The 72,089-nt window shown below is 38.1% G+C and overlaps 1 protein-coding gene and 2 pseudogenes across 1 annotated transcript; all 3 read right to left on the bottom strand.

Annotated features, from left to right (window-relative positions):
* Nucleotides 1-36,632: 36,632 nt before the first annotated feature.
* On the bottom strand, nt 36,633-37,565 carry LOC106842312 (olfactory receptor 2A2-like). The gene has a single exon (XM_014858754.3). The coding sequence runs from the start codon at nt 37,563-37,565 to the stop codon at nt 36,633-36,635; it is 933 nt and encodes a 310-aa protein (XP_014714240.3).
* A 13,485-nt stretch (nt 37,566-51,050) lies between these two features.
* On the bottom strand, nt 51,051-52,444 carry LOC106841945 (olfactory receptor 2A12-like; annotated as a pseudogene).
* Nucleotides 52,445-64,693: 12,249 nt separating this feature from the next.
* Nucleotides 64,694-65,626, bottom strand: LOC106842308 (olfactory receptor 2A2-like; annotated as a pseudogene).
* Nucleotides 65,627-72,089: the final 6,463 nt, after the last annotated feature.

Raw genomic sequence — 72,089 nt, 5'->3', positions numbered from 1 at the left:
GCCTAGAATAGATCTATCTTGGTATATGTTTTGTCAGCACTTGAAAATAATGTGTATTCTACTGTGTTGGCTGAGATGTTCTACAAATGCCAAATTAGACTCTATTGGTTGATGGTGTGTTGAGTTCTTCCAATTCTTGTTGATTTTCTGTCTAGTTGTTTTATCAGTTGTTGAAATGAAGGTGCTGAAGTCTCTAACCATGTGTTGATTTGTCTATATCTCCTTTCAGTTCTACCAGTTTATGTGTCACATATGTTGAAGCTCTGTTTGGGGAATACACATTTAGGATTGTTATATCTTCTTGGTAGATTAAATCTTTTATAATACAACATCTCTCTCTCTTTCTGAAATTTTGTTTGCCTTATCTGATTTTAATACAGTCGTTCATGGCTTAATGATGGGGATACATTCTGAGAAATGCCCCCATTCCTTAAAGACAATCTGTTAAGGACAGAAGGGTGATAGAAAGGTCAGAGGAAAGGAATCAATTAAAATTGGAGTTATGTAATTCAAAAAAGGTCAGAGGAAACATATAGTAGTCTCTGTTTCAATTATTCTCAGTCTTTAACAAATTTTTCAAAACCACATTTATAAAGGAAAGCCAAACTACTTAGAATTGTATAAAAATCATATCATGGAGCAATAGTCTTACAAGTAATTTTATTCTACAGCCTCTTCTTCAGCTTTTCTGACTCCTTTCAGAGAATCTAAATATACTTCACCAACTTAATAGCATTTACATTAACTGATGGTTTACTTTTAGCTTAAATATCTTTCAATTCTAGAACTTTATTTTAGTTATTTACTTAATATCTTTACTTTTATTTCCGTATGAAAAAATTTGCTGACACATGACAATTTTAGGTCACATGTGAAAGTTTCAAAAGGCTGATTCATCATAGAATCATTACACAAAAGATACATCCTAAGTCCTCAATGCCTTACACAGCAATGTATATTTTACATTACACGAAGTCAGATGTGGGTGAGGCAGCCCTCTCTCACCTTGTAGCTGCGCCTTATGGGACACAAGTTCTCCCAGTGGTGACAGCAGGGAAACAGATGGAAGATGCTCACACCTGCTCAGAACTACTTTTGCTTGGAAATGACACATATCACTTTTGCTCACTTTTTAGGCCAGAAACAGTCATGTGCGTTCATTTTAACTTCAAGGAAGGCTAGTAAATATGAGGAATTATATGGATATTTGATGATCTCTAACTCCAAAACATGTGATGGACCTGGTTTTTACTGGCTCACCAATGCTGATTTTACTGATGTCTTTCCTACTCTATGCTCAGTGATGACATATTGGTTGCTGAAAATTAGCCATGGTGGGAATGTTTATACCATGAACATCAGCAAACACTATAAATAAGCCTTGCCTCCCCCCTTAAAAAGCTTGTTGTTAAACATTTACCATTGCTCATATATAGTAATATTTTTTAAACTGTATCCAATGTGGTGATTTTTCTCTCATTTTTAGGATCTACTCTGAGAACCACTCTTCTTTCTTATGTAACTGACATCAAAAGTGATAAGACTTTTGAGCCCTGACTTCATCTGATACTTGGAAGAGAATAAATTTTATCATGTATTACAATGTAAGATAGCATTATAGCATTTAAATACACATGGTAGATATTTTATTTTGCATGATCACAGCAAATTTTCTACATAGATAATAAAGAGTTCTTGGTACATTGCGAGTTAAATTCAATTGTGCTAAATTATAATTTTGCTTCATATATATGATTGTCGTTTTTTTTAAAGACCCAGGCAAGTAGGATGATCTGAGTAATGAAAATATATTGACAATGATTGTATATTCTTTTGTGGGTGTAAGATAGGCATATATTAATTGGAGCATGCTCTGAGGTCTGTCTTGGACACTTGCATAGATGCCCACTGAATTTATCCACTGAGCGGCAAATGTCCTATTTGCAGACGTTGAAAGTAATGCCTTAAAGTTCATGAGAGTCCTGTGAGATTCTGAGGCTAGACTTCCCACTTGATTAAAGAGCTGTCTTTGCTTACACAAAAATAATTACCATAAAGAAGAAGGCGGGCAGCCAGCTGATCCTTTCAAGGACCAATTGAAAGTCTAGGTAAAGATGACATGGTCCTTTCTGCTTTGGTGATTCAAGGCTGTTTGGGCACTAACTCATTATGAATGAGGAGTCTCTATAAGCTGACATTAAATGTGCAATTTTGGTCTAAGACATCAGTAAAAATAATTATCACCATAAACCTCTAGCTATTTTTAAAGACATAGGCAAAGATAAAATAGTGAGGAGTGTGATACAGAAGGCCATTCAGTTGAATTCAAATGCCATGTTTACCATACAAAATGCATCCTGGGTAATACGTATTATCACATACATCAATTTGCCCTTCTGAGTGGCCAGCATTGTTCACTATGATGTAAAAGACACTCAGAAAGTTTTTGTTAAATGAATGAGTGTCAGATTTAATGAAAAACACATATAGGGAGGGCTAAATACGCGTAGATCCTGTGTTTTGCAAAGCTGTGACATTTGTGCTTTAAAAAAGAGAAAATTTTTACTGTTTAAAGTTAATGACAGTAATTTTATTTGAAAAACTATAATGACTCAATCAATTTAGAATATATTGTTTTCTAAGGGTCAATTGGAATTATTCTGTAATATTGGACTAGTATAACCTATAGAAAAATTATAACACTTAAATGCATTTTGTAGTTTCTATCTGCTTTGGGCTTACAGTTTGGAGAAATCTGAAGAGGAAGTTGTATTACTCAAAAGAAGAACTGCTGAAAGTGGCTTTGAAGTCACAGTGTCAATGTATGGCAGAGGTCTGAAGTTTTTAAACTAAGAGAAACGTTAACTAAGATGGAGTAGTGTCTCTTTATGAGCCGAAGCCCACATGATCTCTCAGACAATTTACTTTCTATAAATATGATCAACAAATGAGGGAGGATTCTATATAACAGAGTCTTAACTATGTAATGTTAAATTCGGCTACAAAAATAATTGCCTAGAATTCAGAATTGGGTAGGAAACATCAAGGACACATATAAATCTTTTTACACACTATTAAAAACAACTGGCAATGATTAAAATACATTTAATTTATAAACTGGAAGGTTAATAATTTGAATGAGAATAGTTTATTTCCATCAATTAGGAATATTTTCTCTTATAGATCATAGTCTTACTTCCCAGATTATTTCTTTCAATTGTGGTTATTTTTTATTCTGAATTAATAAATCCTTTATTCCTCATTTTGATTATCATTACATTAATATTATTTTAAACAATTACCAAAACTAAAAATAAAAATGAAAATACCACAGAACACTAATAAGTCATTACAGCAATGAAAGAGAGAAGAAAGTATTTGATGCTTGAATGACAGTTCAATTTGTTAATCAATGCAATTAAAGTGATTCAGCTCATGGAAATAAAAAAATATAGTCAATAAGAGCACATTCTCACATGGGCAGTGGTTTCCATTGAACATACAACAAAGGAAGCTCTGAAAAACAGTTCTTCATCTAAGGAATTTTACTATATGTCTCCACCTCTATGGCATTTTCAGAAAATCCAGCAGCGTTGGCATTCATCCTATCCCACGTTGGGACCAGAAAAATGTTTTCCTAAGAGATAGATGCTATCGGAGTATGATGCATACCAACACTCATGAGTAAACTGGGAGAATATAACTCAGAAATAACTATAAGCCACACTTAACTATTTCATTGATTTGTGAAAGGCAATAGACAGTTGTTTATGAAAACTGTCACTAGGACTTTTGTTTATTTTTAGGCTGACTGGTAGCCACTCAGTGACGCCAAGATTAGTAGCAAATGTTATGATGGATTTTTCCTGGTGGAGGTATCCATAACTATGTATTCCATTCCTTATTCTTCCATTTAGTGCTTTTGGTGAGTTATTTAACATCCCTGCACATCAATACCTTCATCTAGTATGTGAAGCCCCTTCATCTCTGTGGCTGCGTTCAGAGAACCATATGCAGAGGCCACGGCCTGGACAAGGAGTGTCTCATTTTCTTTGCCTCCTACTCATTTTTACATTCATGCCAGCTCTGGTCTCCATCTCTAATCACATTATTGGGAGTTATGTGGAGAATTATGCCACATGGAGCCAGAAGGCTTGTCTAGGAAGAGCTCCCATGAGCATTTCTTTGTTGTCAGCCCAGCTGCCTTGAACACAAACTCTGACTCAGAAAGACAGATAGCCAGGAAATGTATTTTCTCTCACCATAGCCCAGGTGATTTCTGCTGTCTCCTTATCCTATTGCAATAAGACGTATCCCAAACCACCTACCAGCGCAAATGAATCTCTTCTACATATGGGGGTGCTAGCTCTGGCTGTTACCTCAAGACTCTACTTAAGAGGCAAACCCACAGAAAGAGGATCTACTCCTTCTAGCAGTCTCCATAGTGAGAAATCTCAGGGTTGAAAATATTTACTTCACTTTCTGACGATGTTAGAGACTAATAAAGCTGTTGTTCTCTGCGCCCCTAAGAGCAAAGTTGTATCTTATGATCAGCTTAATACAAACAATTCTCCTGACTTTCTGGAGAAGTTTGATTTTCTAAGGGGTCCCCCGAAGTCATTACGCCTATATACGTCTTTCCTAAGGGAAAAAAGTTTCACTTGCTAGTCTCCCTGGAGGGGAGACAAAGATCACCTATGTTTGATTGTCTTTGAGGAAATCTGTTTGGGAAGGGCAGTAGCAGACAGATTCTCATAGGACACAAGTAGATTTGCAGATACCTCAAACACTGTAAGCTGAGGTAAATGTCACAGTTTATAGGACATAGCACTTGGATGTACAATAGTTTTGCTAATTCAAACTTCTTATCCTCAAGGTGATTTATAAGATTTGTGTCCCCCTAATATGTGATAAATGGGTACCTATGGAGACTGTGCAGTCACCTCTAAGGGGAGTAAGCCCTCTCAAGAAGATGCATATCTTCACCTACTGAGAAATGAGATTGGGACGCAAAGCCGTGAGACCATCACAATATCACCTGTGTTTAGCATTTATTATATTTCAGACCCTCTGGTATATATACCACACATACTATTTTATTTAATCCTGAGAATTGGTTAATATGTCATCTCCATGATATAGATGTGGGTATGAAATTAGAGAAATAAGTAAATTGTCCACAGTTTTCAACTGCCATACCAAAAATGAATTATATATACAGATACTAAATCTTCTGCTCTTACTACTGAATATATGTTCACTTTCAGAAGTTCTTACGTTCTCCCAGAAAGGCTTCACCGGCATTCCTCAGTGCTTACCAACTCTCCCCAGTCTTACAATCCTTCAGAATTCCTACTCGCATTTCCCTGGGCATGACTCATAATCTCAGAAGAAAATAACTTCTCTTTCCGTCTCTTGTTGTAAGATTCTTTAGATTACAGTTTATATGCATCTAACCTCAAAAATTTCTTCTGAATGTTTTTACTACCTAGTAGTTCTAAGATTGTCCCTCAGGTGCTGCTCCACTGGGCAGGTCTTATAAAAAAGTGTCGGCATTATTTTTCATTTATCCTGGCATTTTTACATCCATATTAGGTATAAACATGAGTATTTGAGAAATGCAAGTGAGTTCTTTGAAATACGCTTTACAAGTGGAAGCAGAACAGGCCAGCTAGGTGACCTGTTGGTTGAGAACAGATGAATCAGAGACGTAGAATTGCTGTGACATGCCAGCACATTATCTTTCTGAAGTTATTTGGTAATGATAACCAAACGAGATAATATATCTTTTATAATTCATTTTTGAAGTTTTGAAAGTTAACATCTTTACTTATAGTAGCTGCGTCATTGGGGTGTCTGGTAGATAGAACAGCGTCCCCCCGCCCAAGGTGTCCACATCCTAGTTCCAGGAAGCTGTGAGTATGTTACCTTATATGGGAAAGGAACTTTGTGATTTAGTTAAAGATCTTGAGATGCAGAGATGATCATGGGTTTGCCACAGGAGCCCACTATAATCACAAGAGTCCTTATAAGGGGAAGGTAGGAGGTCAGAGAGGAGACAACATGCTATGCTGCTGGCTTGGAAAATGGAATCAAAGAATGCAGATAGACTATGGAAAATGTAAAGAACAAAGAAAAATTGTTTTCTGGAGCCTCCAGAAAGAACACAACCCTGCAGACCCATTTTAGACTTGTGACTTCTAACATTATAGGATAATACGTTTCCATTCTGACCCACTAAGTTTGTGGTAATATGTCTCAGCAGCAATAAGAAAGCAAAACAGGATTGATCCTGCTTTATTTTCAGTATGTTATGAAATAAATCTATTTCTAACTTCTGTGGATACCCCAATAAAAATTTAAAGAAAAATTTTGATTTCTGGGTTTTATTTGAGCATATAAAGAGCTTGGATGTCATCATTCCTGTCTTCCCACGAGAAAAAAATCTGAACTGAAAATCAAAAACTCTTTATTACTAAAAAAGAAATTAATAAATTGTACTTCATTAAAATTAAAAATTTTGCTCTGCCAAAGACATGGTTAAGAAAAGTCAAGCCACACACTGCAAGAAAATCCTTATACATGTAGAAAAAATAACGATTCCAAAATTACAAAGAACTCTTAAAACTCAACAACAAGAAAATGAATAACAAAATTAAAAAACAGGCCAAAGACCCTAATAGACACCTCTCCAAAGTGATGACAACTATAGAAAAGCGGCTTTTACTCATTTTACAAACATTAGCATAGTGAGTATTACTCACTCTTGTTTCACAAATCCAGAAGGGTTTTTGCCACCCTAAAAGATAAGCGATGTTGGTTGTTTCAAAGCTATTTCGCATCTCTTGATGTCACTCCAAACCATTTTAAGATAAATTGGCTCAAACAAAAATATTGGTAGGAAAATTTATGTAAGAGTCTCTACAGGTGAACCAAACTTGCCATACTGGCAATTATAATCTAGGAATAAGTGTCAAGTTAGATCAACGCTCAGAACCCTAGCTTCCAGGACCACTTAAACACTTTCAAATGGAGGTCATTCACTTTATCGTATCATAACTTAACATATGTCTTAGAATTGATTATTCTGGTTGGATTGAATGTTTCCACAACTTTTCATCATTTACTCTGAAGTTATTTCAGACAGAGCTTAGAGTTTCTTTTCTTTCCTTTTTTTCTGGGGGGGGTGGTGGCGTGAGGAAGATTGGCCCTGATCTATCATCTGTTGCTAATCTTCCTCTTTTTTTTCTTCCCTAAGTCCCAGTACATAGTTGTGTATCCTGGTTGTAAGTCATTCTAGTTCTTCTACAGCTTGATGAGCGGTGCTAGGTCCACACCCAGGATCTGAACCGGAGAACCCTGGGCCACTGAAGCAGAGCTCATGAAATTACCCACTCGGCCACAGGGGCGGCCCCCAGAACTTAGAGTTTTGTAATCATTTATTTCATTGTCCTCACAATTAGTGAGGTGGAAGCATATTGCTCTGCGGTATTCTCACTATTACAGTTCTGGTCTTGTGAAACCAGATACAGCAAATCTCATTCTGATGGTACAATCAGTAAAAACTGCATTTTGTATAGTCATCAGCTAAAGCATTTCCTTAGTACTTTATTGTGGAAAAATATACATAAAATTTTAACGATTTTTAAATGTACAGTTCAGGGGCGTCATTCATGTTGTGTACAACCATCACCACGACCCATCTCCAGCACTTTTCCATCCCAGACTGAAACTCTGTACCCAACGAATAACTCCTCATTCCTTCTCCCCCGGTCCCCTGTAACCACTATTCTACTTTATTTTTCTATGAATTTCACTTTTCCAGGTATCCCTTTTTTCTTTTAGTGTAAAAGTTTGCCAATATTGTTCAATTTTTCAGAAAACCAATCTTAGTTTCATTGAATTTTTCTGGTGATTGTTTTTCTATTCTCTATTTCACTTTCCTCTGTTCTAATCTTTATTCTTTTTTTCCTTCTGCTAAATTTGCAGCTTGGTTTTCTTCTTTTTCTAGTTCTTTGAGGTAAAAAGTGAGGTTGTTGATTTGCGATCTTTCTTCTTTCTAATGTAAGAGTTTGCTGCTGTAAACTCCTCCTTTACTGCTTTTGCAGCATCCCATTTGTGGTATTTTGTGTTTTGTTTTCATCTATCTCCAGCTAATTTCTAATTTTTGCTCTTGAGTCCCTCTAATGAATTTTTCAATTCAGTTATTGTATTCTTCAGTTCCAGAACCTACATTTGGTTCTTTTTTATAGTTTTTCTCTCTTTGTGATATTTTCATTTTGTTCATGCCTCATTTTCCTCATTTGTTTAGTTGTCTGTGCTCTCTTTTAGATCACTGAATATCTTTAACATGATTATATTGAATTCTTTGTCAGGTAATTCCTAAAATCTGTATTTCTTTAGGGGTGGTTTCTGGGGATTTATTTTGTTCCTTTGATTGGTTCATGTTTTCCCTGTTTCTTTGTATGCCTTGTGAACTTTATTTGAGATCTGGGTATTTGAAAAAAACAGCTACCTCTCCCAGTCTTTACTGACTGACTTCATGAAGGGGACGCTCTTCAGCCATCAGCCCTGCTAGAGTGCTGGGGACCTCTCCAGCCTGTTCTGGAGATGCAGCTGCTTTAAGCTGATCCGTCTGCTTTCCCGATTTGCCTGCTTCTTCTCTGGAGAGGAGCACTTCCATCTCTTCACTGACTGGATCTCACCAGGATGAATCCTGGGTGCCAGCACTGGTTGACACCCATTCCTTAATGACAGTTTATAAAGGACTGAAGTGTGATAGAAAGGTCAGAGCTGGAGATCAGTCAAAATTGGAGCCATTTATCTCAACTCAGAGGATGCTCTTATGCTTGTCCCTACTTGACTGAGTTTTTCCTCCAATGTTTCTTTGCCTTTTTGTTTTTAACTTTTTATTGTGAAGTAATTCAAACTTTCAGATAAGTATCAAAAATTATAAATAATAGTACCATATGCATTTTACCAAATTGTTTTCACATTTGCCTTATCGTTTCTTTTTCTCTGTATATACATATTATTATTATTTTTTCTTGATCACATAAAAGTGCAACCATAATGCCAATTTATCTCTAAACTCTTCATTATTTTTCCCAAGAACCATGATATTAACTAATCTATCCTCAATATAATCGCCAAAATCAGGACATGTAACTTTAACATGATTCTCCATTCTAAATACAGCATTTTTTGCCCCTCTGGTCAAAGATGCAATCCAATACCACTTATTGTATTTTATCTCCTCTACTCTGAAATAGTTACTCAGCCTTTCTTTGCCTTGACATTGATATTTTCGAAGAGTCCAGATCAATTGTTTTGTATAATGTCTTTCAATTTGGGTTTTCCATTGATTGCCCATGTTTTAGTTCAGAATATAAATTTTTGGTAGGATAAAAAAATGTGTCCTTATTAATGCCTTTCATTAATACATAGATAATGTTAATTTGTCCCAATATTGATGACGCTAATGTGGACCATTTGGTAAAGGTAGTGTCTCCAAAATAGCTACATTATAAACTTATTAATCCATAATTTTTAAGCATTTTCTTACTTATGTCTTAACAAGTTGTTCTGGGCTCATTTTATACATTTCCCACTTCAGCTTGGAATCAGTTATTTCACTCAAAAGGTCTAGTTCCTTTTAGTGCAGAATCATATTTTCAAAGAAATATCTGATTTTATATTATCGTGTGCAAAATGGGTACATAGTAGCATCTTGACTTTTTAGGTTCGGTATTTCTGTGTCTGAATTAACAAACTCTTTTATCTTTATCTCCATTACATATTTTCATTTTACTTAAAAAATAGTTTAAAAAATAATAGTGACAGTAGGTCATGTCTCTTAAGTAACGCAGCACTGAAATAGAGAGGAAAGTTTTAAGATAGCCAAAATAAAATTTCCCCTTTCCAATAGAGTCAATAAAATCATAGCAGCTCAGAAAATGAAGGTCTGAGTGGTCATTTTGTGCAATTCTCCACCCAGACAGTTCTGTACTGAGCTGGGGAGCATTATGCTATTTCTTCAACTCAGTCAGAGGAATTGGCATTCATTCTATCCTATTTTGTGTAGGACAAATATTTGTATCATATACAGTAATTTTGAAGTCTAATTATCAAGATTGGGTGATAGTCTAGGAAAGCTTCAATAAGAAATAACTGTATTGCAAATTTACCTCTTATACTGTTTCAGCAAGGAAAAGACTTCCCTGTAACTCTTAACTAGAATTTTGTTTTCCAGTAACAGAGGTTACTCTATCAATATCTTCGTCTGTCAGGTAATATCGTGTCCTTTTATTCTTTCAGCTATATGAGAGCCTTATTCAGAGGAAACGCCTCCATAGAAGCCTCTCATACTTCCAGATCCTCTCAAACAATAGAGTTGGGCTAATTTGGATGACCACCACTCAACGACATTGGGAAGTGATGATGAGAAAGCTGCTGAGGGATAAGAAGACCCCTGCCACAGCTCAGCAGGCAGGAGCTCCTGCAGCTGGGCTGAGGGTGGAATGTGGGCATCTATTCTATCTACTTGTAAGATAAACGTTGAGTCAGGAGGAACTGAGGATATTTCGCCCAGGAATGTCATTCCTCTTCGCATAGCCATGTTGATTTCTGCTGCCACCCTGTTTTCCTTCAACTACCTGTGCTGAAAATCATCTCATGGTGCAAATAAATCTCTCTACACAAGCGTATGCAAGCACTGGATATTCCTCAGGAAGCTACTTTGCCCAAGACAAGACCCTTCAGAAGTGAGTTATAGTATAAGGCACTGTAGCAGGCTTCAGAGGCTAAATCTCAGATTCAGGAATATTGACTACAATTGCTGATAGTTTTGCAACAGAATATGAAGCTCTAAATTAAACCACTAGGAGTAAAGTTTTTATTTAAAATCAGCCAAGCACTAAAATTCCCGGAAGGACCATGAGACATTATATGTCTCTTTTTCTCCCTAAGGAGGAAAAAAAAAAAAAGATCCTTGAAACCTCTCTGGAGGAGAGCAAAGGTTTTGTTTGATTGTCTTTGGAGGAACATTCTAGAGAAAAGGCAGGGCACATGCTTGCATCACAATCTATACTCACAAATTTCAAAATATCTCAAGGGTAAAAACCTGAGGGAGATATCCCAAATTACAGTATTGAAGCCCTTAGAGTTATTACAGTTTTACAAATTCATCCTTCTCTTAGTCCCCATGAGGGTGTATGAGAAGCTGGGATGTTTTGATTGTTGAGAGGTAGTTCCCACGGAACCTGTTAGGGCAAACCTGAGAAGGAGTAGACCCCTGAGCCAAGGTGTATCTCTATCCGCGATAGGGTGTGATGTATACAAATAAGGAAGGAATGTAATAACCATTCGTAGGTTTATTCCCTTGTGATCAGAAAAGATACTTTGGATAATTTAATCTTTTAAATTTATTAAAATTTGTTTTTTGCTCTACATATATTCTGCCCTGGAAAATGCCCCATGTACACTTCAGACAAATACTCCACCTTTTCTTGGGTAGAGGGTTCTATGTATGTATCTGTTACAGCCAGTTGGTTTGTAGTATTGTTCAAGTCCTCTATTTCCTATTGGTCTTCTATGTGATTGTCCCATCCATTTTGGAAAGTCTCCAGCTGTTGTTGTAAAATTCTCCTCAATTTCGTAGTTCTCTCAATTCTGTCAGTGCTTGCTTCACGGTTTTGGGGGTTCTGATGTTTGGTGCATATATATTTATAATTGTTCTATTCTTAGTGAATTTACCCTTGTATCAATATATAGGGCCCTTCTTAGCCTCTAGTAAAAGTTTGATTTTAAAGTCTATTTTGTCTGATTTTAGTGTAGCTACCCCAGCTCTCTTTTGGTTACTATTTGTATTGAATACTTTTTGCTATCTTTTCACTTTCAACTTATTTGGTCTTTTGATCTACAGTGAGTCTCTTATAGATAGCATACAGTTGGATCTTGTTTTCTACCCATTCGGCCAATCTTTGCCCTTCAACTGGAAAGTGTAATCATTTACACTTAAAGTCATTACTGATAAAGAATTACTTTTGCTATTTTTCTTTCCTGTATTGATATCTATATCCCTCCCTCCTACTTTATGTTAGTGAAGTCACCACTTACATCTTTATGCATCCACTAACATAGATTTATTATTTTTATGCATTTTTCCTTCCAATCACATAGAAAAGAAAAAGCAGAGACAAACCAAAATTGCAGTAACACTGGCATTTATATTTGTCTATGTATTTACCGTTACTGGAGATCTTAATATCCTCACCCCCTTTGAAGTTATAGTCTAGTGTCCCTCCTTTTCAACCTGAAGGACTCCCTTTAGCATTTCTTTTAGGGCAGGTCTAGTGGTAATCAACTCTCTCTGCTTTTATTTACCTGGGAATGTCTTAATTTCTCTCTTATTTTGAAGGATAGTTTTTCTGGATATGGAATTCTTCTTGACAGAGTTTTTATAGAAACACTTTATATATTCCATCCATAGAAACACTTTATATATTCCATCCCACTGCTTTTGTCTTCCAAGGTTTCTCCTGAGAAATCTACTCATATTGAGGAACCCTTGCACATGATGTGCTGCTTCTCTCTTATTGCCTGATGTCTTTCAACACTTTGACTACAGGGTGTCTTTGTGTGAGTTTCTTCGGGGGTGTTCTACTTGCAGTTTTTTGAAGTTGGATTTGTAGATCCATGAAATTTGGGAAGTTCTCAGTTATTATTTCTACAAATAATCTTTCTGGCCCTCTCTCTTCTTCTGGGACTCCCAGAAACATAATTTGGTCTACTTGATGCTCTTTCACTAACTCTTACTCTCTGCTGACTTTCCTTCATTCTTTTTTCTGTTTACTCCTCAGATTCAATACTTTCAATTGTTCTATCCTCAAGTTCACTTATTCTTTCTTCTAACTGCTTAAATTGCTGTTGAAGCTCTCTAGTTATTGTGTTTTTTTGCTCCAGACTTTGTTTGGTTTCTCTTTATAATTTCTATATATATTTGTTGAAAGTCTCATTTTGTTCACACATTATTTTCCTGATTTCCTTTAGTTCTTTTCTATGTTTTCATTCAGCTCATTGAGTATATTTAAGACAGTTGTTTCAAAGTCTTTGTTTCGTAAATCTATATTCTGAATTTCATCAGTGACAGTTACTCTCAATTTATTTTTGTTCCTTGATTGGACCATACTTTCCTATTTCTTGGTGTGCCTGTTATTTTTTGTTCAAAATCAGGCATTTGGAAAAATAGCCACCTCTGTCACTCTTTTGACACTAACTCTGTGCAGGAACAGTCCTTCACTGATTATCTGAGCTTATCTTGAGCCTTGCAATCAGCATGAGGTTAAAGTTTCTCAGGTCTTTTCTGAGCATACATTTTCCTAAGGATGCGTGTGGCTTTTTCAAATTCCCTGTATGCATAGCTTTTTATGAATGTCTTAATGGCTCGAAGATTCTCACCTCAGTTTCTCTTGGGGTCTTAGATGATATATTATATATCTCTACCCATACTCTCTTTTCCCAGGCATCTTTGGGTCTGCAGTCTCTCTGCAGTTTCATGAGCATGGCCGTCACTATCCTGCTTGAGATTTAGTTAGGGGACACAGAGACGAGTCCTCCAGGCAGCTCCCACACAGTTCAGAATGTTGCAAGTAGGTCTGCTCTTCCTCCTCTGATTGAAGAAGGGAGTAGAGAGTCTGGGCTGCCACCTCCTCCAAAGCAACACCAATGCTATGCTGTGGAGGGATTGGGGCAAGGATAATGAAAAATGAAAAAAACATTCTTACTCTTTTGAAGGTGTCTTTTTCTTGATCGGGCATTCACTTGGTTTCTGTTAACATTTGATTGAGTAGTAGAGCTCCTATAAGGTTAGTTTGGTTATTTCTGTCCCCCTTCCCCTATCGGGGAACAAGTGTTTGAAACTTCTAGACCACCATTTTAAATCTCTCTTACTTCAGAATTAATTCTACCTGGAGTTTATTGAGCCTCCTGAACATTTAGATTTATATCTTATATCAAGTTTGGGAAGTTTTAATCCATTATTTCTTCAGATATTATTTCTGCACCTTTCCCACGCTCTTCTTCGTCTGGGACACCCACAGGTCCCTTAGAATGCATTCATTTTTGTTCATTCTTTTTTCTTTGGCATCTCAGACTAGATAATTACAATTAATCTATCTTCAAGTTCACTAATTCTTTCTTTCTGTTGCTGAAATCTATTATTGATCCCCTGTAGTGAACTTTTCATTTCAGTTATAGTACTTTTTAGTTCCAGAATTTCTATTTTGTTCTTTTTATTATTTCTATTTATTTGCTGATATTCTCTGTTTGGAGAGGCATTATTATCACAGTGTCCTTTAAGTCTTTCTACGTGGTTTTCTTTAGCTCATTAAGTATGTGTAACATTAGATTTAAAGATACTATCTAGTGACTCCCATGTCTGGGCTTCCACAGTGACAGCATGAATATCTTTTTTCCTGTGTTTGAGCCATACTTTGTTGTTTCTTTCCATGAGTCAGGATTTTTGTTGAAAATTGTACATTTTGAATGTCATAATGTGGCAACTCTGGAAATCAGATTCTCTTCTCTCACAGTGGTTGGTTGTCATTACTTATTTTAGTAGTTTAGTGATTTCCCGGAACTAGTTTGTAAATTCTGTAATCTTTGTCATGGGTTGCTAATGAAGTTTCTGTTCTGTTAACTTAGTGGTTAGCTAGTGACTCAGTGAGATTTCCTTAATTGCTTAGAACCAAAACAAAAATCTCACAGGTTTTGTAAATGGCCTCTTTTTGTGTGTTCTGACATGCCTTCATCACTCATCCAGGTAATTTACAACTCTGACAATTTCCTGCCTGCTCAGAGTCGGAAGTTCAAACAGAGGTGAGAGATTAGAACATTTTCAGATCCCTTCTGAGCATTTTCCCAGCCTTGGTAGTGAGTGTAGCCTCCTCATTTCCCAGGAATATCTTGGAGCTATTCAAAGGACTTATTTGTCAAATCATTTTATTGACCATTTTCCCACTCAGGTTTTTAAATTAGTCTATTGTTTACCCTGATTTTTATTCCTTGCCTCATGTGGCAGCAGCTAATACTTTTGCCTTTAAATGTTTTAAATGCCTTCTGGGTAGCTGCCTCAGCCCAGGGTAAGTTAAAATGCTACAAATCTCTCACTGATTTTCAGGGGGTTTTTTTTTAAGCATTCCTTTGCCTGCTACAAACTTTTGAATAGATTCCAGGGTTCCAAAAAAGTTGATTCTGATTTTATTTGTTGCTTTCATGAAAAGAAATACTTCTTGAGTTTTCTATTCCTCCATTTTTACTGATGTCACTCCACCAGGTTAATATGTTTTGATCTAGTTACTTAGATGTAATTTTAACATTTTGGTCTTTAGACACAATTTCTCAGATAATGACAGTTTTCAATCTCATTTTTTTAAAAAGCAAAATCTTTAAATTTATGTCTGGGAACATCTACTGCTCCTGAGACTATATTATCAGTATAGCTGAGTGCTTATCATTGGGGGAAAAAGGCTAGTGATAGTCAATATTTTCAATTTTCCATCAATTCATGGAAATTAGAATTTTTTAACTCCCATCAGTCTCTTCTCAACATACATGCTATTGTTACATGTTTAGTTCTCTCTTGTTTTGTGTACCAGAAGACATTACTAGTAATCTTTGATACAGTCAATATCTGATGCAAACGTATGTGCCACTTTCTTTGATTTTCATTTCTTTTTACAGTGTAAACTTTCTATCAAGGATCACCTTTTTCCTACCTAAAATGAAATCTTACTTCTTCCTAGAAAAGTTAAGTTTTGGGAAACTCACTTGACAAGAATAATCTAGCTTATTTCTCTTTATAAAAATCAGTGTCTAGAAATAAAAAATGAGAGTCATAGCACATTCCCCAAATTGTGTGATCACTACTGAACTCCTCAAAAGGTTCCCCAATGTCAAAATCTATGAATATCAGTTATGGTGTTTAATTTGTCTTGTCCCCATAATATGAATTAAATGGTATAAGTGAGAATTCTTAAAATTACAGTGCAATATATTCTGACAACCAAGTATTTTGGTGCTAGATTACCCAGAATTCTACAAATAGCTTTAATATTTGTAAACATAAAAATCACCGTATCAAGTTTCTATACATGTTCAAAGATGCCTACGCTTCTGAATATATTTTCCTATTGTGAATTAGATAAATTTAAATATTGGTTCCAATTAAGAGATATATCTTGGTTTGGGTTCCTCTAGAAGCCAACCCTGAGACAATTATTTAACCGCAAGTGGTTTTTAGGAAGAAACACAAGTAGAGGGGTGAGAAAGGGGGACAAGCAAGAAGACAGCATCTAAAGGTTGTTTGATCAAGTAGGACAAAATTGTAGTGATTGAAGCTAGATCCTAATGGAAAAACCTTGGAGCCAGTGTAGAATATGAATCTCAGTGTTAATCCACCCAGAGGGGAAGGAAACTGGAGTGTTTATACACCAATTAGTATCCATTATTGGATGAGGGCCTTGGGGTGGGTGGACCAAGCATGAGGACTCCTTTTTCCTGCACAATAGGCTAGCAAAGTAGCTCTGGGGGTTAGGGAAAGAGCTCAGGCACAGAAATGCAGGTGCTGGTATTTGGAAGTCAAGGCAGTGTGCACTAAGCGGGAAGGCAAGGCCTTAGGGATGGGGCACCCACAGCATCAGCTACAAAATCCATGTCTGCCCATCACCTTTGAAACCCCAAATTTGATTGGACATATTCAGGCAGAGGAATAGGTATGGTTTTCTGGTTCTAAATTGAAAGGAATAACTTATTTAATATATATTTTTTCTAATAATTTTTTAGAAAAATTACCATAGCATAGATATTGAGCCATAGTTAAGTAAAAAATAAAGTTTAATTTTTTAATTTTAAAGACTGAGTTTACTTATATTCAACCTACTAGCTTCCTTTGTATGATAAATCTTGCATCTGAAGGAATTTTATAAAAATTTCTCTATTTGTTTAAAATATACCTAATATTACCTCCTGTTATTCATCATAAATAATATGAGAAAAATACCTGTGTGTATTCAGTGTGTGTTGAGAATGATGCGGCAAATCTATGTAAATGAGTTAGTTTCTGGTCTATTTATCACAAGAAAAGTGTGACAGATTGTCACCAATTAGGAAGGCCCGTTTAGGACGGTATGGAGCTTACATAATGTACGTGAAGTTCTCTTCCAGGGCACTCAACAGGGAAGCTAGTCATTCTTCAAAACCTGAAACTGCAGAAAAGCCTCATTTTTTATATCCTGGCCATTGGAGAAAAACAGATAACCAGACACTGATTTCAAATATGAGCCCTAAATAAAAAAATATCAAATGGGCAAATACACCTTATTACAGACATTGGTTCACAATTAGTTCCTCATAGTGACAAATCTCTGTGTCACATGCTGGGGAGAACAGCCCAGGGGTTTTTCTATTTATGATAGTTTATGAGTCTCTCAAGCAATGTTGAGTCAGCCAGCTAATAAAAGTGATTCTAAGGCCTTCATCCAATTTCAAGGCGTATCTTGAACGTCCAAGTTTTAGGTAATAATGTTAAATTAACGTTAGCACAACCATTACATGTTATTAATGCCAGAACAACCATTAAGATCCTGCACAGCGGCTGCTGGTTTAACTGCTGGATCTGGTCTGCCCTCAGGTCCGCAGTAGCCAGGTTTAGGGCCTTAGTTACTTAGTTTAATGTAAAATCTCCCTTCTATACAGATTCATAAATTTATAGATAAATCAAAACTCCTATAACTTTTTCCCTCTTACTCACAGTACCCTGATGACATTGCCTGATTCTTGGGCTTCCAGAGCAGACTGGGACTCGCAAATGGCGATCCTTCATCGGCTCTCCATGGTGATTTCAGTTCGTTATCGAGTATTAGCTGCTAAGTCCAGCTCTCAAAAGACTCAATATCTCTAAAATTTATTCTATATTTCAGGCATGTTGTCATCATAGGTTAAAAGAATACATTTGTCACATTGTTTATTATCCAAGAATATACCTTATAGGAAATTCAGTTAATATATTTAAATTTCTACATAATTTTAGTATAGACTTAGAAATTTTCATTTACTAAGAAGTAATAAACAGCATTAGTAATTATGATATTATAAGGTGATCATCAGAGGGTTTTATCTTTAATATTCTTAGAACTTCTCGTATCCTACCTCCTGTCTGCAGAGAACGGATGACTGATTTCCCTGCCTTGCTCCAGAAGTGAAATCCTGTGGTTCTAACACCTCACACGACTTCAGTGGATGCTGACAGCTTATTAGCTGTGGTGGGTGCTCCTACAATGCGTTTCCCATAATTTCCTCTTAGCAAATCATCAATTCTCATCTTTTTACACAGCAAAAATCAGCTTATTAGGAATATGAAAATCCTTTTAGACTAATAAATAGTAACTTGAATCCTAAGTATGAGAATACTGAAATATGGATGAAAATAACCAAATTACTACAGTTTTGAGGAAAGTATCAGACATTCTATGCCTCATTATAATATTACAAACACTGACAGGATTCTCTGGATTTTCTTTTGCATTTGTAAAATTTCAGAACAATACATTTTCATTTGTTCCATTATTTTTATAGAGTGATGAAATAAATGTGAAGAGAATAAAAAGCAAAAGCATTCACTGAATATGTAGCCAGGTACAAACACATGTGAAAGACAAATTTTTTTTTGTAGTGGGGATGTTTTACCATATTTGCTCCTTCTAGAACTTTCCCCCAAAGTCTGATAAGTGACAATGGTAGTCATGTTTTCCCACTCCAGGATCTGACTAAGGGTTTCCCTAGGATGAGGACAAGCATCCTTGGAGAGTAAGCCTGGAGCACTGAATCAGGCACCTCTACCAGCTGCACCGATACGAGAAAAAAGAATAATAGAATCTTTATCTAGTAGCTATAGGATTTCTCCCTGCTACTTATTAACACCTCCTTCTTGGGCAGCAAAGAAGAGGACCCTAATGTTCCTTACGTCCCTGGCAGGAGGTTATTTCTAGGATGTAGTAGGAGCAGATGATTTTCAGCAGAGGAAGAAATGAAAGGTAGCTCAAGGACAAGTTACATAACAGCTCCGGCTTCATCTCCACGTAAAAGGAGGTAAGAGGATTAGGTGACTCTTATGCCCCTTTCAGTTTGATACCATCAGACAGGGACAACCAGTGCCACCCGCCCCTTCCCATAAGTGTGACTGGAGTGGGTAGTGGGATGAAGAGGAGCCAGGCACCTATCAGCATGGGTATCAGTTGTTACTCTGAGACCCCTGCTCTAGTGGGAGAAAGGGGTCCTCACAAAGGTAGCTTTTTCTTCTTCCTAAACCTGAGGATTTCTGCCAGCCTCCGTTCTGCTCTTCTGTAAACCATTAACCAGTGTATAAATAATACTTTATACAGAGGGAGGTACTATTTCTGGTATTTTCCTCAAATGGGGCTTGACTGAACAGGAAAACTCACGGAGATGAGTAAAGCTTAGAGCTGAATCACCTCCTCCCTGAAGCAGGTTTGGTGAATGATGAGTCCGAGATCCTTTCTGCCCTGACTGCTAGGACAGGGTGCAGGGGTTCTCAGGAGGCTTCTAGATGTGAGGGCTTTATGTTCTGATCACCTAAAACCAACCCCTTGCCCAGAGGTGTATCTGTGGTGTCCAGGGAACAAACTGCAAAGCATCTTCCCAGCATTCTATGGCTTCCCTGTACAGTAGTGTAAATCCTGCCCCTCTTCGTGGCTCTCCAGCTTTGTTATCCGTTAGGGATAGGGAGGGAGGGACAGAGAGAGAGAGAGCGAGAGAGCGAGTGAGAGACAGTGTGTGTGTGCACATGTGTATGCACTTGCTTATGCAGAGAAGTGAGAACTCAGGAAGAATGGCAGGGGTGTCCATACTCTAGAGGATCTTGGCATGCAAATTTAACAGACATAAGTCCTACTTTATGGATTATGTTACATAGTATAATGCCCAAGGATCTGAATATGTTGTGTACTTGATGTTGAAATTGTTCCTGCTTCCGTATCCTACTTTTGTAAAGGTTCATGATGTAATAAATGTGACCCCCATGGAGCTTGTTAAGGCATCACCTCAAAGGACTGTATCTTCCTCAGGGAATGAATAATCTTTTTCTGCTGAAAAGTGTTAATGCGAAATAATTACCAAAAATTTCCATTGCAAATATTACTTTTTAGTTCAACACTCATGGAGATTGAATCCTGGTCCCTCAGTACTTTCCTGCCTTCTTTTGATTTCAAGCTACTCATCAAGTGTTTGTTCTATTTTTAAAACATTTCTCCCTCAAATATATATCCTACATTTAGAGAGGCCATCGTAACCTCTCTGTTCTAAGTATTTAGGTGTTGGATTAAATTGAGATGATGAATAGCTTTGCCAGCACCCACAGATCTAGAGGGAAACACACAACCATGATGACTCACATCTCTTTACATTCATGAGAATTCACATCAATTTGGCCCTTGATGCTACTAGAAATCAACTATATTTTTCTAGTCTCTTCTAGATTATTTTTTTCATATTTTCTCTCTTTAAACCTCCTATAAATTATCCAATCCAGTCTCAGCTACTGACTGAGAGTAACTGAGAACATAGAAGCAATCAGATGTTTGCAAACAATCCTAACACCTTGACTGAGTCACTGAATCTGGCCATTTATTCCTACATCTTTGCTGTTACTATGGGGTTACTAATTTGTTCCTTGCAAAGGCCAGTCTACCACTTATACTATAAATCCCACGTCTTTGCCTACTCGAGAACTTCTCTCCAGCAATTTCTGTCTCAAATACCTTTCCCTCTATTTTCTCTTGAGCACACCCCTTCAGAATGTGAAATTCTTTTTATCAAAAACAACCATTATCCTTACTTTGCTAAATCCATTGATTGATTCTCAGTCCTCATCTGATTTGGCCTGCCAGAGCCTTTAACAGAGTCAATTGCGCTGCTGTTGAAATACTTTTCACTTCACTATCATGATATTTTGCTCCCCCAGTGGGCCTTCTACTTTTCTGGATGTTGCTTTTGTCTCCTTTGATGGTTCCTCCTCATTTCCCCAAACTATAAACACTGGCATCTTTCAGGTTTCTCCTTTGTATCTATTTTCTGTCCACTTCCTGTGGGACCCTCATCAGTCCCAGGGATTTCAATACATTTTACATTCTGGTAACACTTAAATATCTCAAGCCAGGCCTCTTCCCAAAATGCAGTGCCCATTGACTTCCTATCTCGATAGAGTAGATCCAACATCTCTAAAGCCATCTAAAAGGCCCCAATTATAAGCTTCCCTCTCATTTCTTCTCTCTCTTTTTGTCAAGAGAGTGCCTGGAGTAATAGATACTGCTACATAGTACACATTTTATGTATACATATACATATGAGTCTTCACATGTCTTTCTTGTAGATGCCCAGAGTCCTGGGTATGTTCATATCCCTACACATGTGGATTGTCCTCTAGATTTCCAGGAATATGTTGAAGCTTTCCAAAGTCACCTGTGGTCATCTCATTGCAGCTTTTCCTTTTAGTTTGGTCAGATTATTGTTGGTCATATGTTTCCGTGTTTTGCCAGTTATCAACATCTCTGGCAGATGTGATGTTTAACAATTGCCGCTGTCTGTTTTCCATTAACACTCTGGGGAGAAGGATGCTCACGCTGAGTGAGCTTGAGTCAAGTCAAATAAACACAAATCTTGTGAGTAAAATTTTCTGGGAGATTACCACATAGGTCAAATAATGATGGATATCTAAGCATTTGGCATTGGAGGAGTTCCAACCCTACCTTGCCCCCTCCAGAGGCTGCAAGGATGCTGATTTTCCCCACCATTGTAGGGCTGTAGCTTTTCTAGGCTACCACACAGCTGGAGCGATGGTGATGGGGATAGAGGAAGTTAAAACACCACAAAGCTCTCTATTCTTAACAAGATTTAGCAGTATTTCTTGCATATACACTCACCAGATTATTGTAAAGCTTTTTTAATTTCTAGAGTTTTGAAAAAGCTGACAAATTTTGTCAGTGTTCTTCTTGCTTTTATGGAATAAAGGAGTTTTGGAGATCCTTAATCTGTTATTCCTACTTACCAGTTTCTTTTTTTGAAAGAAAAATATATTTTCTGTCTATGCAGATGTAGCATAAAACTATGCTTTACACTATATAAGCTTAGATAAATGTGAAGAACCTTTTCTAGCCTTTCACATCACATACTCCGGACTGTTTAGGAACCTTAGAACTAGGTTCGGTGATCCTGATGACTTCTTTCATTTCATGCCAAATTGTACTGTCCCGACCCGTTGTACCTGGTGTTTATGACATAACGTTGGGGTGGATTTAGCATGGAGGAGATTCTTTTTTGCTCTTTTGAATTCAGTCTGCTCATCATTGAGCTGATTTGCTGATTCAGAAATACATACATATACATATGCACTTTGTCCACATAATGGTATTTATTTTCCCACGGTTTTAATTAATTTAAGATGAATTTTGATTATGTGCTCCTTTTAGAGCATCTCAGAGAAATGAAAGGCTTAGGCAACTTAGTAAGGAATCTTGATGTGATCATTGTGACTTCATAAAGTGAGAGTTAAACTGGGAGTTTCTAAGATATTATTTTTGTGTAATAATTCAAAGGATAAAATTACTTTTTCCAAAAAAATCTCAATAATGAGACTTTTATAGTTGAGAAAGAAAATTCGTGTTCCCAAACTTGAAATAGATGCACTATTAGTCATTTTTTTATTCTGTGGTGGAGAATTTTCCAAAAACTTCTTTAATGTTATGTTTGATAACTGACTTCTATATCGCATTCCTTGGCACTCTGTTAACTGACATTTATCTGATTATTTTTTATACTTCTGAGCTAATGTGTTAGTTTTCTGGGGTGATGTAACAAAGTACCACAGAATGGGTGGGTTTAACAGCAGAAATGTATTTTTTTATTGTCCTGGTGGTTGGATGTCCAAGATCAAGTGTTCAACAGGGTTGGTTTCTTCTGAGGCCTCTCTCCTAGGCTTGTAGATGGACATCTTCTCCCTGTGTCTTTACATGGCCTTCCTTCTGTCTATGTCTGTGTCCTTATAAGGGCATTAGTCATATTGTATTGTGCCCCTCTTAATGACTTCATTTTGAATTAATTATCTCTTTAAAAACTCAGTCTTAAATACAGACACATTCTGAGATACTGAGGATTAGAACTTCAATATCTACATTTTGGGGGGAACAGAGTTTAGCTCATAACAACTAATTACTCTCTTAAATCAATGAAAATTTACTATATGTTAAGAATGATTAACAGCCACAGATCAACTTAACGTTTACTTCACAGGTTTATGACTTTATATTTCTGATTAATCATATATTTTGGAATATGACTCAGGAATATATTGCCCTATTTTTACTTACCTACTCACACAGACATCACAATAAAAATAAAACTTAACTGGACAGTATGCTGCTTGTGTGAATTATGTATATATGTCCTTGTCAAACCCTCTTCAAACTGGTACAATTATTTTCTTCCTGCTTTATCTGTTAATGAGCTTTAAAAATATTTGTTATGCACTAAAGATTAATTCCTCCCCCCCAATTGTCTTTTCACAATACTTAGTGCTTTGTTGAGCAAGGTAGAATTGTTAAAGTAATCGGAAGTGAGTTTAGACTTTGAATGGGTGCATCTTAGAAGTAGATGGTGCAAGGTTGCGATGCTTGTTTAAAGTGAAGTACAAGTAAGCATCACATTCACACAGGCTTTCTTCCAAAAGGTATTCTCCAAAGAATGATCAAGAAAATGCAGGCTAAGCAGGGAGTTGAAATCTCACAGGGTGTAAGTGCAGAGATTGGAGTTATGAGCTAATAAGAAAGCTAAAATTTTAGGTGATGGAATTTGAGAAAGGAAGTATATGTGCAAAAGGAGTCCCAAAAACATAGGCAGGAATTTTTCTTAGGCATTGCCCAAGTCCCAAGTTGCAAAAATGTGAAAAACTCAGCAGAAAATAATTGTTGGGGGATGAAGACCTGAAAAGAGATGAGCAGAGATGAACGGATATTTCAGAAATAGCAAAGTGTTCATGGAATGTTGGAATTATGATCCAGCTAGTATGGAGAGGTCTTCATAAAGACCTTGATCTAAGCACAAAAATCATGCTTAAGCATCAACAGTAAAATTGAAATATACCAGTCTTAACAAATCTAAAGCCACCCCCCCAAAAGAAACAAGGTGATCTTCAACAGATTTAATTGCCTTCAGGAAGAAAAACACAAAGCCTTGATAATCTTTGTATGATGATAACATAATCTATAGCCTCTACAATGTATCATTCAAAATGAGCAAAAGCAGAAAAAAAATATCAATAATCAAGATATAAAAGAGGCAACAGAACTGGTCCCAGAGATAGCACAGATATTGAATCTATGAAGACTTCAAAATAACTAGAATTTATGTCAGAGAAAATGGGAACATTTTGGTACATTTGCTTCATATCTTCATTATCTGCTTAGCATATCACTTTGTAAAATATCAGAAGATCTTCAGTGCTGAAAGGGCCATGTCATAAACAAAGGTTTTTATAAACAGTGTGACTACTAGTCAGCACCAAGAACAGACCAAAATAATTTATAATTATGGTTCTTTTCCTCAAAGAAAAAAAGTAGGTAGATCCAACTGATGAAGAAATGTACAGTTTTACTTCTGTGAACATCTCTATCCTACATATTATCAATCCTGCTTTTCTCATTTGCTATTTGGGATGGGGTTGGAGATTCCATTTTTGACAATAAGTCTAAATTCCTTAGCCACCATCTCATTTCCAGCCTTATCTCTCACTGCTAAGCTAAATGATACATTATCTCAATTAAACTTGTTATGTTTCCCCACTCTTGCTCTGTGTACCTTTCATCCTGGATCTTGCAGGCCCTGTTCCAAATACACAAGAATTGTAGCAATACACACAAGAGCCCTACCCAGTCCCCACATAGTCAGGAAGGGTCAGGGAAGAAAAGACCCTTCTCAACTTTACCAGTTTCCCCAGGAGATCAGAGGTCAGCAATCATCATTAACCCAATAAAAGAAGGATGAAGATGTTCATTTACAGGGAGTAAACTTTACTAGAATCCCACATGCTAAAATAAGTGATTTATTAAGTGCTACCTTTTGTCTCCAAAAAAATTATAGCTGTCTTGGATGTCCAAATAATTCTTAATGGTTAAATACCTACAGTATAAAGCTGTCTATCCATCTATTCATCTATTTGTTGAACAAATGCTTTAGGCACCACTTGAGGTCTTAACGATACAATAATGAACAAGAGAGATAAAGTGTTGGTCCTCCAGGAACTTACCTTTTAGTGGAGGAGATATACACTAAACAAATAGGTGTAGGATATAATAAAGCAGGGTATGTGGATGGAGAACCTTTTATTTCTTTAGGAGGATCAAAGTGGGCCTCTCTGAGGGGCAACATTCAAAATAAGGCTAAAATGAAAAGACGTTTTCACTTTGCGGTATCGCAGTTATTGGGTCAAGGAATCACTCCCTACTGCACATATTCTTTTAAAGTCATTCAATTAAAAATAACTCAGAGAAGCAGTTCTCAGATAGTTTTCTCTTATATAATATACTGTTTTCTTAGATTCTTAGTGCTGCTCATTTTAATGAGCTATATGAATCCAGAAAAAAATAAGACTCATTTCAGCTCTAAAGACACATATAGGCTCAAAGTGAAGGGATGGAAGCAGACAATCTGTGCAAGTAGAAACCAAAAAAAAGTGGAGATAGCAATACTTATATCAGACAAAATAGACTTCAAACCAAAGAGACAAAGAAGGTCATTATATAATGATAAAAGGATCAATGCATCAGGAAAATATAACAATCACAAATATATATGCACCTAACATCAGAGTACCAAAATACATTAAGCAAATACAGACAGATCTAAAGAGTGAGATAGACGACAGTACAGTAATAGTAGGGACTTCAATACTTCACTGTCAGCAAGAAGTAGGTCATCCAGACAGAAAATCAACAGGGAAACACTGGAACTGAACCACATTTTAGAACAAATGGACTTAACAGAAAACCATAGAACAGTCTATTGAACAGTAGAATACACATTGTTCTTGAGTGCATAAGGAACAATCTCTAGGATAGATTATATGCTAGGACACCATATGAACCTTAGCAAATTTAAGATTGAAATCATACCAACTATCTTTTCTGACCACAATGGTATAAAACTAGAAATCAGCAACAAGAGGAAAGCTAGAAACTCTACAAATATGTGGAAACTAAATAGTGTCCTTCTGAACAACCAATGAGTCAAAGATGAAATCAAAAAGGCAATAAAAAATTCTCAGATCAAGTGAAAATGGAAATACAATATATTAAAACTTCTGGGATGCAGCAAAAGCAGTTCTGAAAGGAAAGCTTATAGTGATAAATGCACATATTATGAAATTAGAAAGACCTCAAATAAACAACCTAACTTTACACCTCAGGGAACTGGAGAAAGAACAAATTAAGCCCACAGTTAACAGAAGAAAAGGAAATAATAAAGATCAGAGCAGAAAAACAATAGAAAAGATCAATGAAATTACACTAGTCCTTCAAAATGAAAAAAAGGACAACCTTTAGCTAGACTAAAAAAAAAGAAGACAAAATTAAAAATGAAAGAAAGGGGGACATTACAACTGATACTACAGAAATACATAGGATCATAAGAGGCTACTATGAACAATTACATGCCAATAAATTAGATAACCTAGAAGAAATGGGTACATTCTAGAAACACACAACCTATTAAGACTGATACAGGAAGAAATAGAAAATTGGAATAGACCAAAATGAGTAAAGAGATTGAATCAGTACTAAAACCCCCCACCCACAACACAGAAAACCCCAGGACCAGACGTTTTGCTGGTGAATTCTACCAAACATTTAAATAATAATTAATACCAATATTTCTCAAACTCTTCCAAAAAGTTGAGGAGGAGGGAACACTTCCAAACTCATTATATGAAGCCAGCACTACCCTGATACCAAAGCCATATAAGGACACCAAGAGAAAAGAAAAGTAGCCACCAATATCCCTGATGAATATAGATACAAAAATTCTCAACAAAATATTAGCAAACCAAGTTCAAGAACACATTAAAAGGATAAGATAACACAACTAAGTGGGATTTATCCCTGGAATGCAAGGATGGTTCAACATATGCAAATCAGTAAATGTAATACATCAAAGCAATAAAATGAAAGATAAAAATCATATAATTATCTCAAGACTTGCAGGAAAAAAAACACTTGACAAAATACAATGTCCTTTCATCATAAAAACCCTCGACAGAATGTGTATGGAAGGAACTTACTTCAACATAATATTAAAGGCCATATATGACAAACCCACACTTAACATTATACTCAGTGGAAAAAATTGAGAGCTTTTTCTCTAAGATCAGAAACCAGACAAGGAAGGCCACTCTCACCACTCTTATTCAATATGGTACTGGGAGCCCCAGCTAGAGCAATCAGGCAAGACAAAGAAAAGGCATCCAAATCAGAAAGCAAGAAATAAAACTGTTGCAATTTGAAAATTATATGATTTTGTATATAGAAAATTCCAAAGACTTAACCAAAAAACTGTTGGAACTAATCAATGATTTCAGTAAAGTTGTAGGATACAAAATCAGCATAGATAAATCTGTTTTATTTCTATACACTAATGATGAAACTTCTGAAAAAGAAATAAAGGAAACTATCCTATTCATGATAGTATCAAAAACAGTAAAATACTTACAAAGAACTTTAACCAAGAAAGCGAAAGTTCTGTACCATCAAAACTACAAGATTTTGCTGAAAGAAACTGAAGATGACATAAATAAATGGAAAGACATCCCATATTTATTTGTTAAATGTCCAGACTACCCAAAGCCATCAATGTAATCTCCATCAAAATACCAATGGCACTCTTCAGTGAAACAGAAAAAACAATACTAAATTTTATATGGAACCACAAATGGCTCCTCAATAGCCAAAATAATCCTGAGGAAAAAGAACAAAACCAGAGGTATCACACTATGAATGAAGAGTTTATGCAAGTTGAAAAGAATATTTAAGCATTACATGCTCACTGTAGGAGCCCGTTTCTAGACATTTTCCAGGGACTCTTGGGTCAACTAGTTAAAATGCAGCTAGACAGGTAAAAGCCTTTAGAAAGGAAATAGCTTCTTTTATGCCTAAGGTTTGTAGAGTTTATTCACTATATGGGTCACTGAGTTTTAAGTTCACAAATAAGCAGAGATTTTAACCACATATTTAAAATTTGTGTTCTATTCACCATGTGAGAGACACAAGCTATCAAATCACTATCAAGGCATCCTGTTCTCCTCCAGGAGAAATTCAAACCAAAGCTCTCTTAGTAAAGTGAAAAACCTCATCTTGTGTGCAATAACCACCGTCCCCTCTGTGGGCATCCTCCAAGTGCTGATGCCCTTGAGCGCCCCAACAACAGTCTCCGGACTAGAGAGAAGCCGTGATTGGGAGGCCCGCTGACTCACACAAGCTGCACCCTATGATAAAGGAAGACATTGGAGGTGAAAGAAGTCTCAAGCACTTGTCTTCCATCTCTCCCTCACCCACTGCAGGTTCAGAGCTGGATGGGAAATTCAGCTGACTGGGGTGAGCTGAGGTTTCCAGTCATTATACTACTCAAAAGATCATCACTGATGGGGGCCATTGGTAACTGTGGGCAGCAATTTCAGTAAAACCCTGGATGTTTCTTACCAAAGTGCCATGGTCATTGTTGGTGGCTTCTTTTCTGAAGAGCTCTCCCACCCTCCGAGCCTTGTTTCTTTTCTTGATGCTCAGCCCAGTCATGCAGCCTTCTTGCTGCCTAAATCAGCCCGTAGTTCAGGCATGTCCTCACTACTTAGATTCAAAGACAGCTCAGTTCTCATAGACGTGGAACTGCTATTTGATTAAAACAGGGATTTTTTTTTTTTTTTTTTTTATCCTTAGAGGGCACATCAGAATCACCTAGGAACTTTAACAGTCCTGATGCCAGACCACAGCCTCCTGATTCTGATGCTGTGGGTCTGGGGTAGAGTCCTGGCCTTGGTAGTTCATAACAGCTCCCCAACTGATGCTAAGGACAGCCATCTGAGGCTGGGAACACTGGTTAAAACAGCTCCAAAGATGTTAATAGATGCTATGGGGGTCGGGGGAGAAGGAGTGATATATTTGTAAAAGTTAAACTTGTTACCCAAATAACCTCTAATTAGGAGAACCTTTGGGTGGACAGTTTTGATTGAGAACCATCGAAACATCAGACCTCAAGGAATTAAAAGATGGGGAAGAAGGAATCTGTATTACAAACTGCATCATTTTCCCCACCCCTTTGTTCTAGGGAACAAGCCCTTTTGGGAGGTGGGGGGAGGGGAGCTCTGGATGTTCCCCACCAGACAATTTTGGGCCAAGCGTGGATCTCTCTGTCTCCTCATCCTTCCCTTGGAGAAATTTGCTGAAGCTCAAGTAGTAAAGAATGTCCTGATCTTTCCTTAAGAGAGTCTTGAAGAGTGCTCAACCAGTCCTTTTTTTGGATTTAAATTGGTACAATTCAACCTTCATAAGAAAGTGCCCGATGGAGGAGATTCAGAAGTGGCTTCTCAGGTAAGAACCTAGTTCTCACAGGGAAATTCCCACTAAAATACTCCAGGAAACTTCCTTTGCATCCTCTCCCATCACATCCCTTTAACCCCATATCTACACAGTGGCCTCCCCTCCAATCTGATAGTCTCACCAATTTCATGTGTTTGGATAATCAGTCTCTCTTGGTCTACTGTCTCTCCCAAGGGAGGGAGAAACTCTGCATTTGGGGAAGGAGAGAAAAAGTGTGTCTGGCCTGAAGGTGATGATCAAAAAGGAATTTCCCACTGAGGTAGCTTATCTCAGTGGTTCTCACCATGTGATTCCTGACTGGCACCATGTGCTCCCCGAGGAAGCTTGCTAGAAATGCACATCCTCAGACCTCACTCTAGATTTACAGCATCAGAAACTCAGGGATGGAGCCCAGCAATCTGAGTTTTAACAAACCCTCCAGAAGATTCTGGTGCAAGGTGAGCTTTGAGAACCACTGGCTGTCTCATGTTTTCTCTAGGCTTCTCCTTTCCAACCTTTGTTTGCTTTGTTAAAAAAAAAAAAAAAAAAAGGAGGAAGAAGGGAATGAAAGGATGGAGAAAGGTCTGAAGGAAGGAGGGAGGGGAACTTCTTGTTACTTTTATTTTTGTCTGGAACCTGGAGGGTAAGGGGAGAGGCAATCAACCAACCACCCAACCAACCAACTTGCTGCAAATAGAAAACAAGAATTTTGCCCTTAGGAAGGAGACGCAATGGCTTATTCAAGACACTTACATTCAGTTTAAAGTTCTCTTTGAGTCTCCGTAGCTGCAGCTGAGAAGATGCAGATGTTTTCATTTAAGAAAGTTGGCCGAGTTGATCCTTAATTCAACTCTAATTCAATTTATCTATGAGTTTTTGGAATTAATAAAAAGCAACAGGGAGTAAGAATCATTAGGAATATAGGAAGGAGTGCTGCATTATGTTGGGAAATATGCATATATTTAAAGACAACTTCTCAGATAAAAGGATTGAGCTCACATCATGGTTTTATTTCAAACATGCTGCTTAATGAGAGGTTGCTGAGTAAGCCAAACTTAAGGCTGCCCCCTGCTGGTAAAAACGTTTTGTAGCAAAAAAGAGACCATGCAGCGAAGGACTGTCTGGGTAGAGATTATTAGGCTAGTCACAAAATGAATTAAAGATGTGGGCAAGTTCAGCTGTCAGAGTGGGTAACCCTACATTCCAAGAAAGGGTCTTCAACTATTATGAAAGTCTATTAGAAAACTGCTCAAGAGTTTTATCAATAATTCTAATTATTTTTCAGGAGTGATTGTGACTTGCATCTTGCAAAAGAGTTCTGTCTCACAGCATGTTTAGGAAAAATTTTCATCATTGCTAATTTCATCTCTTCTCACTAAGTTTCTTTTTTCTTTTTTCACTTTTAGTAAGTAATTTAAACTTCCTGAATCTCAATTGATTCTTCTATAAAGTGGGGAAAATAATTTCCTACTCAAATGAAAGAATAAGGCTAGAAAAAAATAGTTATCTCTTTAGAATCCCCCAAGGTCCCTGAAAAGGGAAAGACAACATGAGATGTAGTTTCTGTCCTGGGATTCCAATACCAACCACAATACCAAGCCCGTGGTGGATTTATTTATTCTATGTCATTTATTAATCAAACACACAGTTCCTGCTGCGTATTAGGCATACCCTATGCATTCACAAATATTAACTCAATTCACATGAGTATTCTGTGAAGAAGGTACAATTATCATCCCCATTTTACAGATGATAGCACAGAGACACTGAGAGGTGAATAACTAGGCCAAGCTCACCAGCTGAGAAGTGGCAGAGCCTGGATTTGAACTCAGGAAAGCTGCCTCCAGAGACTGTCAATAAACTGCTCACTAACTGATATCCTGTCATTCTGCTTGATTCTCCAACAATCAGATTGGCCTTGTCAGGGATCAAATGGCATTAGATGACCTTAAAGAAGTTGAACTTCAAAGAGCCCCAGGGAGAGGGAATGAAATACCTAGTTCAGGTCATTAAAGCCTAGGTTATTTTTTTGTATTGTATTTTATTGTCTACTGGCTCCTGTGATGCTGGTCTGTTTATATGGCAGCATCAGTCCCTAGATTAAATCTTCTACACCAGATCTGAGTGTAGGCCCTGTGAGTCACCATTGTTATTCCAGAAGATGGTATAGAGAGTGACCCAGAAGCACCTCTTTGACAAGTGAGGGTTTCGTGCTGATCACCTAGCAGGTTCTCTACATTATTCTCAAGAAAAAAATATAACATCACGGGATAGAAGAGATTATTGCCTTGTTTTTTTGGAGCCCCTTCTTGAGGCTTAAAAAAATCCCTTTCTTAGATATTATGAGAATGTATGGATCCATGCTGGAGACAGGAAACCTGAGATCTCTGAAGACTTTGAAGGCTAAAAAAGAATAATGATCAGGTATAATAGTGACAACAGCTAAGGATAAGACTGCTGCCAAAAATTCATTTCTTAGAGTTTGAGAGGTCCCAAAGTGGCCTCCTGCCCTTAGAGCAGGGCTCAACTGGAAAAAGCCTTATTCTCGGGCAGCTAGACACTGCATGATTCTGATCGTATCACGTCCACAATTCAGAACCGTCCTCAGGCTTCAGTCTTGACTGGGGGTCTCTGGATACTGTGCACCTTTTCTCAGTGTGTCTCATATGTCAAGTGCTCTGCTAATGCAATGTCTTATTGGCAGGTCTTGCTCTTCTATGGCATACATATTATTCCTATTTTAAAGATGAAGGTCCTGAATTTTAAATATTTGCTCCAGCTATACAGGAAGTTGGGAAAATGGGACTCATTCCCCCATCTCTCTGACTCCAATCTACTGGTGGGTTTCTGCTCTTTTAACTTCATGTATCTCTGAAACTTGACCTCTGACATTTGGGGTATTTTGTTGCTTTTATATAAGGTCAGTGTTGTGCCCAGATGTGTGTGTGTGCGCGTTTGTTTATGTGTCTCTTCTCTCTTCCATGGCCATCTTGTGAGACTAAGAGACATCAGTCCAGTTGAGAACAGAACTTGTCCCCACTGTGACTCATGAGAAACTTCATAAGTTTTCAACGACCCTCTGATCACCAGAAGGCCACCACTGCTGGTCTTTTCCTCTAAGAAAACGTTCCATAAGCTTTCCTGTGATGCAACTTACAACACAGTATTCACAGCCGCGTCAGAAAGACAAAACCACAGCTCAACACCTCTGTTACAGGAATAGAAAGGAAGATGTAAAGCAGAGCACCAGTGTAAATATGAAATAGTACTCTAAAAGCAATGATTTTGAACCACATAATAGTTTAGAGCTACAGGAGTTTTTAATTACCTTGCTTTAAGAACATTAAATAACATTTTGTTTTTCTGCTCATTATTTCTATAAAAGAAATAAGATAATGGGGAAATGCTTTAAGTTTTTACTTAAAAGTACATCACCTTTAATATCATAACCATGTGGTTTTTCCTATTTTCGATTATGTGGAGAAAATAAACATTTGATTCACATGAATAACTTCAAGTTTACAAGGCTGCTTATATTGCTGAATATATTTAAATATATATTCAAATATATTTATATATTTAATACATATAAATTAAAAATGTCAACATGTATATTTAAAAATTAATATTTAAATATATATTAAATATAAATATTAAATAAAATATATTAAAAATTAAAATAAATATATTAAATACATATTACTATATTAAATATATATTAAATATAAATATTAAATACACAGCCTGACATCTTTGAATCTGAGGTATTGACCTTGGGAAACGGTTAAGCCCATTTTTTTATTCTGATTGGAAGCACTGAGATGAAGAACTGCAATTGCCTCTAAACCTATCTTCTATTTCAGTAAAGACTTAATTGTTCTTTGAAGAATTTCTAACTCTAAAAGTCGTGGCAATTTATATTCCTAGGAAATATACTTATCTTGCTTAGAAAAGGGAAGAAACATGGAACTGCCTTTCTTTTAAAACCATAATTACAGTCATATATTGACAGCACATGTGAACAATTTAAACATAAAATTATGGTGGAAAAAATCTGGAACAAAGAGAGAATGCATGCATAGATAATAATCCTCTGCCCAGCAAAGTGAGTTCTGTTTCTTTGTGTTTATTTATTCAGGTGTGTGAAATGTCAAGAGCAGCAACTGGGACTTCATCTTTTTGGTTCGTTGTCTTTTTCACCACTTATATTTCCTTAGAGTGTTAAAGACTGTATATTTTATGCTTTGGGTACTATATATTTTTTACATGAAAGTTAATTGTTTAATTTTGTACTTATTCTAATTTTATAACTTGATATAAAGTTTTCATGACTTGTCAGAAAATAGAGAATAGTTAATCTCATGACACATTTTATAATAAAACTGAAAAGCTTCTGCACAGCAAAGGAAACCATTAACAAATTGAAAAGAGAACCTGTTACCGAACCTGAAGTGAGTTCGCTCACCTGTTGCACAGCAAGCCAATCTTTGACACCAGGTGTGGTGGAAGAAAGTAGGAATTTTATTTTTGCACAGTGCTGAGCAAGGAGAGAGGGGAGGTAACGCTCAAATCCCAAACTCCCCGAAAAGCTAAAAGGAAGGGTTTTTATTTGGGGTTTTAGGTAGGGGAGGGGGAGCATATGGCCTTGCTAGTTGGAGCTTTCCCACCAGCCTGTCTTTGGCCTTGAGACACTTGCAGAGAGGAGGAAGCCTGAGACCTTGCTGGTCAGCAGCTTTCCCACCAGTCTGTATCTCTTTGTGGGGAGGAGATAATCCAGGTGCTTGTCCTTGACAGTGTCTGTCTCCATGGAGGATAGTGGATTCTGGAGCCAGGAAGCCAGAGAGTAAGCAGGGAATGAGTGTTTTGGTTTTAACCCCATATATGCTTGGTTTAATGTGGGGAAACTGACATCAGGGTCGATACCAAACTGACCAAATGGGGGAAAATATTTGCAAATCATATATCTGATAAGGGGTTAATATCCCAAATATATAAAGAACTCATACAATAGTAAAAATAAAAAAAAAAACCCAAAGTGATCTGATTAAACAATGGGCAGAGGATCTGAATGGACATGTTTCCAAAGATGTACAGATGGCCAACAGGTACGTGAAAAGGTGCTCAACATCACTGATTATCAGGGAAATACAAATCAAAACCGCAATGAGATAATACCTCACACCTGTTAGAATGGATATTATCAAAAAGACAAGAACTAACAAGTGTTGGAGATGATGTCAAGAGAAGGGAAAACTTGTGCACTGTTGGTGGGAATGCAAATTGGTAAAGCAGATATGAAAAACAGCATAGAGGTTCCTCAAAAAATAAAAATACAACTACCATATGATCCAGCAATTCCACTTCTAGGTATTTATCTGGAGGAAACAAAAACACTAACTAAAAAAGGTATCTGCTCCCCTATGATCACATATTAATTATTTACAATAGCCTAGACATAGAAACAACCTAGTGTCTATGAATGGATGAATGGATACAGAAAATGTGATACACACACACACACACACACACACACACCCCACAATGGAATATTATTCAGGCATAAAGAAGAAGGAAATCTTGCCATTTGTGACAACATGGATGCACCTTGAGGGCATTAGGCTAAGTGAAATCAGCCAAATACTATATGATCTCACTTATATATGGAATCTAAAAAAAAGAAAAGCTCATAGATGCAGGCAACAAATTGGTGGTTGCCAGAGGCAGGGGTAGGGGGTGGGCAAAATGGGTGAAGGGGGTCAAAAAGTACAAACTGACTTTTTATAAAATAAATAAGTCATAGAGATGTATGTACAGCATATTGACTGTAGTTAATAATACTATATTGCATATTTAAAAGTTGCCAAGATTAGATCTTAAAAATTCTCAACAAAAGCAAAGAATTTTGTGACTATGTATGGTGACAGATGTTAACTAGACTTAGGTGATGATCATTTTGCAATATATGCAAATAATAAATCATTGAAAAAGAGCAGCCCTTGCTTGTTTCACCCTCATTAGTATCATGAAGACAGTTGTTTAATCTGGTTTCATAAATCCAGAGGAACTTTTATCACTGTGAAAGAGAAATGATGTTGACTATATCCTAGTTATCTCATGCTGCTTGGTGTTACCCCAAACCGTCTTCAGATAAGTTGATTCAATTACAAAAATATTGCTGGGAAAATCTACAAGAACTTCAACAGGATAAAATCTTGCCTAATTAGATTTTATCATAACCCCAAAATAAATGTAATGTTTCAGCAATGCTCAAAATCCTTACCTCTAGAACCATTTAAATATTTACTAATGGATTCCTTTTGACCAAATCCTAAAACTTTAACATAATTTAGGATTTTTGATATAGCTTCTTGTTGGACTAAAGCTTTCCCTAATTTTTTTCCTTTACTACTCAATTACTGGACCAAGTAATCTAGAGTTTCTTTAAACTCTTATTTCACTGACCTCACAACTGGGGAGGTAGATTCATAGAACTCTGTAATATGTTCTGCATTGAAATTTCAGGTCTACTTTGGAATTTCTCTCTTATGGTACTAATTTTACTGTACTATTTCCAGCTACCACAAGGTGAGAAGAAGTCACAGATGACTAAATACATAAGCCAGAGAAAGGCATTGATGTCATTTGCTTATATTTAAATTTTCTCCGTATGTTAATATTCCTGGCCTTAAAAAATAAAGACAATTCAATATTTCTTAAAAGAAAGATTAAGGATGCTGATAATTTAGCTTCTCATCTTCTTACATGGTCTGTAAAGTTTAGAAGATATGCTTTTCCATGGAAATTTGATTTATTTTGAGAGTTAGAATTTGGGCAATTACCATTTTTATATCAACTTCTATTTGGGAATTTTTTTTTAAGTTTTTGCATTAGCAAATCACATATTTTACAAGGAAATCCCTGATCGAACAACATTCTCTCTACCCTTCAAGTGGACCTCTTCTTCTGCAGTGCTCGATACAAGGCACCCTTCACCTGAGCATTCCTCAGGCTGTAGATGAGGGGGTTCAGCATGGGGTTAAACAGACTGTGAAATAGAGACAGTATTTTCTCCTGCTCTTCTCGTTGATTGGAATCCGGGACCATATAAACCACCATGGCGATGCCAAAGAAGAGTCCAACCACACAGAGGTGGGAGAGGCAGGTGGAGAAGGCCTTTGTGCGGCCTTCCTTTGACTGGATCTTTAGGACAGCCCAGAGGATGCGCATGTAGGAGACTAGCATTGAGCAGAGAGGCCCTACTAAGATGAACACACAGTCAGCAAAGATAACCACTTGGTTGATCGAGGTGTCAGCACAGGCCAGCTTGAGGACAGACAGAATTTCACAGAAGAGGTGGTTCACTTTCCGGGGTCCACAGAAGGGCAACCTTAGGAGGAGAATTGCATGTACCAGAGACTGAATAAATCCACATGACCAGGAAGTGACAGCCAGGACCATGCACACTCTCCAGTTCATGATGACAGTGTACTGGAGTGGGTGGCAGATCGCCACAAACCTATCACAGGACATCACCACCAAAATCAGGCATTCTGTAGCAGCAAAACCCCAATACAAAAATGTCTGCATAATGCAGGGAACAAAAGATATGGTTCTATTCTGGTTCACTAAGTTTACCAACATCTTGGGCACATTAGTGGAAGCATAGGACATGTCAATGATGGCCAGGTGTGAGAGGAAGAAGTACATGGGGGTGTGTAGACTCGGGTCCAGACAGATGAGTCCCAAGATCACGCCATTTACCAAGAGACTGAGGATGTAGAAGAGGGAGAAGACCCAGAGGAGGAGCACTTCCACGTCTGCACTGAGCTCGAATCCCACCAAGACGAACTCTGTGACCCATGACTGGTTGCTTCCCATTCCCTAATGACAGTTTGTCAAGCACTGAAATGTGATAAAAGGTCAGAGCTGGGGAATCAACATAAATTGGAGTTATCTCACAATGAGCTCAGAGGAAGGTTGTATCCTTGTCCCTACTTGTAAACTTGTCCTTTACTCCCCAAAATTGGTTACCAACATCCTTTAAGTTTTAATATGAAATAATTTTAAACTTACAGAAAAGGGTCAAGAATTATGCAAAGAGCTCCCATATACTTTCACCGTGATTGAACAAATTTTAATATTTCTTTCATATCTGTCTTATCATTCCCTTTTTTCTATACATACGTAATTTTTCCAGAACCATTTGAGATTAAAGTGTAGACATGCTGCCCATTTACCCCCAAATTCCTCATTTTTTCACCAAGAACAAAGTCATTCACTAACCTAGCCACAATATTATTATGAAAATCAGGCAATATAGTCCTGATAATTCTTTAATGTACCGTATTCTTTCTCCTATCCCCCCCAATCCAGAACCCAATGCAAGAAAACATATGATATTTAAAGTCACTTATCTTCAGTCTCCTTTCATCTGGAACAGTTACTCAACATTTCTTTGCCTTTTATGACTGATTTTTTGAAGAGTATAGAGCAGTTCTGTAGTGGAATGTTCTTCAAATTGGGATTTTAAAAAGTTCCTCATTTTTCATTCGTATTATTCACTTTATGCAGGAAAAACAAGTATCCTCCTCAGTGTATTCCATGAGCTGGGGCATAATGTTCATTTGTCCCATTATTGGTGACACTAACGTGGAACATCTGTTGAAGATAGTGCCTACAAGTTTCTCCATTATAAAATCATTATTCTTTTCCTAATGTTATTTCTGGAGCACCCATTAAAATTAATATATAAATATTCTGTTCCTCATAAAGCTTTTGGCCACTAATTTCAGCATCCATTGATTATCTTGCTTCACTCAATTACTGGTAATTGTTATTGCACAATGTGGTTCTAACTCCTTCATTGCTTTTATATCTATTCAGTGTCAATTTCAGTATGAGGAAAGGCTCTATCTACCAATCATCTATTTATCTCTATGTATCTGTGTCTATCATCTTCCTCTCATTTATCAATATTGACTCATGAATTTTTTTTGTCAAGAGATTACAATTATTTATCATCATTACATGCTTAATTGTCCTCTTTATCAATCCTCCAAGCTTACTCCTTTGTCCTGTTATACATGTTCCCATAATTTTTGAGTACTTCCTTACTTCTGATATAATAAGATGTTTCAAGCTCTTCTTGTACATTGTCCACTTCAGTTATGGACACAGCCATTTCTAGAAAAAGTCTGATTACTTTTTTTTTAAAGATTGTCACCTGAGCTAACATCTGTTGCCGATCCTTTTTGTTTTTTTTCCTTCTTCTCCCCAAAGCCCCCCAGTACATAGTTGTATATTCTAGTTATAAGTGCCTCTGGTTGTGCTATGTAGGAAGTCTCCTCAGCATGGCCTAGTGAGCCATGCCATGTCTTTGCCTGGGATCCGAACCAACAAAACCCTGGGCTGCCGAAGTGGAGCGCGCGAACTTAACCACTCGGCCATGGGGCAGCTGAAGTCTGATTACTTTTAATGAAGAATCACATAAACTGATATCTGAATTTTACTAGTTTATATTTTTATCATGATTTTTGCCAAATTTCTAATGTCGTCTTTGAAAGGAAGAGCATCTAATTTGGGAAGGTGTACACGTTGTTATAGGAAAAAATAAATTTGTGTAATTACTTCTGAAAATCTAATGTATCTTAACCGACTTCCTGTATGGAGTCAAATCTATTTCACTAAATCAACATGAGCATTGAAGAAAGAGGTCTTGATATTATTCAGTAGTTTCTGTTCAGGCACAATGTATTTTTGTAACTAGCACCTTATTATCAAGTTTATATTATTTTCTTGCTTTTATTCCTGTTTAGAAAATTACAGACTCTTGAACCTTTTAAATTTAGAGATTCAAGTTTTAAGAGTGTAGTTCATTGTGTGAATAATGTGGTACCTACCTTGAATGAGCTTCTGACATCAAGTTTCAAAATCTTCTTAGAAAAACATTATGAAACTCTATTTAAAAACCTAAAGATGCCCTGAAACATACAATCACAGATGATTATTGTTAATAATTTGTATGTATAGTAATACCTTTTTACTGTAAATCTATTTTCATGCATATCATGAATTAAAAAAGTATATCAAACAGTGTTCCCTGTTTACCTATTTATTTCATTTAGAAACATATTAGGAATAATTTTCCATGTCAAAATATTTCTCTGCAACATACTTTGAACAGCTTCATACTATTTCTTTGAATACAAATATTTTAATTTACTTATTATGTTATTAGGTTTGTACAATATAATGCTTCAGTGATTAAATTTTATACTTATATATTCTTTCATGAATCCTCATAATAAATTCTGAGATTTGAAAGTGCCTGGTCAAATCGATCACACAATTTATGTCTCTATGTTTATGTACATTTCTATCTCTAATCATCTAAAAATCAAACAAGCATAAAACCCAGATGTATGAAGACTTATCTCTGTGAGGACCTCCCAGTGGGAACGAGTGTGTAACTTAGTCTCAACTCTATAAGCCCAAGTTCCCCTTTCCTACGAGGTTGTCCCACTTTTATGGCTGCTCCTCTCATGCCGCTTCCCAAAGGGGCCTTGAGCATCTTTTAGCACTTTGGTGAAAGCCTGCTGAATATCAGCCTCTTTTGGTTCATTCTTATCTCAGCTTGATATTAGATACTGAGAAAGAAGAAAAATATTAAATTGAAATTAATATCTCACAAATCTTAAGCACAACTAGACATATAATGTGTGGAGCTACTTGGTTTATGGCTGAAATTCTTTCTTATTCTTATTATCTTATTCCACCTCCTACCTGAGGTATCTTGCTTCTAATTCAAGGAATTGACACAATGTAATGTGACATTTGTTGGTGTTTCTTCCTCCCCAGCTTCCATAAGCTTCCGTGAGAAAGAAACCATCCTGACACCACTACTCAGGAGTCCTCTCTAGACATTTCCTGCCTCTGTTATTAAGAACAAGAGATGCAGATTTCTCATGTAGTATCTAACCTGGGGTTTTCTTCTCAGTTCCAGTTTCTGGCCTGAGAGGAACTCCTGTTTCCTAGATGAATGAGATTTGTAATTACTTGACTCTTCGCTATTCGAAAGGGGAAGGTTCTTACCTACATAGGAATTACAAGTTAAACAATATTTTAATCAATACCATATCACTTAAAAATGTTGCATAAATATAAAGCCATTTTATCACTCATGGCTCACAGTAAGGTCAATAGAGCAGACAATGCATTCCTAGGTAGTTATGAGTTAAATCTCTTAAGATGATGGATATAATTTTTGGTCACACACTTTTTTAATGCTTATGAGTATGGGATGAATTTGGTACTTTAAAAAATGCTGAGAATTTGGATGTATCCCTCTAGAGGATATCAAGCTTAGAAAATTGTAAATTCTCTGGCTGGTCCATATGGAGTTGCAAAATGCATACAGGTCGTTCAAAAATACCAGCGTGGTTACAAACTGTGCTGCCACTACCTTCATTGTGTAATCCTGAAGGGGTGTTGCAGTGGAGTCACAGCCCTCCTTATCTGAACCATTTTATTGCAGTTTACAGCCAGTTCCTATACATTAAAGGTGGCAGCCTACTTGACCTTCTCTTGGCCCATTAAGAGCCTAGTTGTCAGACAGCCTATAAAGAGGGTCTTTTCTACTCTTGGGAATTAGAGTAGATTCCTATGAGGAGGCTCTTCAGGCACCCAGTAAATGCATAGACTTGGTCAATAATCACAGTTAAAAGAATTACATCCTCACTATGAAGATCTGGGTAATCTTCAAGATAAAATCCAAGATAAAAAGAGGTTTATACAAAATGTCATTTATTTGACCTGAGATGACCTTTCACCAAAGAATAAGTGCTGTGGGTGAGAAATATATACTGTCTTTATATTCATAATAACTAGTACAGTTCTAGATGAAATAGGCACTCAGGGAATATTTGTTAAATGGATGATTGTTCAAAATATGTACGTACTAAGCATCTTCTCTTTGCCAGTTTCCATTGACTAGCATGTGGTTTCTACTTCATTAGAAAACTTCACAGTTAGAGCTTGATCACTGGAAAACGAAATACAGATAAAATCATAGATTCTTTCATTTCCATAAATATGATTGAAATTGAGAGGGTTCTATGTAAATGCACATTAAATTTATGACATTGATTTTTTGCTACAATTAAAGAACTGTCCTACATTATGTACAGTGGGAGATAGTAACATTGGTATTGCACAATTCTACTTAGACACAGTGGGACACAATAAGCAATTTCTGAAACACATTTAATCCCCAAACATAAAATATAATAATATTGTTGAAGGTAACTCAATCTATTATTAACCAATAGGAACATTTGTTTATTAACATTTTAGTCTACTTTTGTATCTGATTTAATAAATCTTTTTATTTTCATCTTCATTACTATTATTACCATTTTGCTGTTAAAAAACACCATAAAAATAAAAGTGAAGATAGATTAAAACTGTTAGGCAGATACAGTACTGGAATAGAGAAGAATATTTCACAGTGGTGATGCCCAAAACTCCACCTTCCCAATAGAGTGAATAAAACAATAGTGGCTCTGATAACGAAAGGTTTGCATGGTCAGTGTGGACAACTCTCTTCCTGGGCCATCCTATAACCCAGAATGTTTCTTGATCTATGGAGCTTTATTCTATTTTTTCCAACTCTTGTCAGGAGTGTTGGCACTCAATCCATCTATTTTGTGAGAGGAAAGATATTTATATAAAATACTGTGATTTCAAGTCAGATAATCATCACCATAGGGTGATGACCTGGGATGGTTCCAAGAAGAAATTACTATGTGGGAAACTTAGATCTTACACTGTTTCAGCAAAGAAAAGATCTACTGTAACTGTTACTAGAATTCTCTCCTCCATGGAGAGAGGTTTCTCTGGACATCAATATCTTCATTTAGGCTAGGTAACATATAAAGTCCTTCATTAATTTGGCTATTTCACAGCCTTGTTCAGAGATAATGCCTGGATATAAAGCCTCTCATTCTCTGAGCCTTCTCACTGAGACAGTTGTGCTAGCTCTGACCACCACACCCAATTACACTGGCAGGTGATGGCGAGAGATGCTGAGGGAGTTCAAGTACCTCCTGTCCACAGCACAGTAGACAGGGGTTCTCTAAGGTGGGGGTGGGAGACGTCTAGGAGCCTATTAAATCTACCTTCAGTGCACAATGAATCAGGAATGAAGATCACCCAGGAATGTCATTCTTGTTCACGTAGCCGTGTTGGTTTCTGCTGCTGTGCTGACCTCTACCAGCTACCCATACCGATAACCACCTCACAGCACAACTGAGTCTCTTCTGCATCAGGAGGCACTAGCACGGGAATTTCTCATAAAAATCTACTTCGACATAGAAAAACTCCAAAGAGGTGAGAAATGCACCTCTAAAATGGTTGTAGTATCCTGCTCCCTTAGCAGCTTTCAGGATTAAATGCCTGATTCGGGCAGATTTGCTGGACTTGCTGAAGGTTCTTCCAAGAATCCAGGAGCATAGGTTTTATTTTAGCATCAGATGGATTAAAAATATTCCTGTGTTTCTATAGAGAATTCAAATTTGCAGAAGGATCATAAGATGTCATATCTATTTATTCCTCCCCAAGGGGGATAAAGATGCCTATATTCTCTCTCTGGAGGAGAGCTGAGATTGTGTCTATTGTCCTTGGAGGAAAAGGCCTAGGGAACAGGCAGGGCAGATAATGGCATCACCCAGTTTCTACACAAACTTTCAAACATCTCAAGGTTTATAATCCTGAGACAGATATCACAAACTACAGTACCCAAACTCTTAAAATTACTACAATTTTATGAATTCATGCTTCTACAGTCCCCATGAAGGTACATGAGAGTCTGGGACTTTTAGATGGTTGAGAGGTGGGTTCCCATGGAGCCTGTTCTGGCAACCCTGAGAGGGAACAGATCCCCCAAGGCAAGATGCATCTCTGTCTGCAGTAGGGGTTGATAGACACAAAAGAGGAAGGATGATGATATCCATAAGCGACAATTATTGAGCCCTTCTTATATTTCAGAAAATGTGCCAAATGCTTTCCATTGACTACATAGTTAAATATGGTCATTATCTCCACTTTACAGATGTGTAAAGATTAAATATACTAAGTTATCCATTCTTTGTGTGGTCCAGGGACCACTGGGAATCTCAAAGAACCTTTCAAAAGGTCCATGGGATCAAAACTATTTTCATAATAATATTTAGATACTTGTACAGAGTTCATTGACTGCCTCCGCCTTCCAAGGATGCTGGGCCTGGGCCCCACACAAAAGAATGTGTTTGGGCTTGGGGCCAAAGATGGTCACTTTGGCCTTGACTCTAAGGCACAAGTTACAGAAAAATATGTCCTGCGTCATGTTCCTTGTCTGGGCTGGCCACCCCGACGGGCACCTGACAGGACTTTGGAAACATCCCATCCATGGGAACAAGAAGAAATAACTCAAAATATCCAAACGTCTAAAACCCTGAGTCAGAACCCAGAGAAACCTTGGAATAAAAGGGAGTCACAGGCATAGAACAATTGGGAGTCTCGCTGAGGAAAGGATGCTTTGCCTCAGACCCGGACAATCGGCACTCCCACCCGCCGTACAAACTATTGGGGTTTCCCTGGCTGATTGCGGTGTGGATATTCTAAGTACCGATTCGCTGCTCCCCTTTATCCCTGCTCCTTGTTCTGTTTCCCTTTATCAATAAACTTTGATTGCTTAAACAACCAAGTAGCCTTGGCAGTACCTGTCATTCCTTGCCCTTTGCAGCTGTGGGCAACAATGCTTTTTCCCTTTTTCCCTCTCACTCTTTCATGAGTGCACAGTGGAGTTTTCCAGAGGCAACATGACATGTGATACTGCAAGACACAGAATGCAGAAGAAGATATAAGATCCAGCTGTCTTTTTAAGTCAAACATTTAAAAATTTTTCAAAAATATAAAACATAGCTACTCTTGTCACCTTTTTTGTTTTATAAAAGAGTTATTTTTCATAAAAATACATTGTTTATATTAAAATATAATGGAAATATTTCTAAATGAATTAAAAGTAAATATTTAATATTCCCAGTTTAATTTCTAATATGATACATATCAACAAATATAACCACATATATAAAATGTGTTTGTGTCCTCAGTCATTCTTAAGAGTTCAAAGGTGTCTTGAGACCAAAGTTAGAGCACCATTGCATAAATCATGGATTACCAACATAGCAAGGGCCAGAGCTGGGAACACAAATTTTATCTGATATCAAATGTGTTTCCATTTTCTATTGCTGCTGCAATAAATTGGCACAAACCTATTGGATTAAAACAGCTCACATCTACTCCCTCACAGCATCCTTGGTCAGAAGTCCTGGCACAGGTCAGCTGGCTTCTCTGCACAGGTCTCACAGGCTGAAAACAAGGTCTTGGCTGGGTCTGCATCCTCCTCTGAGGTCCTTGCACGTGACCCCTCCACCTTCAAATCAGCAGGTGTGTTGAGTCCTTCCCACTTTAAAGCTCCCTGGCTTCCTCCTTGGCTACTAGATGGAGAAAATCCCTGCTTTCAGGAGGCTCACCTGATCATGTTAGGCCCTCAAGATAACCTCCACATTTTAAGATCAACTGATTTACCAAATCCCTTCACAGTGGTACCTGGATTAGTGCTTGATTAAATAACGAGGGGACAGGGATCTTAGCAGGCAACTTTAGAATTCTGCCCATCCCACAGGGTCTTTTCTCTTAACTGCTCAGTTGTGTTTTCACTTTTACATTCTGTATTTTTCCCCAGAAAGATGCCATCCTGTCACTGCTATGTTTATCAGCTGTATATGCCTCCAGAACTCCTGCCCAAAATAATCAAAATAATTCTGAATCCTAACTCAGAAGGGGACAATTTCCATTTCTGCGTGTTACTCTAAGTGATAGAATTGGTTCATTTTAAAGTTTCTCTTAATTTCCAATTGATATGAAATTAACTGAGTGACCCTTTCTTGCCCAGTCCACCCACCTGTCCCTTGCCCTAGGGTCTATTAAAGCAAAATTATCTCAGACTGGGTGGGACAGAGATCCCAGGTGAGACCAGCCCATTAGCATGGGTTCTTGACCTTTTGCAGGAGAGAATTCAAGAGTGGGTCAGGAGAGATTGTACAAGTTTATTGAGAGACAAAATCTAGGCTGATTAGAGAAAAAGTAGGCTAATCTACTAGGCTGATTGGGTGGAAACTGACTGATCAGTACCAGGTGGGGTCTGGGGTGCTGATTTATAGTGGTTGAAGTGGGCAGCTGGGGATTGGTTCGACTCTGGGCCAGGCCGTCATCTTTTGCAGGCCGGGTGCCAAGCTCGTGATCAGGCCACTGGTTGGCTACCTGGAGTGGTCAGGCATCTGTGTGATGTTTGAAAGCTTGAGAGATAGCTTTCAGTTCTGCCTCTCCTTTGTCTCACGTCCAATACATTTGATCATCAGTATCAGTATGGTCACATGACTTATTAACATAGTTGAATCTTAACAATGGCAGTGTAACAGCATATCACAGTATGGTCATAGTGATACCGGCTCAACACAAGGTTGACATAAGGGAAGCCGTATTGTAGAAAAGAAACCATATTGTAACTTTAAATGACCTCTGACTAAATAGACCAGGCATGCTCTGTAGATTTTGTGGACCCTCCCAGTTGATTTAAGATGATAACTTTGCTCTTTTGAGTTCCTTAAGAATGTGATGACCTCCGGGCAGAGAACCTATGCTGATAGCCATCATCAATGACAACTGAAAGATCAGGGTGTAGGGTGTTGCTCCATTCTCTGATGCATATCCAGTAAACAAAGGACTATCAGGAACTGGGACCAGATGTCTGCCCCACAAAGAGACCAGCCACCTCCCCTACCTGGAGACCCACCTTTATATAACTGGCTTGTAGTCTTTGTTTTGTAAGATGGTTCTTTTGGACATGAGTCAGCCTTCTTCCTTCTTGCTGGCAAGCTGTAATAAAGTCCTTTCTCTCCTACCACCTTGCCTCCTGACTATTGGCATGTCTTGTGGTGAGCAGATAACCCCCTCCTCCCCCTTGGGCAGTAACAATTGTACAATTCAATTTTATTAAGAACAAGTCAGTAAGAATTACAGAGGCATTTGATAAGCCTTTCAAAGAGATTTGGCCCTTGTCCATTACCAGACTACTATTATTAACAGGTGTCATTACAATTAGCCATGATTCACTTCTTTCTGGGTTCCAAGTCAGTGGGGGACAAGGCAAGCTACCCTATCTCAGTTCAAAGGTTTATACTGAAACTAGTTTGCATTGTGTGTTGTTATGTAGTGGGGCCCACTTCTGTCTCCCCTCCCCTGTGGTGAGGACATGGTGTTATTCAGAATAGTTCCTTTCCCTCCTAACTGTACTACGAATTTTGTTTTCTTCTGATCTAGTCTTGGGAGAGTCATAGTGCATCAGTGAAAATTAGAAGTGCCCCAGAGAACTTGAATAAGTCCCAAGGTCTGTAAGATCCCCACAAGAACACCCCTTGGGCCTCAGAAGCAAGAACGGAGGGCTATTGCCCCCTGGTTAATTTAGCTTCCATCTGTATCAAAACAGACATCAGCTTCTGAGCACATCGTGTAGCAAGCCCTTGCTCAGTAACACTCCTTTAATTATACTTCCCTTTAGTTCACAGAGCATATTTATAATTGCTACTTTGAGGTCTTGGTCTATTAATCCAACATCTGATCACTCTCACAGGCAGTTTCTGTTACACGCTGTTTGATACAGTGTGGGTCATACTTTCCTGTTTCTTTACATGTCTCTTAATTCTATTGTTGTAAACTAGATATTTTAGATAAAATGCTGTATATTGGTAACCCTCACATTTGTTCTGGGGCTTTTTATTGTAATTTGCTTGGTTATTTATTTATTGATTTGCTGGATTATTTTAGTGAAGTCTATTCTCCCATCCACCAGTACATCAGTGTTGGGTGTTAACATCAGAGGATGTTGCTTTTTAGGGAGTGACACCTTGGGTATGCCTATAGTCACCCTGGGATGAGAGTGGTTGTGACAAGGCTCTTTTCACCAGTTTCACTGACCACACTCAGCCATTAAACTCCTCTATTGTGGGCTGATTGGTCTCTTGTTCTCAACAATGTTCTAGGGCATAAATTTCTCCAGACAAAAATCCAATCAAATTTGGGCTCCAGTGAAGGGACCCATCAGAGGTCAGTGTTGGAGCTTCCTTCTGACCTCTGGAGGACCCTTCTCAGCAATTTCTTTCTCCAGTTGGCTCCTGAAAACTTGTCAGCCTACAGATTAGCTTATATCTCCAATAGATCTAACCATCTCTTCCCACCTGCCTTTCAACAAAACCTCCACTGTTTTGAGAGTACCCTTAGGCTTGAATTCCTCCACACTCTTGCAAATGGAGTCAACTTCTTTGGGAGAGATTACTAGCTGTTTGATGACTGGCCTGCTTTTACCTCCAGGCAAAATCTCTGAGTCATGATTAGGTGACTAAGTGTGGGGACAGTAGCATATCTCTCTTTGAAATCTCCATTGTAGGAGCTGTGCTCTCAGTGGAGAGTAGCTGGGGTGGGGGCAACAAGGCCCCAGTATTTCAGCAGTGCTGTACCCAAAGAAAAGTCTCTGTCCCATGAGTGGCAGTTGGGTAGAAGAAGGGATCCTCCACTTCCCGCCTTGTTGACCCAGAACTTAGTCTCAGTAGCAATTATCTCAGTGGCAGGAGAAGAAATGCTGAGGTTTTTCAGGCTGGATGAGAAACGCTGGTGTCCTGCCCCTCCTGGGAGATGGTCCTCTGATGGGGAGTTAGGGAGAGGGGAACACTGTGGTCTTGGCTGCATGTGTCTGCAGTGCAGTTTCCTTCTCCATGAGGTGAGGAGGGGGAGGGAGGCAGCTGATCTAGGTTCAGATATCACAGACTCTTGCTCTTCATACTGAATTTTCATAGATTTTCTTGAATAAATATTTCTTTATTTGCTGTATGCCCTTAGGGCCATTTCCAGAGACTTTAACTGTTTGTTTAAAAATAACTTTCACCAGTTTCCCTGGGGAACATGTCCACAAGAGTTAGTCACACTGTCATACCAGAAGTAGAATTCCCTATTAATGTATTCTTTCTACATAATTTATTGTGAATGTAGGGGAGGAAGACAAATCCTCTACCCTCTGGGTCCTTCTGTCTGGGCTACAAATTAAATTGACATGAGACAGAATAACAGGAGAAAACCAAACAAAGTTTTATAACATGTCTACATGGGAGTCACTCAGGAGAACTGAGCAACTCACCAAAATGGCAGAGACTCTCATCTTAAATACCACCTTCAGCTAAAGACAAAGGAGGGTGTTTGGGGTAGTGGTTTGGGACTTCAAAGGGGAGGCAGGCAATTTACGTGGAAATGGAAAAGCAAATGTTTGGTATACAGAACTTTGATAAGGATGGGCTTAGCAAGGACCCTCACAATCTACTATTACCCAGCCGAAAGTTATCTATAGTGATTCCTGTCCTAAGGACAGGCTTCTTATCTTAAATTGCTTTAGGCAGTTAGGGGGAAGGTCAAAGTTTCTTTCGGAGTCTTGTTCTATCAAGGCAAACAGACACATTTTGGGGTGGCCAATTTTGATTCCCCACATGAGATAAGGTTACCAATGTCAAAATATTAGTTTTCATCATTTGCTTCTATTCATCTGTCTTCTTCACCAATTCTTCATTTATCCTACCCAAGCTGTTGCATGCCACACTTGAGGGAGTGGGGATTTTTGAATACCGTGGCTAAGGACTGGAACATTCATCTGCAACTGCCTGTGTGATGTAAATTTTGGTACCTCTTGTTACATGCAATTGTGGTCCTAGTAGCCATTTCACAGCCACCCTCTATGACAGGTTTGGGACCACTTATCATCATGACCATCATGTGTCTTTAAAACTCATGGGCTTTGTTGCACCTTCAAGATGCTGTCAGTGCGGCCTGCAGTCTCCATGCCTCCTGTCCTGCGTGGTGGGGGTGTCTCAGGCATCTTCTCTCAGCAGCTGCACTGAAAAGCTGCATTAGGGTTTTAATCTTCAATAATTATAATTTGGTGACAGAAAAAGATTTTCTCAACTTTATTCTGACAATTGGAAGCAGTATATTTTAAAGATTTGACATGGGATTTAAAGATATTACCTAGTTTGTCAGAGTTTGAAAATCCCATTGACATGAAAAAATCATATTTTATTTTATTTATTTAAATAAATTCTTATTTATTTTTGTTTTATTTTGCTTTTAGAGACCAGGGATTCATCATTTGGTGACCTTGAAGTTTACAATTGTAACCTGCTCTTTCTTTTCCATTTACTTCATCATATTTCTTTTTTAATGCATGTTTTCAGTAAGACAGCTGGAAGCCAGGAATGTTCACATCTTTTTGTAAGAAGGTGGCAAAAAGATATTTCAAATCAAGGTGTAAAGCAATTTGTCCGTGGAATATTTTAATATCAGAGAATGGGTAAAAACTGAGAGGAAATTCATGTGCAGCTGTACGAAGATGGGACACGGGCATGGTGATTTTCAAATTGTCTGAGGAGAACCAAGAAAAGAAGAAGAAAACAGTAACACCTACTGCTATACAGCATTTTATACTTCAAAGGAGAGGAGAGGCCAGAGAGATTTAAAGGAGATTATTGAAAGTAAGATGACTTCGGCTCCAAATATCAGAGTAATTCTCAGCTTTAGGATTCTCCTGCATTGTCAGTCTACACAATTCCCTTTCTTTGTGTGGTAACAATTTACCTGTTATAAGAACTCCAACTTTTTCTTATCCATCCTCTTTGTTAGGTGTTTCCTGCAGAAATGCCAATAAAGGCAGTGGTCTAAACCTCCGCTCGCTCCTGTCTTCTGCTCTGACCACCCTGGTGTCTTGCCCATGTGGCCCTGCATGCTGTGCCCCACCTCCTGTCTCCAGGACCTGGGAGTAGAATCAAGTGTTTTGCCCTGAGCCTCTCCTTTGTCTCTTCTTGTGGCCACACCTGACTGACCATTACATTTAAAAAAACACAAAACACTTGGTCTGTAACTTGCATTTTTTGTTTCTTAATAGTGACTTTGATGAGTAGAATGAGTAATTTTTAAAAGGCCCAATACTTACTAATTTTTCCAATTTTATGTCTTGTGCATTTTGGACCATCTCTAAGAAGCTTTGCCTACCCAAGGTCATGAAGATATTCATCTATTTTATTTTCTAAAGTGTACATGTTTTCAGGTTATATGTTTAGGTCTATAATATTCTTTTTTACTGTGGCATTTATTAGAGCACAAGGCAAAAATGCAACCTACCAAATTCACAGGGCGCCAAGCCCCTGCCCCCGTGATGATCTCTGCTGTCTCTCACACTGGCCTCTCCTTGCACAGTGCTCTCCTCAGGGTCCCCTTGACCTCTGTGTTCTTCAGGCTGTAGATCAGCGGGTTCAGCATAGGGTTGAAGAGACTGTAAAACAGGGAAAGGATCTTCTGCTGCTCCTCGGGATGGTGGGATTTGGGGGCCATGTACATGACGATGGCGCTGCCAAAGAAGAGCCCAACCACACAGAGGTGGGAGGAGCAAGTGGAGAAGGCCTTTCTGCGGCCCTCCCTTGACTGCATCCTGAGGATGACAAACAGCATGTGCATTTAGGACACCAGCACCAAGCAGAGGGGCCCAACCAAGATAAAAACACAGGATGCAAAGATGACAACTTGGTTGAGCCTGGTGTCAGTGAAGTAGGGTACTCAAGGGGTACTGTAGGTATTAAGCCAATTTTCTGTTTTTCCTGTTTAACTTGAAGGGTGACTCAGGGGTCTTGAGGAGTTGTGAGCTTGTTTTCCAGAGGGTTTGTGAGCTAGTTTTGCAGAAGAAAGAGAATGCCTTTGGGGAGGCTACGGTTACAGAATTGCTGGCCCTCAGCAGCCATTGGAGCCCAGAAGTCATATTGCACAGGGGCTTATCTGGAGTGACCCCCTTGTTTCCCCGAAGCTCCTCCTTCCAATCCCCTTCACTCTATAACCGTCCCCCACTCCGCTTTCTGTTCTTGGAGGGGTGTATTTGAGTGAACCCAGGCTCCCACCTACTCATTTTGGCCAATTCGAATCAATCTTTCTCCATCTCCAGGCACCAATGTCTCAGTGCTTGGCTTACTGTGCATGAGGCACATGAACTTGAGACTAAGAGGTTCAGTATCATCAGCACAGGCCATTTGAGGACAGACAGGATTTGACAGAAGAAGTGGTTGATTTTGTGGCATCACAGACGTTCAGTCGCAAGATGAGAAGTAAATGGACCAAGGTCAGGAGGAAGATAAACACCCAGAAAGTGACGACCAGAACTGTGCACACTCTCCAGCTCATGATGACAGTGTAGTGTAGGGAGTGGCAGATCGCCATGAACTGGTCATAGCACATCCTCACTAAAATCAGGCACTCTGTAACTGCAAAAGCCAGACATGAAAATGTCTGCATAATGCAAGAAACAAAGGAGACGGTTCTTTTCTGACTGACATGATGTGCCAGCATCTTGGGGACATTGTTGGAAGCATAGGACATGTCAACTATGGCCAACTGGGAGAGGAAGAATTACATGGGGGTGTGAAGTCTAGAGTTTAAGCAGATAAGCCCCACGATGACCCTGTACCCCAGAAAGGTGAGGGTATAGAAGAGAAAAATCCAAAGAGGACCAACTCCAGGGCTGGGTCCACCTGGAATCCCAGCTGGGTGACATATGTGATCCATGTCCGGTCACCTGCCATGCTTCTGCAGCAATGACAAACAAGTCCATGTCCACGACAGCAAGGTCAGAGCTGTAGGGCAATCAACACACAGAATATTTACTAAATGTTATAGAGTGAGCTGTTAGAAATGTATTACTTTGGGTGGGTTTGCTATAATTTATTTTTAGATATGTTGTAAAGTCTAACTCAATGTGATCACATAAATCAGAAAAAAATTTGCCTGTATCAATGAAATAATGGAATATTATATATATATAAAATTTGTTATAGATAATAAAATGTGATATAAGATAACGTAATAGGTTACATTAGCATCTTGTGGTACCTCTGTCCATCTCCAGTGTTTGTAGTTTTATTGTGAGAGTTTTATTTATTGTTTATCAGCACTTGATACTGAAATTTGGGCATAAATGAAAGAAAGCTGGCTACACAATGAAGATACATACTTATCTTAAGTTTGGTTAAATATGGTGACATTTCTGGAGCCTTTTCAAGTATGAAACTCAAAAGGGGAAAACGAATTTACATTAACAATGGGTACATTTAAAGATGGCAGCTGTATTGTAATTGTATTACGTTTGGGTTTTTCTCTTTTCCCTTTTAGAACTTAATATAGAGATAAATCTCCGAGCTTATCTTATTTCTGGTGTCACAGAATCATTGGTCGTCACTTTATCTCCCCAGGTTTGGCTACTCCTATTGCCAAAAAATCCCCTGAAGACCGTCCTCATCACTGTTCCCATGGTGACCGCCTCCTGCTGATCTGAGGATTCTGAGCAGCTCACAGGGATTGGGACCAGCTGCAGCATCAGTTGGTTACCGCTTTCTAGAGCGCTCCTCCTGGAAGGTGCCTGGGTGTGTCCAGGAGCAGAGGGAGAAAGGGTCCTGAAGGGCTGGATGGCAACATCACGTTGAGAGACCAGGTGACCTGGCACAGTCCCTTTACACTCTCTTCACGTTTATTCCAGAAATAGGCTGAACTATCTTTATGTTTAAATTAGTCTAAAGTTTCAGATCCAACAGAATATTTAAAAAATAATTTCAATGTTTTCTTTCAGTAAACATTTATATTCTCAAATTCATGTTTTAAAATTGGTATTGTATTATACAGACTATTTGTTAACTACTATTTTCACTTAATGTAAAGAATATTTTTCATGTATTAAAATAATATTTTATTGATATTATTTAAAATTAACACAATATTCCATTATAATGCCATTTATTTAATTTCTTATTGTTGGAAATGTGTGGTTCTTATTTCTTGTATGTTTATTAGCATTGAGACATATTCTTTCAAACTGTAGTTTTGTCTATATTCATGATTATTTCTTTAGGATATACTCTGAAAGTGAAATTACACATGCTAAGGATATAGACACTTTAAAGCTATGATACCTATTGCCAGCATCCCTGCTGAAAATTTGTGCCAATTTCTCCCTCTGACGCTGTGTGAGAATTTTGATTCTTTCCCACATGGTCACCAATACTGCAAATTATCAGTTTTAACCTTTGCTAATTTGATATGAGAACAATTTCATAGAATTTAAATTTATATTTCCACTATTCCTTAGACATACTCCTTAAGTGCACCAGCTGTTCCAGTTTCTGTTCTAGGCTCTGGAGGCACAGCAGTGGATAAGGGAGATATTCTGAAGGGGAGACATATTCTGAGCAAGTAGGTGATCTATCTGTCATCTGTTCCTCACATTTCCATGGAGGGGAGGAACCTCTCTACCCCGGATGAAGCACTTCGGGATACACCTGCCCTCTCTGTCCTCTAGTTGATACAATTTGAGAAACAGGAAAAAGGCACTGAGGATGGCCCTTCTCTGCTCTCCTGTTGGGTCAGATACATTTCTGTCCTTCCAGTTACAGCCTGCAGGGGCATGTTCTGGCCCTTTTGGGGGTGGGGGATGGGCTAATAGTTGTAATTTGGAGAGAAATTTCGTTAAAGATATAAACTATGTTTTCCAATAAACCTCAGCATTAAAACATATTTTAAAATTTCTACCTGATTCCTGTGTCTAATTCTCAATTTATTTTTCAGACATGGAGCAAGGAGAGGTCATGGCTAATTACCACCCCTAAAACACCAGGAGTAAACAAATGAAGAAAATATTTGTTGAGAGTGAAAAGTCCCATGAAGAAAAGACTACACACAATGTGATTCTGTCTATATGAAATTCTACCAAAGGGAAATTTTATCTCAATTGGCAGAAAATCAGGTCAATGATTGTTTGGGGATGAGAGTTGACTGCAAAGGGACCCAGGGGATCTTTTTGGGGTGATGGAAATGTTCTTTATCTTGACTGGAGTAGTGGTTACAAGGACTTGTCAGAATTCATTAAAACTGTACACTTAAAAAAAACCCAAAAAACCCCCCAAAAAACAACAAAAAAAGAAAAGTCCCGTGAAGGAAATGAACAGGGTAAATGATAGACGGTGACCCGGTTTGAAGGGGCTCCTGTAGATGGGATTGTCAGGAAAGGTCCCTCCAAAGAGGAGACACATGGGAGGAATCTAGACCATGAAGGGGAGTCCACCCTGACTGCAGCCGTGTAGACCGCTCCTTGCACAGGGAACAGCAAAGCCCAGTCCCTGGGCGGGAAGGACGTGGTGAGTTCTGGAAACAGAAGAAATCCATTGTCCTCAAACGACAGTGAATGAGAGATTGTCAATATTCATTGTAATCCTGTCTATATTTTGAAAAATTTGAATTGACATAGAAGTTCATAAGTTGGAGATGGATTAAAATATTTGACTACTTTTGTAACAAGGATACCACACAACCATTAAAAAGGAAAATATAGATCTTACAGTGAATGGAAACATTTTCCACATAAAGTCAAAGCATGTATGTATAAGAAGATCCACTTTACATTTTAAAATATAAACCTATTTATCCATGCCTTTTGTCTCTATTTACATATATGGAGTACAATTCTGTAAGTTAAATATAAAATTGTTTGCACTCATTATCTCTAGAAAGTGAGACTTGGTAGGAACCTACCTTTGTATAAATTGTGTGCCAATTTTTTGTTTTGCTTTTCTTTTCTTTTTTTTGAGGAAGATTAGCCCTGAGCTAACTACTGCCAATCCTCCTCTTTTTGCTGAGGAAGCCTGGCCCTGAGCTAAAATCTGTGCCCATCTTCCTCCACTTTATACGTGGGATGCCTGCCACAACATGGCTTTTGCCAAGCGGTGCCATGTCCGCACCCGGGATCCGAACTGGTGAACTCCGGGCTGCGGAGAAGTGGAACGTGCAAACTTAACCACCGCGTCACTGGGCCGGCCCCTTTTGTTTCTTTTTAAATAAACTTTATGCATTATCAGAAGAAAAAACAAGATTTTTCCATTTCGGAAAAATCCACAATATAATATACAACTGAAGTTGCTCTATATGCCTGCTCATCTTGAGAGAAATCCTCATCAAATTTTAATAGGAATCTCAAATCTGAGCAGATTTCCTTAGAGCTTCAAGTGGGAGAAATAAGTCAATGCATTATCACAGTTAACCTTTGACGGGAAAGGGGAAATTACAAACCTCAATCTCATTTTTCTTCACAGAGTTTTTTCTTTCTCATTGTCCAGATAAAGAAAAAGAGCAAGACTTTGTATTGACTAAAATTAGAAATAGATCTTAAATCAGGTTGAAAATTATGGCAACATCCACCAAAATGTGAACCAGGTCCAAGTGGAGAAAACTCCTGATGTTGCACAAAGAAAGTGAGATTGTCACACATAGGAGCACATTTCAATGCTCTTCTAGTTTTCTTAACTGCAATGTAGCTTCCAGGGATTTCAAGTGAAAAACCAAAAGAATTGAAAACAACCAAAAATAGTCCCTGCAAATTAAGAATGAGAAGTGACAGAGAACTATCTAGCGCAGGACTCTTTCCATCAGTTTCTTAGAAAAAGTCACGTCGAATCAGGCTACTTTGTAGTGGGATGCTGTATGCCAAGCTGGCTCATGAAGGCCTCCTCTTTTCCCAGATGCTGCTGGGGGAGGGTGTGTCAACGTTGCCTCTGTGAATTCCCTTCATTTATATTTCTGTGGTTGCACTGTGCTCACTAGTGCACACATTTGATCAAAGTACCACGAAACTGCAAATTTGAGAGACAATTGCTCTCTTTCCTGTGAACTTATGTGTCTATGCCTACATGGATTTGGTGTTTCTTTTAAAAGGAGGGTGCCCTCTTAAACTAACTTCCTAAGTTTTGGGTGGACAATTAACTGGAGCTCCCAAAAAACAGCAGCAATTGAGGGTCAGTAAAATATCTTGCACTGTCACTCAAATATTATTGAATTGATTTTATCTGAGCTGATTGACTTTGACTTCTTATTGGTTGGTGTGTTTTAATTTCACGCAAGCAGAGCACAGTTAAAGGACATACACTGAACTTCCAATTAAGAGATATACGAAATGAGAAACTTCCCAATGTTCTGGAAAATACAAATTTAATAACAGAATGGAATACGGCCCCTTGTGGACTCACCAAATGTCTTAATCGGTCCCACTGAATTAAGCTGAGTAGGATGGCAGAGAGCTCTTAATGCCTGAGGCCTCCAGGGACAGGGACATTTTGTAAATTTTTAAGGCTCTTCTTGAATAAGCACACTGTGTTATCATGGTGAGCAAGGAACAGAAGTAATGACAGAAAATTAGATAATGACTTCAGAAAAACTCCCATATGCATATCTTTGGAGGAAATAAGGATACAGGAAGCTGGAAAGAGCAGATTTCTTTCCAAAGATCATGTTTGCATGAGTCAGGGGAGGCCTGCAGAGGTGAAGTGTGGGCGAGAGCTTGGAGAGGAAGGGCAGGCAGGCTGAGGGCGGGGCCTGGGCAGCCTGTCTGGGCCTGAGATGGAATCCTGGGAGCGCAGCAAAGGAAAAGTCCAGTGGGCTCATCTGGGGCCTCCACGTGTGTTCCTCCTGCACCCAGCCAGCGACCTAGGATACCAGGCACACGTATGCTTCAGCTGTCACATATGCACATCATTAGCTTCCTTGTCCCAATGATTAGGATCATTTGAACAATCAAAGTTCACAATTAAAACAATGAGGAATTATAGAATTTTATGCGTAATTTTTTTTAAGTAAGACATTTCTGAAAGAAACCAGTAGCCTAGAGAAAACTATTTCCAAATGGCAGGGATAAATAAGGAGGCAAAGAGAACGCTTAGTGAGCCAACTTGTTTCAGATGTGAACTACAGGAAACCACATGTAATGCTGGATCTCAACTGCACTTTTTACAGTGTTGCAGGAAGGTCATGAGGAGACAGCTCTATGGTGGCTGTCTACACCCACTACTTGTTCATCAGCTCATTTGTGAGGACAGGGGAAGTAGAAACATACAATAGAAGGGAAAGCAACTTTTTCCTTTTAAATATTGGCATGGTTTTGCATTTTGAATTTCACAGTTCAAGAAGTCATATTTTTTCCTTTCAGAAAAAGCCTGTGGCAGATACAATAAAGAGACAGACAGCTGGAATGAAGATTTCTTTAAGTGTCCACTCTAGTTACACATTAAAAAAAGATCTTCAGTGCTCAGAAGAAGGAAAAATTTTCATGGACACATTTTTCTGTTTTTCCATAGCCTGAAAATTACCAGGGCCTGAAAAATCAAGATCCCCGATTGAGGATGATGGCAGCATGGTTCACATGTTCATCAGACATCATTCTAATCCTGATTCTGCAAGGTGAACACGTGAGCTTGAGTCACTTATCCTAAGCGTCATTGTGTCCATCTGTAAAATAGTGACCACAGCTGTCTAAAGGGCTGATGTGAAGAGTAACTGCAGAGAAGTTGGTACATACTGGGAGTTGCAGGGCGGGTGTGAAGAATAAATACCACTCAATTGGCATATATTCAGAGTTAAATAAATCTAAGCTGTTATTGATAGTATTGAGGAGACCACAAAATTGAAGGAAAACTCCAAACCATTGGGATTCAAGAGCCAACGAAATCGTGTTATTGTAAACTCTTTCACATTTATCTTGCTTTTCTTACCGGTTATTTCTGAGTTTAAATGAAAAAAATACATTTTGCTTTCATTTCTATTAATATTTTTATCTGCTGATTTTTAAAATTAAGCTTAAAAAGGAATTTAAAGAAATGGAAGAATCTTTTAAAGTAATCAATCTCCTGGATTGAAGAAGAAAATACAGGTTTTAAAACTCAAATCCAGTTCTGTCATGACAAATTTCCCAATATGAGAGGAGGGTAAATGTTATGAAAGGAAAAGGGCCATATTCAGGATGTTTACACTGACTCAAAGTAAAAGTTCCTGTTGATCACTCTCTGAGAGTGAGAGCCCTGGGCTGTCAAAGATGCAGATCTGGGGCAACACAGAGTTGTCCCATTTTCACACTAACTCAGAAATTACTTACCATCTCCAACAGTTACTTCAAGACTCAGCTTGATCCTAATGAGTGGCAGAGTTTAAGAAACAAACAAACAAATGAGGATTCTGAGCCTACTGGCTGGGTTCAAATCTTGGCTTTGCTACATACTAGCTTTGTGACCAGTCTGTGCCTCTGTGTTCCTCAGTTCCTCCATCTGCAAATTGGGGTGAATACTAAACCTTACCTCATACGATAGTGGAGAGAATTAAATGACTTAATTCGCATAAGTGCTTAATAACTGCTTAAAGATATATTATTAGAGATTTGAAAGCTCTTATTGGAGAGTAACATCTGGATCCAAAAATCATAATGAAGCAGCTTACATGCTTAACATGCCTCTGGTAAAATAAGGAACAAAAAGAGAATCTGTCCACCAACAGACACTGGGTTTTCCCTGTAAGAGAATGCCATCTGTCTCCTGGACTGAGAAATAGGTCCGGTTTCCTCAGATAAGGTTTCTGAGAATCTGTGGGGCAGGAGGTTAGCAGAGGGGAAGGAAGGCCAGTCTCAGGGCAAGCAAACCACTCCCCTCTGCCTTCAGAATCTTCTGTTTCTAAGAAGAGGCACCTGGGCCTCAAGGCCCCTGAAGTTCCTTGTAGCCCTGCAGCCAGTTGATCTCCTACATGGATGGCTAGCTGACTCCTCTCCTCTGACACAGTCATGACAAAGCCAACAGTTGCCACATGAGTTTAATGAGAGGAACATAGATGGAGGGTCCTAGACTGACAGGGACATGGTGCACCATGGGGATAGGTAGTGGTCCCTAGAGACCCTCTCAAGCCCCTAGTTATGAAGATAGGCGTAGGCTCACACAGAAGTCATTTAGTCACTGATCCCTAGAGCCAGTGGTCTCTTTCACTCCCCTTTCCCATTTCCCACCTGCAGACCCCTGCTCAGGGCTGATGAACCACTTTCCCTTACAGTGGTACCATCTGTGTTCTTTTATCAAACGTGGCCTTGGGCTTAGAAGAAAGCTCACAGAGAAGGAGGACTGGGATTGATTCTCCTCTCTAAAGGGGCCTCATGGGGAGGGGAAGCCCAGATTCACAGCTCTCATCACAGAACTTTATGATAGACTTGCTTCTGCAAGGGAGGGCTTTTTCTATCATCGTTTGACCCCCAAATCCCTCCCCACAGACACAAACAATGATTCAGGGACAGAACCATGTGGCATTACATCTACTCACGTTCTCCCCAGAGAGATTTAAGGAGTTTGCTACTTTCTTATGGGCAGATGAACCAATGAATGCATTTCCCATGTTAATTCATTTTCTTCTGTCAGTCTCCCATGGGCATTTTTGGCTTTGTCCGGAATTTGTTTTTGTTTGCTTGTGATTGAATGAGGCCAGGATGTCTCTCAAACATGCAAGACCCTGGCACAGAAAATAAAAAAATTCAACAGTGTACCATAAATTAATTTCTCTCGATACTTCTTTTATCAGCATTAAAATTGCTCCACTCTCTAATTCCTTCCGTTTAAACGCAGAGGAGAGGCCGTGATTTCTGTTTCTCTCATAGGAGGTGCCCCATGGTGATCCCATTAAGACACCATCTCAGAGAAACAGGTGATCTCCCAATGGAGACAATGCTATTGCCAATAATCCCTGCACATCTGTCACTTACAAATATTTTTGACTTGATGATTTAGATGTACCTCTCCCTTAATTGTCTTATGTTTGCCCTCCATTTCCAACATCTCCAGATTTCTGAGCCACATTTTTATTTCTTCATCCTGGGTTAAGGGCTATAGTTAAAATGAACCACACTCTCTCTCCTGCACTAGTGATAATGTTTAATTATTGTCAAGTCCTTCCCATTTAACTTCCTATCTTAATCTAATTCTCTAGAGAGTCTTCGTCTTCGACTGTAGTGGAAGGAGCACTTCAAAATAGACGTAATATATTTAACCTATTGGAGAGCAGACAACTGTATATTTAAGAAGAAGCAAATTGGGGTTTTTTTTTCTTAAAATAATCTGTGTGTCCAATAGAACCTCACTCCACACCCCCTTATTCTCCAACATACTCTCTCTACTTCACGCAAGTCTGACTTCCCAGCATTCCTGCTTTTGAAATTCTTAGTTTTTGTTTCAGGTCTATTTTCTCCTTGTGTTACCCATTTGACATCAAACATAAAACCAATCCTTCAAAGCACCCATGGAGCCCTCTTCAACCATCCCAACCCAAACTGGTCTTCTCTGGTAGACTAAAGCACTTCTTTTATAACATCCTTCAAGGTTATACTTCAATAACATTACTTTTAGCATTTTAGATGTTGCTCTTTCCTGTATTTTACAAGCAAACCAAGATTATTACAGAAAAATAAATTTCACTCACTAACACCAAGGAGTTAAGGATAAAAATTTAGTGCGCGTTTATTGAGTCACAAATAATTACCACTTTTCTTTTGATGAGGACAATATAATGACATTTAACACAGCCTAGAGCAGATACAAAGATGTCTCATGATTTGTGTCCATTTTTTTGCTTTTAATCTTTGAAATGGATAGAGAAAAAACATTTACTATGGAAAGTCTAAGTCTTCTTGTGAGTGTTATAAATATTTATAATGACTAATATTTTGTATTATCATAAGAATAAATATTACAAAGCATACATGGCTCCATCACTAGTGACAGACCTTTATAAAATGAAGGTCAATTTATAGAAACGAGTGTTTGCAGATCATAATACAATACCCACAGGTGTACCTATATAGCATTTTAACATTTTGCCATCTCTGAGACAATAACTCCTCCGTCACAGGGCTTGAACCCTTTCTTATTTTTTTTTAAGTCCACTTAGCACATAGAATTTCAATGGGGCCCCTGAAAAAGAAAATATAGCATAAGCGATGATGAGAAATTAGAAGCATTGATGACTGTTTTCACCATAACTTCTGTCATGGTATGCCTTTTTAACCATATGAAGATAATAAAGGATGCGCTCTATCAAAACAATGGAGTAAACCGAGAAAGAGTAAGACGTGAGATTAATGAACTAAGGAGTCCAACACAGGACAAAGGCAGATGGAATTGCTAGGAAATGACCAGTCCAAATAGCAGGAGAATGTAAATCTCCTGAGGGATGGATGTGTTATCTGAGGTGGCTGAGGAGGATTGACATGTGTAGAAGGCCATAGCAATGGGCATAAAGAATCCAAGCAGAAGGAAAAATAGGCAATCAGTAAGCACCACCTTTCTTTCTTATAGCTGTAAGCATTTGATTGATACATACTTCCTGCTTAGAAAGTAAGGTGAGGAATATATTGGCCTAATAAAGAGTTTTCTTTTTTTGAAAATTGTCACCTGAGCTAACATCTGTTGCCAAGCTTTTTTTTTACCCCTCCTTCTTCTGCCCAAGGCTCCCCAGTACATAGTTGTATATTCTAGTTGTAGGTCCTTCTGGTTGTGCTCTGTGGGATGCTGCCTCAGCATGGCTTGATGAGCAGGGCTAGGTCTGAGACCAGGATGAGAACTGGTGGAACCTTGGGCTGCCAAAGTGGAGTGCGCAAATTAACTGCTCAGCCACAGGGCTGGTCCCCTAATAAAGAGTTTTCTTTTCAAACTCCTTGCCACTGATGATGTGCTATGGATGAATGGGTCCCAAGAGTGGGTGTTTTTCTTTCTTGCATAGTTGACTTCTCCAGCAATTGCCCCCCCTTGATTGGGCTGATTAATGGGATCACAGCACTGCATTGCACTTTGCTCAGGGGTTGAAGAGTGGGTGTTGACCACTGCTATCTTCCTTAATGGAATGTTTACCATAGACCGGTAACGTGACAGGCACAGCACAGGTTATAGGTGCTAAGGGACACAACTGATGGAGACAAATCTGCATTCCCCTTGTTCACATCTAATGGTAAACAGGAGAGTGGAACTTGTATGACCGCTTTCTTAAAAGTCCCACCCCCTTTACCATCCTCCCTTTCCACCCACTTCAGGGAAAAAAATAGAATTTTTTGTTGTAAATGGACATAAGCACCATATGTACAAAAAACCCAAAAATTCTGAAAAGTAAAAAGAAAAAATCTAAAATTATTCCAGATCACAAGACTTTGAAATACCATAATTATTAATTGCTCAATATCCCAAAGATTTCTCCATGAATATAGACAACCCAAGACTAATGGACAGATAGATGGAGAATTTAGTAAAAATATAATCACATGATATTTTAGGAAAATGTTTTGACTTTTATTTTTTTGTCTAAAAAGGATATTTTCCCAATATAAAAATAAGTTAAGCAATTTGGAAAAATACAACCATTTACCTTGAGGGCATTAGGCTTAGTTAAATAAGTCAAATACCATATGATCTCAGTTATATGTGGAATCTAAAAAAAAAAAGCTCATAGATTCATAGATACAGAGAACAAATTGGTGGTTCCCAGTGGCAGAGGGTGGGAGGTGGGTAAAATGAGTGAAGGGGGTCAAAAAGTACCAACTGACAATTATAAAATAAATAAATCATGGAGATGTATGTACAGCATGGTAACTCTAGATAATAATACTGTATCGCATAGTTGAAAGTTGCTAAGATTAGATCTTAAAACTTCCTGTCATGGGGGCCGGCCCTGTAGCCAAGTGGTTAAGTTTGCACGCTCTGCTTCGGCGACCCAGGGTTTCATTGGTTCAGATCCTGGGCTCCGACGTGGCACTGCTCATCAGGCCATGCTGAAGCAGCATGCCACATGTCACAACTAGAAGGACCCACAACTGAAAATACACAATTACGTACCTGGGGGCTTTGGGGAGAAAAATGAAAAATAAAATCTTTAAAAACTTCTCATCACAAGAAAACAATTTTTGTAACTATGTATGGTGACAGACATTAACTAGACTTATTGTGGTGATCATTTTGCAATGTATACAAATATTGAATCATAAAAAAAGAGCAGCCCTTACTTATTTCATCCTCATTAGCATCATGAAGACAGTTGTTCAATCTGGTTTCATAAATCCAGAGAAACTTTTGCCACCATGAAAGAGACATGCTGTTGGCTATATCCTAGCTGTCTCATGCTGCTTGGTGCTACCCCAAACCATCTTCACATAAGTAGGTTCAAAGATAGAAAAATGTTGGTGGGAAAATATTCGAGAACTTCAACAGGATTAAATCTTGCCTTATCAGAAATTACTATAACTCCAAAATAAATGTAATGTTTGAGCAATGCTCAAATCCCTTACCTCTAGAACTATTTAAATATTCACTAATGAATTTCCTTTTGACCAAATCCTAAAACTTTAATAGATTTTAGGATTTTTAATATAGTTTCTTGTTGGACTAAAGCTTTCCCTGTCTTTTTTCCCTTTACTCCTAAATTATTCCCCCACGTAATGCAGAGTGTCTCAAAACTCTTATTTCATTGGCCTCACAACTGGGGAGGTAGATTCACGTAGCTCTGCAATATTTTCCATGGTGAAATTTTGGGTCCTCTTTTGAAGTCCCCTCTCATGGTATTAAGTTTGCTGTACTGTTTCCAGCTACCAGCAGATGAGAAGAAGTCACATACTCTAAATACATAAACCAGGGACGTGTATTAATATTATTTTTCACGTTTAACTTTTTGTCCATACATTAATATTCCTGGCTTATAAAATCAAAGAGAATTCAAAATTTCCTAAAAGATAGACTAAATATTCTGATAATTTAGCTGTCGCATCTCCTAACATGGTCTGTAAAGTGTAGAAGATATGCTTTTCTGTGGAACTTTGCCCTATAATCAGAGCTAGAATTTGGGCAATTACCATTTTTATATAAAACTTCTAATTGGCAAATTTTCCTGAGTTTTTGCTTCAGCAAATCATACATTTTAAAAGGAAATCCCTGGTTGAACAACATTCTCTCGACCTTTCACGTGGACCTCTTCTTCTGCAGTGCTCGATACAAGGCGCCCTTCACCTGAGCATTCCTCAGGCTGTAGATGAGGGGGTTCAGCATTGGGTTAAACAGACTGTGAAACAGGGACAGTATTTTCTCCCGTTCTTCTCGTTGACTGCAGTCTGGGACCATGTTAACCACCATGGCGATGCCAAAGAAGAGTCCAACCACACAGAGGTGGGAGAGGCAGGTGGAGAAGGCCTTTGTGCGGCCTTCCTTTGACTGGATCTTTAGGATGGCCCAGAGGATGCGCATGTAGGAGACTAGCATTAAGTAGAGGGCCCCAACTAAAACAAACACACAGTCAGCAAGGATAACCACTTGGTTGATCGAGGTGTCAGCACAGGCCAGCTTGAGGACAGACAGAATTTCACAGAAGAGGTGGTTCACTTCCCGGGGCCCACAGAAGGGCAACCTGAGAAGGAGAATTGCATGTACCAGAGACTGAATAAATCCACATGACCAGGAAGTGACAGCCAGGGCCATGCACACTCTGCAGTTCATGATGACAGTGTACTGTAGGGGGTGTCAGATGGCCACAAACCTATCATAAGACATGACCACCAAAATCAGGCATTCTGTGTGACCAAAACTCACATACAAAAATGTCTGAATAATGCATGGAACAAAAGATATGGTTCTATTCTGGCTCACTAAGTTTGCCAACATCTTGGGCACATTACTGGAAGCATAGGACATGTCAATGATGGCCAGGTGTGAGAGGAAGAAGTACATGGGGGTGTGTAGACTCGGGTCCAGACAGATGAGTCCCAAGATCACGCCATTTGCCAAGAGACTGAGGATGTAGAAGAGGGAGAAGACCCAGAGGAGGAGCACTTCCACGTCTGCACTGAGCTCGAATCCCACCAAGACGAACTCTGTGACCCATGACTGGTTGCTTCCCATTCCCTAATGACAGTTTGTCAAGGACTGAAACGTGATAAAAGGTCAGAGCTGGAGAATCAACAAAAATTGGAGTTATCTCAAAATGAGCTCAGAGAAAAGTTACATCCTTGTCCCTACTCGACAGTTTCCCTTTCTCCTCCAAATGGGTTACCTTCCAGCTTTTAACCATTACTATGAAATAAAGGTAAACTTTCAGAAAAGCGTCAAGAATTATGCAAAGAAGTCCTTCATAGAGTCAACCAGATTCAACAAATTTTAATATTTCTTTCATATTTGCCTTACCATTCTCTTTTTCTCTGTATATGTATTATTTTTTCATAACCATTTGAGATTAAAGTATACGCATAATACCCATTTACCCCTAAACTGCTCAGCTTTTCACCAAGAACAAAGACATTCACTAACCAAACCAGAATATAGTTATTAAAATGAAGCAATTTATGGGGCTGACCCGGTGGTGCTGTGGTTAAGTTTGCATGTTCTGTTTTGGTGGTCCAGGGTTCACCAGTTGGGATCCTGGGTGCGGATCATGCTGTGGCAGGTATTCCACATAGAAAGTAGAGGAAGATGGGCATGGATGTTAACTCAGAGCTAGTCTTCCTCAGCAAAAATGAGGAGGATTGGTGACAGATGTCAGCTCAGGACTAATCTTCCTCAAAAAAAAAAGTTAAGCAATTTAATAGTGACATGATTCTTTAATGTACAGCATTCTCTCTCTAATCACCTCCCCATTCAGAACCCAATCCAAGATTACATATTATATTTAATGTCATCTATCTTTAGTTTCTTTTCAAGTGGAATAATTACTTAGCCTTTCTTTGTCTTTTATGAGACTGATAATTTTGAAGAGTATACAGCAGTTCTTTAATGGAATGTTCCTCAAATTGGGATTGTATGAAGTTCTTCATTTTTGATTCAGATTATTCACTTCTGTGGAAAAACCAGTATCCTCCTCAGCGTATTCCATGAGCAGGGCATGATGTTAATTTGTCCCTTTATTGGTGATGCTCACTTGGATCACTTGGTGAAGATGGTGCCTCTCAAGTGTCTCCATTATAAAATCATTATTCTTTTCCTAATTTAATTAGGAATCTATTAAAATTAATATATAAATATTCTGTTCCTCATAAAGCTTTTGGCCACTAATTTCAGGATCCATTGATTATCTTGCCTCACTCAATTATTGGTAATGATTTTGCAAAATGTGGTTCTAACTCCTTCATTGTTTTTATATCAATTGATTGTCTATTTCAGTATAAGGAAAGGCTTAATCTATTATCTATCTATGTAGCTATGAATCATCTATCGATGAATCAAATCTATCTATCCCCTATCTCTATACATCTGTATCCATCACCTTTCTCTGTCTCTCAACTATCTATCAATATGGTCTCATGGATATTTTTATCAAGGGATTACAGTTATTTATTATCATTACATGATTAGTTATCCTGTATATGAACCTTCCAAGCTTGCTCCTTTGTCCTATTAACATGTTCCCATAATTTTGAGCTCTTCCTTACTTCTGATATGATAGGATGTTTTGAGCTCTCCTCGTACATTCCCCATTTCAGCCATTGACACAGCCATTTCTCCAAAAAGTTCTGATTACACTTAGTGAATAATGATAGTGAAGAATCATATGAACTAATATCTGGATTTTAAAAGTTAGTATTTTTATCATGATTTTTGCCATGTATCTAATGTCCTCATTGAAAGAAACAAGCATCTAACTTGGGAAGGATTACTAATTGTTATAGGGGATAACAGATTCTTATAATTACTTCTGAAAATCTAATATATCTTAACAGACTTCCTGTATGGAGTCAAATCTATTTCACTAAATTAACATTAGCATTGAAGAAAATGGTCTTGACATTATTCAGTAGTTTCTTTTTAGGCAAAATATATATTTGTAACTTGTTATCAATTTATGTTATATTCTTGGTTTTATTGCTATTTAGAAAATTACTCTTCAACATTTGAAATTTAGAGATTAAAGTTTTAAGAGTGTGGTTCATTGTGTGAATAAGGTGGTACCTACCTTGCACAAATTTTTGATATCAAGTTTCAAAATCTTCTTAGAAAAACTTTATGAAACTCTACTAAAAAGACTAAAGAGGGCCAGCCCAGTGGCGCAGCGGTTAAGTTTGCATGTTCTACTTCAGCAGCACAGGGTTCACCAGTTTGGATCCTGGGTATGGACTTACACACCACTTGTTAAGCCATCCTGTGGCAGGCGTCCAACATATAAAGGAAGATGGGCACGGATGTTAGCTCAGGGCCAGTCTTCCTCAGCAAAAAGAAGAGGATTGGTGGCAAATGTTAGCTCAAGGCTAATCTTCCTCAAAAAAAAAAAGACGAGACTAAAGATGTAATATCCTGAAACATAGACTAACAAAAGATCATTATTAATGATTGGTATATACAATTATACCGTTTTCTGTACATATATTTTCATATATGAGTTAAAACATACATATCAAACTGTGTTGCTGTTTTATCTTTCATTTAGAAACATATCAGGAATGATTTTTCATGTCAAATTAGTTTTCTGCAACTACTTTGAATGACTCCCTATTATTTCCTTGAATAGAAATATTTTAGTTTATTTATTTTCTCTTCATTAGGTTTCTACAACATAATGCTTCAGTGATCAAATTTTATATATATGTATTTTTTATGAATCCTAATATTTTAGATTTGATTTTTATTTGATTTGATTTGATTTTAGATATTTTGAGATTTGAAACTGCCCAGTCAAATAAATCACACAATTTATGTCTCTATGTTTATGTACATTTCTATCTCTAGTCATCTAAAAATCAAACAAGCAAAAAACCCAGATGTCTGAAGACTTATCTTTGTAAGGACCACCCAGTGGGAAGGTGTCTAACTTAACAGCCATGACTCTACAATCCCAAATTCACCTTTCCTATGTGGTTGTCCCACTTTTACAGCTGCTCCTCTCATACTGGCTCCCAAAGGGGCTTTGAGCCTCTTTTAATGCTTTGGTGAAAGCCTGCTTAACATCAGCCTCCTTTGGTTCATTCTTATCTCAGCTTGATATTAGATGCTAAGAAAGAAGAAAAATGTTAAAGAGAAATTAATAGCCCACAAAGCTTAAGTACGACTAGACTTATAATGTGTGTAGCTACTTGGTTACCAGGCTGAAATTCTTTTTCATTCTTATTCTCTTATTCCACCTGCTATCTGAGCTATCTACTCTGTAATTCAAGGAGTTGACACAATTTAATGTGACATTTCTTTGTGTTTCTTACTCCCCTGGTTCCATATGGTTCCATCCTAACACCACTGTTCACGTGTCCTTTCTAGACATCTTCCTGCCTCGATTATTAAGAACAAGAGATGCAGATTTATCACGTAGTATCTAACCTAGTGTTTTCTTCTCAATTCCAGTTTCTGGCCTGAAAGGAACTCCTGTTTCCTCAGTGAATGACATTTAATTACTTGACTCTTTACTATTTAAAAGGAGAAAGTTCTTATCTGTACATAAATTACAAGTTAAACAATATTTTATTATAATCAATACCATAACACTGAAAAATGTTGCGTAAATAAAAAGCCATTTTATCACACATGGATACAGTAAGACTTCAACAGAGCAGACAATGCATTCGCAGATAGCTATGAGTGCAATCCCTTAAGATGATGGATATAATTTCACTTCACATATGTTTTTAATGCTTGTGAGTGAAGAATGAATTCAGTAATTTTAAAAATGCTGAGAATTATTGTAAATCCCTCTAGAGCATATCAGGCTTAGGTAAATGTAAATTCTCAGGCTGGTATATATTGAGTTAGAAAATGCATATGGGTCATTCAAAAATACTAGTGTGGCTACAAACTGTGCCATCACTGCCCTCATTGTGTGATCCTGAAGGGGTGTTGCTGTGGAGTCACAGCTCTCCTCATTTGAACCATTTCATTGCAGGTTACAGCCAGTTCCTATAAAGAGAAAGGTGGCAGCCTACTTGACTTTCTGTAGGCCCCATCAAAGGCTAGTTGTCAGACAGCCTATAAGGAGGATCTTTTCTACTCTTGGGAATTAGAGTAGATTCATATGAGGAGGGTATTCAGGTACCTAGTAAAGTAAAGGCTTGGTCAATAATCACAGTTAAAAGAGTTACATCCTCACTATGAGGATCTGGGTAATCTTCAAGATAAAATCCAAGATAAAAAGGGGTTTATACTAAATGTCATTTGACCTGAGATGACCTTTCACCAGATAATAAGTCTTGCGGGTGGGAAATATGTCCTGTACATCTTTGTGTCTCATAATAACTAGTATAGTTCTAGATGAAACAAGCACTCAGGGGATATTTGTTAAACGGATGATTGTCATTTTTAGTTCAGAAAATGTAATGTACTAACCATAGTCTATTTGCCAGTTTCTATTGACCAAGACATGGTTTCCACTTTATTAGAGAAGTTCACCATTAGAATGTCATCACTGGAAAATGAACAGAGATAAAATCATAGATTCTTTCACTTCCATAAATATGATTGCATTTGGGAGGATTTTATGTAAATGTTGATTAAGTTTGAGACATGTATTTTTCACTACAATTAAAGAATAGTCCTACATTGTGTAAAGTGGGAGATAGTAACATCAGTTTTGCAAAATTCAACTTAGATGCAGTTGCACACAATAAGCAATGCCTGAAACACATTTAATCTCCAAGCATAAAGGATAATAATATTGTTGAAAGTCACCTCAGTTTTGCACAATTCTACTTAGAGTTGGACACAATAAGCAATGCCTGAAACACATATAATCTCTGAACATAAAGGATAATAATATTGTTGAAGGTAACTCAATCTATTAATACCCAGTAGGAACATTTGTTCATTAAATTTTTAGTCTAGCTATTTTTGTCTGAATTAATTAATCTTTTTATTTTTATCTTTATCATTAGTACCTTTTTGCTGTTTAAATAAACATTAAAAAATTGGAGATAGATTAAAACAATTAAGCAGATGCAGTACTGGAATAGAGAATATATCACAGTAGTGATGCCTAAAATGTCACCTTCCCAATAGAGTGAATAAAACAATGACAACTCAGATAACAAAAGGTTTGCATGGTCAACACGAGCAATTCTCTTCCTGAGCACTCCTGTAACCCAGAATGTTTCCTGATCTATGGAGCTTTAGTCTATTTTTCCAACTCTCGTCAGGAGTGTTAGCACTTATTCCACCCTATTTTGTGATAGGAAAGATTTTTGTGTAAAATACTGTGATTTCAAGTCAGGTAATCATGACCATAGGGGGATAACCTAGGAAGATTTCAAAAAGAAATAACTCTGTGACAAACTTACATCTTACACGGTTTCAGCAAAGAAAAGATTTTACTGTAATGTTACTGGAATTTTCTTATCCATTGAGAGTTTTCCTGGACATCGATATCTTCATTTAGGCTAGGTAATATATAAAGTCCTTTCATTAATTTGGCTATTTCAGAGCTTTATTCAGAGATCATGCCTGGATATAAAGCCTCTCATTCTCTGAACCCTTCTCATTGAGTCAGTTGTGCTAGCTTTGACCACCACACCGAGTTACATTGGGTGGTGATGGTGAGAGATTCTGAGCCAGTTCAAGGACCTCTTGCCCACAGCACACTGGACAGAGAGTCCCTAAGGTGGAGGAAGGCAACATCTAGGTGCCTTTTATATCTACCTTCAATGCACAGTGAGTCAGGAGGGAAGATCACCCAGGAATGTCATTCTTGTTCACACAGCCATGGTGGTTTCTGCTGCTGTCCTGACCTATGTCAACCACCCATACTGATAACCACCTCCCAGAATAAATGAATCTCTTCTGCATCAGGAGATGCTAGCACTGGATGTTCTCCTAAGATCTACTTTGAGCTAGAATCTGCCCACAGAGGTGAGAAATGTACCTCCAAGTGGGTGTAGTGTCCTACTCCATCAGCAGCTTTCAGGATTAAATGCCTGATTCGGGCAGATTTGCTGGACTTGCTGAAGGTTCTTCCAAGAATCCCAGGAGCAGACGTTTTATTTTAGAATCAGATGGATTAAAGATATTCTTGAGCGTCTATTGAGAATTTAAGTTCCCAGAAGGATCATAAGACATCATACTTACTTATCTTCTCCCTAAGGAGGGAAAAAATGTCCACATTTTCTCTCAGAAGGAGAGCCGAGATTGTGTCTATTGTCCTTGGAGGAAAAGGCCTAGAGAATGGGCAGGGCAGTTATGGCATCACACTGTTTCTACACAAACTTTCTAATATCTCAAGGGTTATTATCCTGAGACAGATATCACGTATCTGTACCCAAATTCTTACAATTATTATGGTTTTATGAATTCATGCTTCTACAGTCCCCATGAAGGTACATGAGAGGCTGGGACTTTTAGATGGTTGAGAGGTGGGTTCCCATGGAGCCTGTTCTGGCAACCCTGAGAGGGAATAGATCCCCCA

This window comes from Equus asinus, chromosome 1, assembly GCF_041296235.1.
Source record: "Equus asinus isolate D_3611 breed Donkey chromosome 1, EquAss-T2T_v2, whole genome shotgun sequence".
NCBI classification, from domain to species: Eukaryota; Metazoa; Chordata; class Mammalia; order Perissodactyla; family Equidae; genus Equus; species Equus asinus.
This window is presented reverse-complemented; position numbering and strand designations above follow the sequence as displayed.

Bases quoted from the DNA above. Each gene is read 5' to 3' on its own strand.
- LOC106842312 (XM_014858754.3), bottom strand. From the start codon at position 37,565: ATGGGAAGCAACCAGTCATGGGTCACAGAGTTCGTCTTGGTGGGATTC.